This window comes from Oncorhynchus kisutch, linkage group LG5 (genome assembly GCF_002021735.2).
Source record: "Oncorhynchus kisutch isolate 150728-3 linkage group LG5, Okis_V2, whole genome shotgun sequence".
Lineage (NCBI taxonomy): Eukaryota > Metazoa > Chordata > Actinopteri > Salmoniformes > Salmonidae > Oncorhynchus > Oncorhynchus kisutch.
Window position 1 is genome coordinate 62,922,929 of NC_034178.2, and position 60,520 is coordinate 62,983,448.

Here is a 60,520-nt window from a genome sequence, read left to right on the forward strand (position 1 = left end):
AGAGGCCTTCTCTCTCTCCTCTCTCTCGCTCTCTCTCTCAAATTGAAAATAAGGGGCTTTATTGGCATGGGAAGTGATGGCACTGTGTTATTTCACCCAATAGATATGGGAGTTTATCTAAATGTGATTTTGTTTTTTCTAATTCTTTGTGGGTCTGTAATCTGGCCTAATTCTACTCTGCATGCATTATTTGGTGTTGTACACAGAGGATATTTTTGCATAATTCTGCATGCAGAGTCTCAATTTGTCCCATTCTGTGACTTTCTGGTCCTGGCGACAGGAACACCATTATTTTTTATCTTCCTGAGATTTACTGTCAGTGCCCAGACCTGGGCCCTGACAGAATCTGTGCAGAAGATCTGTAGGCCCTCCTTGGTTGGGGACAGAAGCACCAGATCATCAGTACACAGTAGACATTTGACTTCAGATTCTAGTAGGGTGAGGCCGGGTACTGCAGACTATTCTAGTGCCCTCGCCAATTCGTTGATGTATACAGTACCAGTCAAAAGTTTGGACACCTACTAATTCAAGGGGTTTTCTTTATTTTGACAATTTTCTACATTGTACAATAATAGTGAAGAAATCAAAACTATGAAATAACACATGGAATCATGTAGTGACCCATAAAGTCTTAAACAAATCACAATATACGCACGCGCACGTTCCTCTTGTCGCATTTCTTGAGGATTTAATTGACTGAGTGCAAGCTTAATACACAAGTTAGATCGGTCAGGGTTAGTCAGCAGAAGTTACAACGGTCGGGGTTAGTCGGCACAAGTTAGAGCGGTCGGGGTTAGTCGGCACAAGTTAGAGCTGTCGGGGTTAGTCGGCACAAGTTACAACGGTCGGGGTTAGTCGGCACAAGTTAGAGCGGTCGGGGTTAGTCAGCACAAGTTAGAGCGGTCGGGGTTAGTCGGCACAAGTTACAACGGTCGGAGTTAGTCGGCACAAGTTACAACGGTCGGAGTTAGTCGGCACAAGTTACAGTGGTCGGGGTTAGTCGGCACAAGTTACAGCGGTCGGGGTTAGTCGGCACAAGTCACAACGGTCGGAGTTAGTCGGCACAAGTTACAGCGGTCGGGGTTAGTCGGCACAAGTTAGAGCGGTCGGGGTTAGTCTGCACAAGTTACAACGGTCGGGGTTAGTCGGCACAAGTTACAACGGTCGGGGTTAGTCGGCACAAGTTAGAGCGGTCGGGGTTAGTCGGCACGAGTTGGAGCGGTTGGGAGAAAAGGGGGTAAAATAACAAATAAAAACTATAATAATAATAATTTAAAAAAGGTTCAGTAAAATCAGTCAGCGTTGGGTTAGGTTAGGGCAATATTAACCCAACACCAAAGTTTAGTTAGTCAGTCAGGTTTAGGGTTAGTGTTATTCAGGGTTAGGGTCAGTCAGGTTCACAGCCACCGTACACCTGCATTGCTTGCTGTTTGGGTTTCTGTACAGCACTTTGAGATGTCAGCTGATGTAAGAAGGGCTATATACGTCCATTTGATTTGATTCATTTGGCAGATGACAAATTTGATTTGATTACATATTTTGATACTCCTCTTCTGTGGTATTATAGTAACTGTAACATGACCAAAAACAACAGTAGGGCCGGAAGGCTTGTGAGGAGTGTGCATCACATAGAGTAATGATCAATCTGAAAAAGACACTAAGGTGGGTAAATATAGAAATAACCGTGGTGCTCGCGAGGGAGCGATTGACAGTAGGTATAGGGACAAAGTGGAGTCGCAATTCAACGGCTCAGACAGGAGACGTATGTGGCAGGGTCTACAGGCAATCACGGACTACAAAAAGAAAACCAGCCACATCACAGACACCGTCTTGCTTCCAGACAAACTAAACAGCTTCTTTGCCTGCTTTGAGGATAATACAGTGCCACCGACACAGCCCCCCCCCCCCCTTTCCTTCTCCGTGGCCGACGTGATTAAGACATTTAAACGTGTTAACCCTCGCAAAGCTGCTGGCCCAGACGGTATCCCTAGCTGCGTCCTCAGAGCATGCGCAGACCAGCTGGCTGGTGTGTTTACGGACATATTCAATCGCTCCCTATCCCAGTCTGCTGTCCCCACATGCTTCAAGAGGGCCACCATTGTTGCTGTACCCAAGAAGGCAAAGGTAACAGTCATTTAGTTCAGTCGCCCCGCCCCGTAGCACTCACTTCTGTCATTATGAAGTTCTTTGAGAGACTAGTCAAGCATCACATCACCTTCATCTTACCTGTCACCCAAGACCCACTTAAATTTGCTTACCACTCCAATAGGTCCACAGACGATGCAATCACCATAACGCTGCACACTGCCCTATCCCATCTGGACAAGAGGAATACCTATGTAAGAATGCTGTTCATTGACTACAGCTCATCATTCAACACCATAGTACCTTCCAACCTCATCATTAAGCTAGAGGCCCTGGGTCTAAACCCCGCCCTGTGCAATTGGGTCCTGGACTGCCTGACGGGCCGCCCGCGGCTGGTGTACTCCCTGTACTCCCTGTTCACCCATGACTGCGTGACCATGCATGCCTCCAACTCAATCATCAAGTTTGCAAATTACATAACAGTAGTAGGCTTGATCCCCAACAACAATGAGACAGCCTATAGGGAGGAGGTGAGGGCACTCGGTGTGGTGTCAGGAAAACAACCTCTCACTCAATGTCAACAAAACAAAGGAGATGATCGTGGACTTCAGAGGGCACCCCCCCCTATCCACATCGACAGGACAGCAATGGACAAGGTGGAAAGTTTTAAGTTCCTTGGCGTACACATCACGGACAAGCTGAAATGGTCTACCCCCACAGACAGTGTGGTGAAGAATGTGCAACAGTGCCTCTTCAACCTCCGGAGGCTGAAGAAATTTGGCTTGTCATCTAAAATCGTCACAAACTTTTACAGATCCACAATTGAGAGCATCCTGTCAGGCTGTATCACAACTGCAGCGCCCACAACCGCAGGGCTCTCCAGATGGTGGTGAAAAACGCATCACCGTGGGTAAACTACCTGCCCTCCAGGACACCTACAGCACCGTTGTCACAGGAAGGCCAAAAACATCAAGGACAACTACCACCCGAGCCACTGCCTGTTCACCCCGCTATCATCCAGAAGGCGAGGTCGGTACAGGTGCATCAAAGCTGGTACCGAGAGACTGAACAACAGCTTCTATCTCCAGGCCATCAGACTGTTAAACAGCTGTCACTAACACAGAGAGGCTGCTGCCTACATACAGACTTTAAATCTTTGGCCATATTAATAAATAGATCACTAGTCACTTTAATAATTCCACTTTAATAATGTTGAAATTTTTTGCATTACTCGTCCCATATATATATATATATATATACTGTATTTTATACCATCTATTGCATCTTGCCTATGCCGCTCGGTCATCGTTCATCCATGTATTTATATGTATATATTCTTATTCCATCCCTTTACTTAGATTTGTGTGTATTAGGTAGTTGTTGTGGAATTGTTAGATTACTTGTTAGATATTACTGCACTGTTGGAACTACAAGCACAAGCATTTCGCTACACTCGCAATAACATCTGCTAACCATGTGTATGTGACCAATAAAATTTGGTTTGATTTGAGCCGAAACAAGGCTACAAATGTTGTTTAAAATCTTCACAGCATGCTATCTTTCTTTTCTCTCCCTCTCTCCCCCCCATTGTTCTCTGTTCCTGTCAATATATTTTCCATTCTCCCTACATCCCTCTGTTTCTCTCTCCATATCTCTTTTACTTCATGTCCTATGATTATGTATTTATCTCCAATATTTCTTTATTTTTCTTTATTAAATGTTTCTGGTAAATAGTTTTGGATTGGCATGGCTGTGAAATGCAGTGTTACCCTACTAATGTGATACAGTTATTTGATCATACAAGTTGTATGATAATTTGATCAGTTTGCCTGTCTATCACAGTCCTCTTTTCTTTCCCTCTCATCTGTCGCTTTCTTCATACCATTTCTGTTTCTCTCGCTCTCCCATTCTCTCTGCCTCTTTCAATATGTTTTCCTTCCTCTCCCTCTCTTCATTTATCTCTTCATCTCTCTCTCTCTCTCTCTCTCGTTAACACTCTCTGTCCACTCCCTCTCCCCCTCCTATCCACTCTGCCTCTATCTTCCCCTCCCTCCCTCCCTCCCTCCCTCCCTCCCTCCCTCCCTCCCTCCCTCCCTCCCTCCCTCCCTCCCTCCCCTCCATCAGTCTCTTCCTCTCCCTTCCTCCCTCTATCCCTCTTCCTCACCCCAAGGGAGGGAATAGGGTGTCAGTAACCAGAGCCCTTTGACTGCCCAGTTGTGCCCATAGGGGGGTGTGTTGGCACATTGGATTTGTATGTGTGTGAGTGTGAGAGAGAGAAAGGAAAATATTACTGTATCGTATGCCTGCACAGCGGCAGCGTGTGTTACTTTTAGAGCGAGAGAGGCACTGTATAATGTTCTCTCTCTACAGAGAAGGCTCTTCTGTGACGGAGAGAGAGTTAAGAGGGAACTGAAGCAGCTTGCTGAAAGGTAAAATGCGCTCCATGGTTCATTCATGATATTGAGGAAAGAGAGTAGTGTGGAGTTTATAATGGGCACTGAATGGAAAGATTATACTGTTTGAATCTTCCCATCTTGTGCACTGCTTTGTGTACTGTGTTTGCACTATGATCTGTTAAACCCTTATCTATTATAGTTTTTCAAGTGGCAGACGTGACTAGAAGAGAGTATTGAGTAGTACTGTGTACAGAGTATTGAGTATTGTGTATATAGAGTACTGCGGTACAGCAAAGCTGAGAAGTATGGTAAGAGCTAGCTAGTTGAAGGCAGTGTCTTGTGTGTGTCTAGACGATTCTGTTTGAGAGGACACAGAAGCAACAGAGTGTTCGGGAAACAGCCAGCTGTCCTAACAATATCTGTGGACCTACCGCTTCTGGTCGTCTGAGCAATACAGATTGTCATGATATATGCACTTTGTCAGCTGTTCAGAGAAAGCACTGGTCTGTTGACATGAATTGAGGTAGAGATCAGAGTGATATGTTACACTCATGTATTAGTGTATGGATGGTTTAGAATATAAAAGGGTAAAAGGTTTTTATGGAGTTCGTCCCATTTTTGTCCACTAAGAATTTGTATTGCACTGTGCAATGACCTGCTTACAATACATTTAATGTATAATTTAAGCCAAATAACTACAGATAGTAGCAGGGTGTCTTGATAGGGTGAAATTCTCTCATGTGGAATACCTTGGGCAACATAACAAAGACACGTACAGGATTTGATGTTCTAGTAACCAGATAGATGCAAGACATGCTATCCCTTCATAGCAAGCTCTAGGTATAGCAGGAGATTGCTTGCAAGTCAGAAATAGTTCTCTCAGTTTACATAGAGCTCTCTACTGTAGTGCTAGAGCTCATTAGCAAAGGAGGTGAAGTGGATTGTTCTTTAGAAAGGACATGCAGCCTTAGAACTAAATGCAAAAGCAGTGGACTGAGCAGATGTTACGGTGTTGAGCTTATTGGTCATCTCCGTCACCATTCCAGCTGAAACCTCTGCATTTACTGTAATGTACAGTGCATTTGGAAAGTATTCAGACCCCTTCAAATCAAATGTATTTATATAGCCCTTCGTACATCAGCTGATATCTCAAAGTGCTGTACAGAAACCCAGCCTAAAACCCCAAACAGCAAGCAATGCAGGTGTAGAAGCACGGTGGCTAGGACAAACTCCCTAGAAAGAACAAAACCTAGGAAGAAACCTAGAGAGGAACCAGGCTATGTGGGGTGGCCAGTCCTCTTCTGGCTGTGCCAGGTGGAGATTATAATAGAACATGGCCAAGATGTTAAAATGTTCATAAATGACCAGCATGGTCAAATAATAATAATCACAGGCAGAACAGTTGAAACTGGAGCAGCAGCACAGCCAGGTGGACTGGGGACAGCAAGGAGTCATCATGCCAGGTAGTCCTGAGGCATGGTCCTAGGGCTCAGGTCCTCCGAGAGAGAAAAAGAGAATTAGAGAGAGCATACTTAAATTCACACAGGACACCGGATAGGATAGGAGAAGTACTCCAGATATAACAAACTGACCCTAGCCCCCCAACACACAAACTACTGCAGCATAAATACTGGAGGCTGAGACAGGAGGGGTCAGGAGACACTGTGGCCCCATCCGATGACACCCCCGGACAGGGCCAAACAGGAAGGATGTAACCCCACCCACTTTTCCAAAGCACAGCCACCACACCACTAGAGGGATATCTTCAACCACCAACTTACCATCCTGAGACCAGGCCGAGTATAGCCCACAAAGATCTCCGCCACAACCCAAGGGGGGGCGCCAACCCAGAACCGGCCAGGCAGAGACAGCAAGGGCAGTTCGTTGCTCCAGAGCCTTTCTGTTCACCTTCTCACATTGGTAGGCAGACCATTCCATAAAAATGGAGCTCTATAGGAGAAAGCCCTGCCTCCAGCTGTTTGCTTAGAAATTCTAGGGACAATTAGGAGGCCTTCCCCCTTTCCACATTTTGTTACGTTACAGCCTTATTGTAAAATGTAATAAATTATTTTTTTGCTCATCAATCTACACACAATACACCATAATGACAAAGTGAAAACAGGTTTTTAGACATTTTTGAAAATGTATAAAAAAGAAAAACAGAAATACCTTATTTACATTAGTATTCAGACCCTTTGCAATGAGACATGAAATTGAGCTCAGGTGCGTCCTGTTTCCATTGATCATCCTTGAGATGTTTCTACAACTTGTTTGGAGTCCAGCTGTGGTAAAGTCAATTGATTGGACGTGATTTGGAAAGGCACACACCTGTCCATATAAGGTCCCACAGTTGCCAGTGCATGTCAGAGCAAAAACCAAGACATGAGGTCGATGTAATTGTCCGTAGCGCTCCGAGACAGGATTGTGTCGAGGAACAGATCTGGGGAAGGGTACCAAAACATTTCTGCAGCATTAAAGGTCCCCAAGAACACAGTGGCCTCCGTCATTCTTAAATGGAAGAAGTTTGGAACCACCAAGACTCTTTCTTTCTAGAGCTGGCCGCCTGGCCAAACTGAGCAATCAGGGGAGAAGGGCCTTGGTCAGGGATGGTCACTCTGACAAAGCTTTTTTCAAATTTTTCTTATGTTGCAGCCTTCTTCTAAAATGGGTTGAATAGTTTTTTGCTCAGTCTGACAGAGCTCTGACAGAGCTCCAGAGTTCCTCAATGGAAATGGGAGAACCTTCCAGAAGTACAACCATCTCCACAGCACTCCAGCTTGTAGACCTTTATGGTAGAATTGCCAAACGGAAGCCACTCAGTAAAAGGCACATGACAGCCCACTTTGAGTTTTCAAAAGGTACCCAAAGACTCTCAGACCATGAGAAACAAGATTCTCTGGTCTAATGAAACCAAGACAGAACTCTTTGGCTTGAATGCAGAGCGTCACGTCTGGAGGAAACCTGGCCCCATCCCTACTGTGAAGCATGGTGGTGGCAGCATCATGCTGTGGGGATGTTTTTCAGTGGCAGGGACTTGGATACTAGTCAGGGTTGAGGGAAAGATGAACGGAGCGAAGTACAGAGCGATCCTTGATGAAAATCTGCTCCAGAGCTCTCAGGACCACAGACTGGGGTGAAGGTTCACCCTCCAACAGGATAAAGACTCTAAGCACACAGTCAAAACAACGCAGGAGTGGCTGTGGGACAAGTCTCTGAATCTCCTTGAGTGGCCCAGCCAGAGCCTGGACTAGAGCCCGATGGAACATCTCTGGAGAGACCTGAAAATAGCTGTGCAGCGACCCTCCCCCTCCAACCTGACAGACCTTTAGAGGATCTGCAGAGAAGAATGGGAGAAACTCCCCAGATACAGGTGTGCCAAGCTTGTAGCGTCATACCCAAGAAGACTTGAGGCTGTAATCGCTGCCAAAGGTGCTTCAACAAAGTACTGAGTAAAGGGTCTGAATACTTATGTACATGTGATATCCGTTTTTGCTTTGTTATTATGGGGTATTGTGTTTAGATTGATGAGGGGAAAACAACTATTTAATCCATTTTTAAAGGCTGTAATGTAACAAAATGTGCAAAAAGTCAAGGTGGCTGAATACTTTTCAAATGCACTGTATATGCTTTAGTGGATGCATACTGCGTAAATGTCTTAAGCCTTCTCCCCACTTAGTATGGAAGCAATACAGGGAAAATGTGCCCACACACAACGTGTGTGTTTTTATTTACCCAGGGTTTTTCATTTCCTGTGTGGCTGAGCTGGGAGATACAGACAACAATAGGCCTCATCTAACTGGGATTAGAGGGTTGCTATTTTCCGCGCTGTGGCCATGGCAAGACCTCTGGTACTACTGAGGCTTAAAGGGTCTTTAAGTTGTTTTTTTTGTTACCAGCATGACTTTTGGATTCATAGGGTTTAATCGATTTTTATGAATCAAATATAGTTGCTTTTGCCTAGGAAGTTGGCTAGATGAGTTACACTGAGTATACCAAACATTAGGAACACCTTCCCAATATTGAGTTTCACCCCCCCCCCCGCCCCCTTTTGCCAATAGAACAGCCTCAACTCGCCAGGTCATGGATTCTACAAGGTGTTGAAAGCGTTCCACAGGGTTGCTGGCCCATGTTGACTTCAATGCCTCCCACAGTTGTGTGATGGCTAGAAGTCCTTTGGGTGGTGGACCATCCTTGATACACACGGGAAACTGTTGAGAGTGAAAAACCCAGAAGTGCTGCTGTTCTTGACACAAACTTTTCCCCCTGGCACCTACTACCATACTCCGTTGCATTTTTTGTCTTGCCCATTCACCCTCTGAGTGGCACGTACACAATCCATGTCTCAATTGTCTCAAGGCTTAAAAATCCTTATTAACCTGTCTCCTCACCTTCATCTACACTGATTTGATGTTGATTTAACAGGTGACATCAATAAGGGATCACAGCTTTCACCTGGATTCACCTGGTCAGTCTCCGTCATGGAGAGGGGGAAGTGGAATATCCAGAAGCATGAAAGGGTTAGAGAGGGAGAGACAGGTTTGTGTGTACAGGTTTCATGCACACTTGATAATTTGCCTGTGTCAAAAAACCTGGTGAAATAGCAGGGTCTGTGTCAAAAAACCTGGTGAAATAGCAGGGTCTGTGTCAAAAAACCTGGTGAAATAGCAGGGTCTGTGTCAAAAAACCTGGTGAAATAGCAGGGTCTGTGTCAAAAAACCTGGTGAAATAGCAGGGTCTGTGTCAAAAAACCTGGTGAAATAGCAGGGTCTGTGTCAAAAAACCTGGTGAAATAGCAGGGTCTGTGTCAAAAAACCTGGTGAAATAGCAGGGTCTGTACACTTTGTAAAGCTGTTACATGAACAGCAAGTAGAGATCTGAGCTGACGGATGAACAAACAAACAAATGCCTTGATGAGCGCTCAGAGCAGTGTATGGTCTAAAGTAAGGAGGTCTACCAAACTCTGTCTGGTCTCAATGGTTGAAAGGCATTTTCAGCTGTTGATACCCCCCAAACACTCTTTCACTCACTAACTCGCATGCTTGCTCACATTCTCATTCTCCCTCTCTCTCTCTCCCCTTCTCACTTTCTATCATTATTTCTCTCTGTCTACCCCAAGGTCTCCCCTTCTCTTTCACCCAAATGCTCTTGTTCTCCCACCTTCTCCTCCAAGCTTTTTCTCCCCTCTCAGCTCTGTGTGCCCACTCCCTCTATCCAATGTCTCTTCCCCATGCCTCGTACCCCACCCACCCACCCACCCATCCTCTCGTGCATTATCTTAATCTCTGTGTCTTTTGTTGATTTGGGGGGAGGGGAGGTACATGCTTGTGTCCCATGGCGGCATGACTGTGGTTAGTGTAAATGTTACTGTAGCCCCTGTACATAAGGACCTGTGGGACAGGCAGACAGGCAGGCAGATGGAAACAGAGAGAGGGAGAGAAAGAGCTTTCTCACTGCCTACTTATTCACAGCAACATGGCTTCTAATTCTAGCCTGTGCTCTGTGTGGAATGTTGAAACGTTTGCGCTGTCTGTCTCTTTGACTCAATTACACAGTGGTTAAGAGGAGAGAAGAAGATGCTTAGAATATATAAGATGTAATATATTATTAGATCCTTGAGAGAGTCAGACTTCGAGCTGGAGTGGAGATTGTGTGTGTCAGTTGTCTGAATTGCTGTCTTAGAATATTCTCAGCTCAATCTCAGTTTAATTGTTTACCTCACTATGTTAAAAGTGTATGAGTTACTCACTTCTTCCCCCTCTCTCCTCCCCCTCTTCCCTCTCTTTTTGCACTAGCAACTGGAAATTAGGTCAGTTCTGTCTTGGAAGTCGTCCTGATAAAACCTATTATTGGATGACAGAGAGAAAGTAACCTCTGACTCAAACTGTCAGAATTAGTCTTTGGTCCCACTGACTCAGAATACCCAGCCACTTTCTTTATTTGCCTTTTGCCTTCCTGCTGCTGAGACCTGGCCCAAAATAGCACCAGACAAAGTTACAGCCAATGACCAACATTGAATATCCAATAGTAGGCCTACAATAAGCAAAAAAAGGGTCACAAAGTAGTTTGAGTGGAAATTCCGTCCCAATAGCCTAGATCTGTATGCCCAGATCCAGAGCACTCCCAAGTCTCAGGAAGGCAGTAGTGATGCACTTATCTATCCGCTTCATCTAGTTAGGCTCGTGCTTGGCACAATTTTGAGCAAGATGTCTGTGTCCTGAAAAAGTATTTTGTGGTTCATTGGAATCCATTTATATTGTGCCATGATGGCATTGGCAGTCATATGTGGCATTCCCATTCATTGGAATACAGTCATCTTTCCATCACAGTAAAGTTCTACTAGGTTGTTAGGTCACAGCTGCACTGAGGAAGGTACTGTTGTCTAGTTCTTCTTTCTATGCCCATGACTTGGCCTCTCTGTCTCATGCTGGCTGTAGGGAGGGCCACATGGGCAGCTGTACTTGTGTAATACCAGTCAGTAGTCCCTGAGGGTTGGATGGGAGACGGGCAGGCACCTCTGTAAGTAGTAGCTAGTCTAGCTGATGGACAAGGCAAACGTAACCAGATGGCCCTAGCAGCACATTGGCTAAAGGAACTAATGAAGCTCCTCAGGCTGCTGCTGCTGCCCTGGACACGTGTCCACTGTGTGTGTGTGAACATCCATGTTAACGTGATCTTGCGTATACAATATTAGTGTAAATAGGCTACATGCACACAACACAAGCATGTTTGCGAGTGTACAGCGTGAGCGGGTGTGGAAGGTTAAGTGACTCTGACGGTGTCCTGCAAATTGCATCCTGTTGACTTATAAGTTGTGCTGTGTGTGTGTGTGTGTGTGTGTGTGTGTGTGTGTGTGTGTGTGTGTGTGTGTGTGTGTGCTAGGCTACTGTGTTCAACACCATTCTCGAGGGGCTCCGGGCCATGTCTGTCTGCATCCTTTCCTTCCTGTGGCTTACTCCATCACTTTATCCAGTTTACCACCATTATTACAACCAATTAATTAACAGTGGCTTCCTACCCTGTCGGATGAATCTCTATTCAAAAACTAGAGATACGTCCCAAAAGCCCTATGGGCCCGGGTGAAAAGTACTGCATTAGAAAGAGGACAGAGCCCTATGGGCCCTGGTGAAAAGTACTGCATTAGAAAGAGGACAGAGCCCTATGGGCCCGGGTGAAAAGTACTGCATTAGAAAGAGGACAGAGCCCTATGGGCCCTGGTGAAAAGTACTGCATTAGAAAGAGGACAGAGCCCTATGGGCCCTGGTGAAAAGTACTGCATTAGAAAGAGGACAGAGCCCTATGGGCCCTGGTGAAAAGTACTGCATTAGAAAGAGGACAGAGCCCTATGGGCCCGGGTGAAAAGTACTGCATTAGAAAGAGAACAGAGCCCTATGGGCCCTGGTGAAAAGTACTGCATTAGAAAGAGGACAGAGCCCTATGGGCCCTGGTGAAAAGTACTGCATTAGAAAGAGAACAGAGCCCTATGGGCCCTGGTGAAAAGTACTGCATTAGAAAGAGGACAGAGCCCTATGGGCCCTGGTGAAAAGTACTGCATTAGAAAGAGGACAGAGCCCTATGGGCCCTGGTGAAAAGTACTGCATTAGAAAGAGGACAGAGCCCTATGGGCCCTGGTGAAAAGTACTGCATTAGAAAGAGGACAGAGCCCTATGGGCCCGGGTGAAAAGTACTGCATTAGAAAGAGGACAGAGCCCTATGGGCCCGGGTGAAAAGTACTGCATTAGAAAGAGGACAGAGCCCTATGGGCCCGGGTGAAAAGTACTGCATTAGAAAGAGAACAGAGCCCTATGGGCCCTGGTGAAAAGTACTGCATTAGAAAGAGGACAGAGCCCTATGGGCCCTGGTGAAAAGTACTGCATTAGAAAGAGAACAGAGCCCTATGGGCCCTGGTGAAAAGTACTGCACTATAATGGGAATAGGGTGCCATTTGGGATGTTGTCGAGAACTATTGTGCTTTCCTGCTCATCTGGGTTACGTTCAAAGGGACGCAATGTTAGAGAACATTCACATATAAATAGACCATGTGGAACAGACATGCTTTTCTGTCATGTAGGACAGGGAATCGTGTCAGTCTCTATGCAAGTTGTTTCTATCTGCTCGCGAACATGACCCTGGTAAACAGGTCACATGGTCATGATGTCATCACTTCCTGTTACATAAAACACACACACACATTTCCACTGGAACTCTGCCATCGATTTTATAATGGCATAATGTTACTGTTCTATACCAGGGTTCTATACCAGGGTTCTATACCAGGGTTCTATACCACTCTCTCTCTCCCTCAATTGAATTGACATTCAATTCAATGAGATTTCTCGGGAAATGGCAAGTCAATGTCTCCCACATTGCGACAGTGAGTAGAACACATCAAAATTAACAAGGAAATTTTTAAAAATATATATATTTTCCTCATGTTCATCCTTTTCAAACCTCTCAACTCTTCTCTATCTCTTCCTCTCTGATTCTGACTCTCCCTTTCCCTCCCTCCGTCTTACTCCCTTTCTAGCACACACTCTCTGTCCATGTTTCTCTCTGTGTTTTATTCTTGTCATGTTGGGGCAGTCAGCAGAGTGAAGTGGTTGAAGTGAAGTGGTACACTCAGCTGTGATCGAGGGCTGTTCAACTGGTTGATGATGGTCTTTAAAGAGCTGCCTGCAGAAGCTCCCTCAGCCCAGCAGTAAACAATCTGACACAGCACAGACCTTTCTCTCTCTTTATTTTACTCTCTTTCTTTCTCTCTTTCTTTCTCTCTCACTCCCTCTTTCTCCTCACCCTGTCCATCCCTCCACCAGAAACATGAGCGAGGGAGAAGGTTGTATGTGTGAGAAAGGTCTCTCCCTCCATCACACAAACAACTTTCTCCCCATCGCTCGTGATTCTGTCCTTCTCTCTTTCCCTCCCTCGCTTCTCTTTGACTCCCTGTTTAGTTTCATATCACACCTCTTCACATTTTGCCCTGTCGAGTTTTCAGTCCAAACCAAGATTAGATTTTGTCTAGTTTAGCACAAAATGGCAGATATGGCTTAGTCAGGGTCAATGGGTCACGGTCTGGCTGCTTTGTATAGATGTGTGCATCACATGGTATTAACATGGTATTGACTTAGAACTGGTACACTGTGTGTGTGTGTGCGCGTGTGTGTGAGCACACGGGGGTGTGAGTGAATATTCAATCTTAATGTGTCCATTAGTGTGTGGAATGAAGAGGAGGCCTCTGTGCATTCAGGAAACATCTGTCTAACTGCCAACCAGGGAGGGAGATGTAATGTGGTGCCTTACCCCCGTCCTCGCCTTCCCCTCCTGCTTTTCTCTTCTTTTCTCTCCGTCTCTCAGATAAAGATAGGTAGGGACCGTGTGACCGTCCAATTAACAGATTGGAAAGTGTAATGATGTTAATAAATTGTATATAAAGCTCTTGACCTTTTCGTTAATGTCATTGTAAAGCACTGTCCACAATCTTCAAAGCTGCTTCTTCAGGTGATTCTGTCTGGTATTTCATACTTGTGTAACATGTTGACATTCACCTGTCAACAACTAGTAGACCTTAGCCCAAGGGTCAAATGCCACTCATGTCCTGTCAGTGCAATGATGTAATGAGGTCAGAGGTAAAAATGGAATGACATTTAACTGTTGGGGCGGCGTTCTGCTCTCCTATCCTCCTCTCCAATGTCTGCAGTGTGCACTTGCTCGACTCCATATATTATATTGGTGTAAGGTAAGCTAGTGGGGGTTTATCCTATTTCTTACACCAGACCATTTCAGCAATGAGGGGAAGTGCAGACCAGGAAGAGGGGTAGAAAATAGGACCTCAGCTTATGGTTTTGGTAGGTCTCGGGTTGTGTCCCAATATCTGAGATGGCATCTTTTCCTCATCTCCTTTCCTTCATGACCAAAAAGATCAGACTTGATCAATATAAATTAATGGAACATTGAGGACAACATACATTCTGTATTATCACATGTTGTGAGGATCGCAATTATGAGTAGTATGGAAAATGACACTTTTCTGTCTAGGAATACAGAGAACTTTACACAGATTCATCTCTGGGACATGATGCTACAGAGTGCAAACGGGTGTGTGTCTAGCCTGGCATCACGCCCCTCTAGTCTGTCAAATGGAAGGGGTACTCTGGAGTCATGCCCCTCTACTCTGTCATAGGGAAGGGGCAAATCTCTGACGACAGCATGACAGCAGCAGTGTTTCCTCTCCAGCCTTTGAGAGAAAGAGAGAGATTCCCCTCCATTAGCACACTTCCCTCTCTCGTCCCCCTATCCTGTTCATTGGTCCTAGACCGAGCCCAAGAACGATCTACCTGCTGAGCCACATTGACATGGCATAAAGTGTCTGTGTGGTCAGCATGTTTTGTATGGAGGAGAATGTTTTTAGTTACCATCATTATGAAACCGGTATCTTCTGTATGACATATGTATGATATACCCCTATGTATTAATAAAGTACAGTACTCTATATTCAAAAAGTGTGTTTGTATTGATGTGTAGATTTTGTACTTACCTGTGTTCTGTCTTTCAGGTGACATCCACCTGCATCCCAGCCCTGGTGAGGATTCATTTAACTCTGTCCTCCTGCCTTCATGTCATTGTAATTTGGTTTGTTTGAACTTAGTTTGGCATTAGTAAGGTGTTCTCCACTCTGTCTTTACATTCTGATACAAACTGCAGTGCTGTACTACAAAAGCCCCAAACTAAAATAGTTGATCTCTTTCCCTCATTCTCAGCAGGGCTCCACAAGGTATTTGTCCCAGAAGAAGAGGAACTCCCTTCCCAGGTACCAATCACATATTTACTAATGAAGGACTTGTTCTCTTTCTACACACAAAAATATAAACACAACGCGCAACAATTCCTTCATATAAGGAAAACAGTTGATTGACATGAATTAATTAGGCCCTAATCACATGACTGGGAATACAGATATGTATCTGTTGGTCACAGATACCTTAAAAAATGTAGGGGCATGGACCAGAAAACCAGTCAGTCCCTGGTGTGACCACTATTTGCCTCATGCAGCGTGACACATCTCCTTAGCAAATAGTTGATCAGGCTGTTGATTGTGGCCTATGGAATGTTGTCCCACTCCTTCTCAATGGCTGTGCAAAGTTGCTGGATAACGTGGGAACTAGAACATGCTGTCGTACACGTCGACCCAGAGCATCCCAAACATGCTCTATGGGTGACATGTCTGGTGAGTATACAGGCCATGGAAGAACTGGGACATTTTCAGCTTCCAGGAATTGTGTACAGATCCTTGAGACATGGGGCCGTGCATTATCATGCTGAAACATGAGGTGACGGCGGCAGATGAATGGCACGACATTGAGCCTCAGGATCTTGTCACGTTATCTCTGTACATTCAAATTGCCATCGATAAAATGTAATTGTGTTCGTTGACCATAGATTATTCCTGCCCATGCCACTTCCCCAGCACCACCATTGGGCACTCAGTTCAAACTGCTCGCCCACACAATGCCATCTGCCCGGTACAGTTGAAACCGAGCAAACTTCTCCAGCGTGCCAGTGGCCATTTGAGCATTTGCCACTGAAGTTGGTTATGAGGCCAAACTGTAGTCAGGTCAAGACCCTTGTGAGGACGACGAGCATGCAGATGAGCTTCCCTGAGACGGTTTCTGACAGTTTGTGCAGAAATTCTTTGTTTGTACAAACCCAGTTTCATCAGCTGTCTGGGTGGCTGGTCTCAGACAATCTACAGTTGTGAGGCCGGTTGGACGTACTGCCAAATTCTCTAAACGACATTTGAGGCGGATTATGGTAGAGAAATGAACATTAAATTCTTTGACAACAGCTCTGGTGGACATTCCGTGCAGTCAGCATGCCAATTGCATGTGCCCTCAACTTGAGACATCTGTGGCATTGTGATGTAACAAAACTGCACATTGGCCTTTTATTATCTCCAGCAGAAGGTGCACCTGTGTAATGATCATGCTGTTTAATCAGTTTCTTGACATGTCACAACCCATCCACCTGACAGGTACCTTGGCAAAGCAGAAATGCTCACTAACAGGGATGTAAACAAATTTGTGCCCTTTTTATGCGTACGGAACATTTCTGGGTAATTTTATTTCAGCTCATGAAACATGGGACCAACACTTTACATGTTGTTTATATTTTTGTTCAGTGAAGGACTTGTTATATTTCTACTTAGTAGTGAAGGACGTGTTCTCTTTCAGTCAGTAGTGAAGGACTTGGGACAAGATTCAATCTGTTGCAGGTAGTGTATTATTTACTCAGGAGTGTGAGTGTGGAGTAATTCTATTTATTAGGATCCACATTAACCAATGTCACGCCCTGACCTTAGTTCCTTTTGTATGTCTCCGTTTTAGTTTGGTTAGGGTGTGAGTTGGGGTGGGCATTCTATGTTTTTGTTCTATGTTTTCTATTTCTATGTGTTTGGCCTGGTATGGTTCCCAATCGGAGGCAGCTGGCAATCGTTGTCTCTGATTGAGGACCATACTTAGGCAGCCTGTTTTCCCACTATGGGTTGTGGGTAGTTATTTTCTGTTTAGTGTTTTTGTTGCACCTTGCAGAACTGTTAGTTTGTCGGTTTGTTGTTTTTGTTCAGTATTCATCTTTATTAAATGTATTATGAATACATACCACGCTGCACTTTGGTCCTCTTCTCCTTCCCCCGCGACAATCGTTACAGCCAATGGAGACAGCTAGTCTTAATGGGGTCCGACACATAATGAAAAATACTTTACAATTTGCATGAATGTAAAAACATCAACGTGTGTGTGTGCACATTTATCAGTTACACATACAGTACCAGTCAAAAGTTTGGACACAACAACTCATTCAAGGGTTTTTCTTTATTTTTACCATTTTCTACATTGTAGAATAATAGTGAAGACATCAAAACTATTAAATTATTATGGAATCATGTAGTAACCAAAAAAGTGTTAAACAAATCAAAATGTGACTACCTCATGAATCTGGTTGAGAGAATGCCAAGAGTGTGCAAAGCTGTCATCAAGGCAAAGGGTGGCTACTTTGAAGAATCTCAAATATAAAATATATTATGATTTGTTTAACACTTTTTTGGTTACTACATGATTCTATATGTGTTATTTAATAGTTTTGATGTCTTCACTATTATTCTACAAGGTTTGCTAAGAGCTGGCAGCAAACTGATAGGTCTGCTTTTAGAACCAGTAAAGGTTGCTTTACTACTCTTGGGTAGCAGAATGACTTTGGCTTCCCTCCAGGCCTGAGGACAAAGACTTTCCTCTAGGCTCAGATTAAATAAAGGAGTGACTATAGAGTCAGTTACCATCCTCAATAGCTTTCCATCTAAGTTGTCAATGCCAGGAGGTTTGCAGTTATTGATCAAAACTAATAATAATTGTTCTACTTCTCCCACACTAACTTACATTACTTTTCTTTCATTATTAGTTTTTTTTTATGCATGAGTATGATGGCTCATTTTTAGTTGGTGGCATATCCTGTGTAATTTTGCCCACTTTGCCAATGAAGTAATCAAGACCTGGCCAGATGAAAAACGCAAAGTGATTGTTTTTGTGGTTTCCCAGCAAGAAATGTGAATCTTTGAGTGGGTGGTGAGGAGAAATGAGAGAGAGACAGTGATGATGGAGAGATCGATGGAGTAATTGACCCTCTTTCTCCCTTTTCCTTCTTCCCCTCTTCCCCTCTCTCCTCTCCTCCAGGAGTGTGAATCATGTGATGGAGAGAGTGATGGCGAGGCACTATGACTTTGACCTCACCTACATCACTGAGCGGATCATTTCTGTCTTCTTTCTGCCTCACCTGGAAGAACAACGTTACCGTGGCAACCTACAGGAAGTGGCTGCTATGCTCAAGTCCAAACATCAAGATAAGTTCCTGGTGAGTTGGGGGGGGGGACCCCACCACCACCACCACCACACCACACTACACTACTGTATTTGGAAAAAAGCAATTCACACATCCAAAATGTGAACTGGGTTGGCAACTAAGCAGACTGAAACAGGGAGGGAGGAACTATGCTGGTTTAAATGTTCTTGCAAATAGTTTTCAAACTTTTGCGTGCGCTAATGAACATAACCCTGGTGCTGGGAACATCAGTCAATACATATGTATAACAAGAAGCCCACATACCGTATTGCCACTCCACAGAGTTAATTTATTGTCTTATCACCCCGCCATGAGAGGACTGGCATGGGTGCAGGCTTTTGCTCCTGCCAAGCAGTAACACTCCTAATTCAATTTATCAACAAATCATTGTCCTGAATTAAGGCTTTGATTTTTGGAATGGGGCGTTATAATACTCGGGTGAAGAAAATACCTGCACCCACAATGGCCCGTACAAGGTAAGGTTTCCCACTTCTGTCCATAGTTAGATAAAATGGACATTTAAATGGAATACATTTATTGTATGATCCATTTTATCAAACATTATACTCACAAATTGCAATGAAAAAGAGATCACATTTCATTTGAAACAGATTTTAATTTCTACACTTTTATAATACCAAAAACAAAGGTGTGTGTTTGTTTGTTTGTTTGTTTACTTGTGTTTTGTATCGTAACCTGCGAACCATTGAGCACTAATGCCGTCTTCTTCCATTAGTCTTTCATGTAGCTAGTAAGAGACCATTTGTCATGCTTACATTCCGTTTTGGTATTAACTACGTTACTGTATGGTGTTATGAAGAAGCAATGCAAACAGTATATTGTTCTTTGTAAACAAACGCTCATTGTTTTGTTTCTTGTAATCACATACGTGATGTGCATTTTTGCCACACAACTTTGCAGTCAACGTTGAGACAAAGTTGTGTTGTGGTTGTGTGCTTGCTGGGTATGACTGTTGATTTCCTCGTCTTTTTGTCTCAACATCTACCTCTCCCAGCTCTTAAACCTGTCTGAGAAGCGTCATGACATCACACGACTCAGCCCCAAGGTAGGTTGACTACATACACACTAGGGCTGACCCCATGTAGTCAACTGGTCATTTGTTTGGTCGATAGGCTGTTGGTCCACCAAGATTTTTTTTGTTTTTAGTCAAACAGTCGCACATATATAAATCAGACAGGTGTCACGATGTCTGATTCACGCCTGTGTGAGTGGACTAATCCATTGTGGAGGCTGCGGGGTTGGCACACCAGTATCACCAGTAGTACATTTACTGTTAATTGCCATAATTTCTAATCTACAATGTTTACCGTTCTCATTGTCAAGACTGGAAACGTTGTTTTCAGATTGCACCACCTAGGCATTTCATTCCATTTACGAGTTGTCAATTTATTAATTGTCTTTCATTTGTAGTGCTCCTGTCAGTGTTGAGTAAGGACGAGCACCTGATTATGCAGAGAAGTAGGCCTAAGCTACATGGCCTGCGCGCAAATATAGGCCTATAAAATGTGCCCATTTGAGGATCTATTAGAATTTTTTAAAATATATATATTTTATTTGAAAGGAATTTCTTTTGCAATTCTGTACAAACAAAAGCACACAAGAAAAAAAAAAAAGGAAAGAAACACCGCTGCCAGACATATGAAATGAAGTATTGCTTAGGCAAGACATGGGACAACAAGAGAAAAACATTGACAGCTACATCAGCAGTAAGTGTTCCTAGTTAGTGTTCACAGTCAGTCTCTGTCCAGACGGTCCAGAAACAGACCCCAAACCTTGAGAAAACTGCTGGAGGAGTTGGTCCGAAAAAAACTAATATTTTCCAAGTTAATGGTGTTAATTATTTCTGCTAGCCAACTACTGAAGCAAGGGGGGTGGGTGACTTCCATTCTTTGAAGGTTTCTTCTTTGAAACCACCATTCCAAACATCAGAACCTGTTGTTCCTCATATGACGATCTTAGAACAGACTTTGAGCAGCCAAAGAGAGCGAGATCTGCTTATGGGTCAATGGCCCTCTCAGTTGAAGTCGAAAGTTTACATTAGGTTGTAGTCATTAAAAATTGTTTTTCAACCATTCCACAAATTTCTTGTTAACAAACTATAGTTTTGGCACGTCAGTTAGGACATCTACTTTGTCCAACACTTGTTTACAGACAGATTATTTCACTTATAATTCACTGTATCACAATTCCAGTGGGTCAGAAGTTTACATACACTAAGTTGACTGTGCCTTTTAAACAGCTTGGAAAATTCCATGGCTTTAGAAGCTTCTGTTAGGTTATTTGACATAATTTGTTGGTCACAGATACCTTAAAAAATGTAGGGGCATGGACCAGAAAACCAGTCAGTCCCTGGTGTGACCACTATTTGCCTCATGCAGCGTGACACATCTCCTTAGCAAATAGTTGATCAGGCTGTTGATTGTGGCCTATGGAATGTTGTCCCACTCCTTCTCAATGGCTGTGCAAAGTTGCTGGATAACGTGGGAACTAGAACATGCTGTCGTACACGTCGACCCAGAGCATCCCAAACATGCTCTATGGGTGACATGTCTGGTGAGTATACAGGCCATGGAAGAACTGGGACATTTTCAGCTTCCAGGAATTGTGTACAGATCCTTGAGACATGGGGCCGTGCATTATCATGCTGAAACATGAGGTGATGGCGGCAGATGAATGGCACGACATTGAGCCTCAGGATCTTGTCACGTTATCTCTGTACATTCAAATTGCCATCGATAAAATGTAATTGTGTTCGTTGACCATAGATTATTCCTGCCCATGCCACTTCCCCAGCACCACCATTGGGCACTCAGTTCAAACTGCTCGCCCACACAATGCCATCTTCCCGGTACAGTTGAAACCGAGCAAACTTCTCCAGCGTGCCAGTGGCCATTTGAGCATTTGCCACTGAAGTTGGTTATGAGGCCAAACTGTAGTCAGGTCAAGACCCTTGTGAGGACGACGAGCATGCAGATGAGCTTTAGAAGCTTCTGTTAGGTTATTTGACATAATTTGAGTCAATTGGAGGTGTACCTGTAGATTAATTTCAAGGCCTACCTTCAAACTCAGTGCCTCTTTGCTTGACATCATGGGAAAATCAAAAGAAATCAGCCAAAACCTCAGAAAAAAAATTGTAGACCTCCACAGGTCTGGTTCATCCTTGGGAGCAATTTCCAAATGCCTGAAAGTACCATGTTCATCGGTTCAAGCAATAGTACGTAAGTATAAACACCATGGGACCATGCAGCCATCATACCGCTCACGGCGGAGACGTGACGCATCTCCTAGAGGTGAACGTACTTTGGTGTGAAAAGTGCAAATCAATCCCAGAACAGCAAAGGACCTTGTGAAGATGCTAGAGGAAACCGGTACGAATGTATCTATATCCACAGTAAAACGAGTCCTAAATCGACATAACCTGAAAGACATATTTAGCCACTGCCCAGTTGCCAGTACGTTAATGCCCTGGCATTTGCAGCCTAGTAATAATTCTTGAAGATGGGTAGGCAGGCCTAAGCCGCCACTTTCCTTGGGCTTTTGCAAGTGTGCTTTACGAATACGGTGTTTTTTGTAACCCCAGACAAATTACAAGATTGTAAAAAATGATTAGGTCATACAAATTGGGAGATTCTGGCAAAAATAAAGGTATCTGGGCAGAGAGAACATTTTTATGGCATTAATGCGCCACATCATGGATAGAGACAGTATTCTCCAGCTTTCCATGTTTTGTTTTAGCTTTGCAGTTCACTTCACTGTAGTTTAGCTTGAAGATGAGCTTTGGATTTCTAGGTGTTTCTAGTCCCAGGTAAGTTAAGTGGTCATGCACCACTTTAAATGGTATCCTCTCTACCATTGTTGTAAAATTATCTGCAATACACATGATCACTTTTCCCCCAATTTATTGAATAGCCAGATAGTTTGCCAAATAAATTGATTAAGTCTAGTAGTTTAGGGGCAGAGGCTACTGGGTCCAAGAGGTATAACAGTACACTGTCTGCATATAACGAAATACGGCTTTCTATGTTTCCTACTTTAAGACCTTGGATATTAGAATGAGCCCTTATTTGTGTCGCCAGGGGTTCAAGGGTGACAGCGAAGAGCAAAGGACTTAGTGGGCAACCCTTTTGAACAGATCTATGTAGTTCAAAGAGACTGGATGTGTCATTGTTGGTCAGAATAGAATTAAGCACATCAGTTTGGAATCTATGAGGAAGTAGTCGATTCTAGAATAAGACTTGTGAACATGACAGTAGAATGAGTAGTCTTTGTCTGTGTGATGTTGCAGTCTCCAGATGTCCACTAGATTCCTGGATTAGATTATTTAGAACCTGGTCAGAAGTGATATTTGAAGTAGTACATGTAGACAGTCAGTCAAGATACGGAACAAGGTAACAAATAAAATCACCTCTAATTATTAAATTAGTGGTACTAAGATCTGGGAGCAAATCAAAAACATCACGAAAGAAATGTGTGTTGTCAATGTTAGGGCCATAGACGTTCAATAAGGTGACAGGAAAAGAATGAATGTTCCCTGATACATGTGGGTCTGTAGACATGGAGGAGAGTTGAAAAGGGATGTTTTTATGAAAGAGAGTAGTGACACTTCTAGCTTTGGAGGAGAAGGGTGATTGATAAACTTGAGAAATTCAGTTGTATCTCAGATGCCGCTGCACCGTGGCTAAAGTGCGTTTCTTGCAGGAAAATTGTCAGCACCAAGTCATTTCAAGTGCTTTAATACCATGCCCCAGAGAAACCCGCCCTCCCCACTGCTTCCCCAGAGAAACCCGCCCTCCCCACTGCTTCCCCAGAGAAACCCGCTCTCCCCACTGCTTCCCCAGAGAAACCCGCCCTCCCCACTGCTTCCCCAGAGAAACCCGCCCTCCCTACTGCTTCCCCAGAGAAACCCGCTCTCCCCACTGCTTCCCTAAATGAAGCATTGTTCTCCCCATCTCACGTAAATGAGGACCGCCGGGCATGATGATTAGAACAGACCCAGTACTATGCTACTAAGCTAACAACAGTCAGACTTGACAGCCATCTCCACGGTTGTTGGAAATCAAATTAATACGTTACCGCTTATGAATAAACATAGAATCCACTGTTTCTGCAGTCATTATCGCAGAAATTTGTGGGTTGTGATTTCACACTTTCAGTTTTGTTAAGTAGGTGGCAGCCTCTTCGGCCTAGTGAAGACTTTTGTCATGCAGTTGTGATGAACATGCAGCTTTGCTGGAAACCGCAGGCTGTATTTTACCTCCACCTCTCGCATTGGTCTGCAACACATCTCGGAATGTGTGCCGTTGCTCCATCACCTCCACCTCTCGCATTGGTCTGCAACACATCTCGGAATGTGTGCCGTTGCTCCATCACCTCCACCTCTCGCATTGGTCTGCAACACATCTCGGAATGTGCGCCGTTGCTCCATCACCTCCACCTCTCGCATTGGTCTGCAACACATCTCGGAATGTGCGCCGTTGCTCCATCACCTCCACCTCTGGCATTGGTCTGCAACACATCTCGAAATGTGCGCCGTTGCTCCATCACCTCCACCTCTCGCATTGGTCTGCAACACATCTCGGAATGTGCACCGTTGCTCCATCACCTCCAACTCTCGCATTGGTCTGCAACACATCTCGGAATGTGCGCCGTTGCTCCATCACCTCCACCTCTGGCATTGGTCTGCAACACATCTCGGAATGTGCGCCGTTGCTCCATCACCTCCACCTCTCGCATTGGTCTGCAACACATCTCGGAATGTGCGCCGTTGCTCCATCACCTCCACCTCTCGCATTGGTCTGCAACACATCTCGGAATGTGTGCCGTTGCTCCATCACCTCCACCTCTCGCATTGGTCTGCAACACATCTCGGAATGTGCGCCGTTGCTCCATCACCTCCATGGTGTAGTCGGGGAAGATTAAAATCTTTTGACCTTTGTATTCCATAGCTCGCTGTCGTCCAAGTCGTAGAATGAGCTCCTTTTCCTTAAAGTGATGTACCCTTGCAATTATGGTGTGCAGCCTCACCTGGTGAGGGCTTTATCTGTAGAGAGTGGTGTGCATGGTCAACGATGAGGAGCTTTGGGAAGTTGTCATCGCCCAGCACCTTGGTAATGAGCTTGGACACAAACTATGTGGGTTTACCATGTTCTTCGTCCTCCAAAATCCCCACAAGTTTGATGTTCAGCCTGCGACTTCGGCCTTCTAAGTCAAGAACCTTGGCTTGGAGCGTCTTGTTCTTTTTTTAAAGTTGCGCGCAGGTGGTTTCCAGGCCTCCGATCCGGTTGTCATGGTCAGACAGGGCCTCATCAGCTGTGTCCATGCAGCTCTTCAGTTCGGCCTGTGCTATCTTTAGAGACTCAAAATTTGTTTGGAACCTGTCAAAGCGATTGTTGCTAGTTTTTATTACAGCCTCTTTCATTTGTTGACACATTGCTGTGGCATAATCTTGTTGCTGAGTGTCTGAAATGTTGTCATCTTCAGTACTCAATGGCGCTAGCTGCTGCTTGTTGGGCCTTTGTAGGTTTTGCGTCAGCTGTTCTGTTGGTTAGTGCCTGGGTTATGTACTAAAAAATGTGTAGATCTTTTTGCAAATTTGGAACTAAAACGGTAACAATTAAAGATTTCAAAATAAGCAGAGAGGAGATCTGCGCACTAGCGCCCGGATCTGATAGTATTTCTGATTTTCTTAACTCACCACCACTGTGGAGCTTCTTAAATATGTTTTTCTTCACCTCAAATGCAAGTGAACAAAGTCTGTTTTTACATCCATTGAGAATGACAATAGTTCCTCAATGTAGCCTATTTGAAAAATCTTTCCAGCTCTCTTTCACTCCGAATGAAAGGGGGAAAAAAATGTTGTGCTCTGTCATAAAATAGGCCTACCTGATTACTTCTTATCCCTTGCACAAATAGCCTACAACTTTGTCTGTCTGGAACTCACTGGCTCAGGTAACTCTGAGTGCCCAAAATATTTTATACAATGTTGCAAGTTTGCCAGCATGAGCTTCAGGCTGGACCCAACATGTTTCAAGTTCCTTGCAGACAGGCCATGGGTAACCAATGTGATTTATAGGATATTTATTTTTATCTGAATATTTTCTACATGCAGGGTGCAATGTTATATTGTTTGGCTTTATGTAGGCTATATGACAATAGAAGTTCATTTTAGAATTTTGAATAACCACATGATAATGATTTTGAGATATGAAGACTTTATTATAATTTAAATGAAACTGTTCCACAAAAATGTGCATATGGAAATCATAAAAGGCATGCAGATCGGTAGAAATAAATTGGCACTCCAAATGGAAAAGGGTGGCAACCCCTGGTGTAGCCTATCATCTACCAACAACTTCGGGAGCTTAATGGCAGAATCTGGTTAGGCTATCTTAATCTCTGGCTCCCTATTGAGTAATTTGTGTGTCTTAATTATTTAATCACAGTCTGCTTAAAGCATCAGACAAGCTCAGTAGCCTAGATATAGTTGGTTTTATTAAAACACATAGGGTGTGTCTATATAGGGAAAATACACATTTAAACATTTAGACCAATCAATTTGTCGGAAGAACAAACCACTCCAGGTCGACCAAGATTTTTTGGGGGGGAGACAGGCCTAATAAACACACACTTCAGAGTGCTACTAGTCCAGTATTCATGTGTGAATAAGTCGATAAATAATAGCCTGGTCCACATCTGTTTGTGTTGTCTTGCCAACTACTATGGTCATATTGTCATTCCAAACATGACAATATACTGGCAAGAAAATACAAACAAGTCTGGGAGCAGGCTAACTAAATAGCCCTCAGAATCTAAAATGTTCTCATCTTCAGGTTGAAGACTTTGGTTGGCCCGACCTGCACGCCCCTCCGCTGGACAAGATCTGTGCCATGTGTAAGGTCATGGAGACCTGGATGACCTCTGACCCCAGCAACGTGATCGTCCTTCACTGCAAGGTCAGGGAGGGTTTAGTGATGTGTTGTCTTTTCTGTTCAAATATGTCCAGGTATCTTACATCTCTCTTGTATTTATTTTTTCTCTCTCTCAGGGAAACACAGGGAAGATTGGGGTCATTGTGGGTGCCTACATGCACTACAGCAAGATCTCTGCAGGGTATTTGATGAGTGTGTGTGTGTGGGGGGGGGGGGGGGGGTAGTAGTAGTAGTAGCCTGTTTATTGATAGAGTGTGTGTGTGTGTGTGTGTGTGTGTGTGTGTGTGTGTAGAGTGGACCAGGCCCTAACCACTCTGGCCATGAGGAAGTTCTGTGAGGATAAAGTCTCCTCCTCGCTACAACCCTCCCAGAACAGGTAAGAACATCTCCCCTCTCCCTCTTTCTCTTATGCCATATGCAACTTTCCTGCATATTCCTCCCATTTCTCCTCCCTGTGTGTTTTACTCCTAATTGTATACCACCACCTCTCTCCTCCCCAGGTATATGTACTACTTTGGGGGTCTGCTGTCGGGGGCGATCAAGATGAACAGCAGTCCTCTGTACCTTCACCATGTTCTGATCCCCAGCCTGCCCAACTTCCAGGCAGCAAGGGGAGGTCAGTGTCCTACTGTACAATGTGATGTAGTACACTACAATGTCAAATCTGTGTTTCAACTTGAAAATATAAATTACCATGATGCCTAATGGTTATAATTTCAGTCAACTCAGAAGATCAAGTTTAGTTGAAAATGAAAGGTCAAATGTGTGTAGGAACTCTTCTTTTCAAGTTGAAACAACAGAAAATGTTGAGATGGAAATTAGTTGGAACTTATTAGTCTAGTACTGTTAGGAGTATCAACATTAGTATTTTTAGAATGAACTAGTATTTTTATTTAACTTCAAAACTTTGGGGGGATAGATTTCAACTCCTTTAATGACATCACATCAACACCCTCTTTCTCCCCCTGCTGTCTCCTTCTTTCTCACACTCCTCTTCTCTACGCAGGTTACTATCCTTTCCTGAAGATCTACCAGTCTCTACAGCTGGTCTACACCTCGGGCATCTAGTGAGCTAATTCATGTTGTTAACGGTGATTGTGGTGAATAATAGCATATTATCTCTACTGTGTTTTTCACTGTGTTCCCTTTCCACCGTCACACACAGTTGGTACTTGTGTACCTTTGTTGGGACTTGTTTATACGTGCTACTGTCTGTGTTTACATGTGTGCTGGTTTGAGTTTACTCCAACTGAACATGGTTTACCTGTGTTTTACTATGTTAGCATGTGTTTTGACTATGTTTATGTCTGTCTGTATGCATAGCGACCCCCAGGGCTCCAGGGCGAGGAAGCTGTGTGTGACGCTCGAGCCAGCGCTACTGTTGAAGGGGGACATCATGGTGAGAGAGCACTGTTAGACACAAAATTGATGCCCAGTGGCGAGCTTTCACTCCTGTCAATCATACTCTACTATCTCCTATTGGATTATAGCTACAAAAGTAAACAAACTATCCTCCATATTGCATTTGAATAAGAATGCAATTGATTAGAGCTTTCGTTGCCAATGTGGCGCAAAAATAAGCATTTACACTCCAAATGGTATCCCAACCTCTATCCCAACCTTCTCGGTCTCTCCCTCTCTCCCCCTCTCTCTATCCCAACCTTCTCGGTCTCTCCCTCTCTCCCCCTCTCTCTATCCCAACCTTCTCGGTCTCTCCCTCTCTCCCCCTCTCTCTATCCCAACCTTCTCGGTCTCTCCCTCTCTCCCCCTCTTTCTATCCCAACCTTCTCGGTCCCTCCCTCTCTCCCCCTCTCTCTATCCCAACCTTCTCGGTCTCTCCCTCTCTCCCCCTCTCTCTATCCCAACCTTCTCGGTCTCTCCCTCTCTCTATCCCAACCTTCTCGGTCTCTCCCTCTCTCTATCCCAACCTTCTCGGTCTCTCCCTCTCTCTATCCCGACCTTCTCGGTCTCTCCCTCTCTCTATCCGAACCTTCTCGGTCTCTCCCTCTCTCCCCCTCTCTCTATCCGAACCTTCTCGGTCTCTCCCTCTCTCCCCCTCTCTCTATCCCAACCTTCTCGGTCTCTCCCTCTCTCTATCCCAACCTTCTCGGTCTCTCCCTCTCTCTATCCCAACCTTCTCGGTCTCTCCCTCTCTCTATCCCAACCTTCTCGGTCTCTCCCTCTCTCTATCCCAACCTTCTCGGTCTCTCCCTCTCTCCCCCTCTCTCTATCCCAACCTTCTCGGTCTCTCCCTCTCTCTATCCCAACCTTCTCGGTCTCTCCCTCTCTCTATCCCAACCTTCTCGGTCTCTCCCTCTCTCCCCCTCTCTATCCCAACCTTCTCGGTCTCTCCCTCTCTCCCCCTCTCTCTATCCCAACCTTCTCGGTCTCTCCCTCTCTCTATCCCAACCTTCTCGGTCTCTCCCTCTCTCTATCCCAACCTTCTCGGTCTCTCCCTCTCTCCCCCTCTCTCTATCCCAACCTTCTCGGTCTCTCCCTCTCTATCCAGGTGAAGTGCTACCACCGGCGGCCGCGTGGCTCAGAGAGGGAGGCGGTGTTCAGGCTGCAGTTCCACACCTGTACAGTCCACGGAGCTCAGCTGTGGTTCGGCAAGGGAGAGCTGGACCTGGCCTGTGCAGGTACCTTTATCAGGGTGGGATAGAGGGGATGTCAGGGAGTTTAGGAAGGAGGGGGAGGGAGGGGAGCAGGGAAGGGTTGTGTTTCAGGATGATATGCAGTTGCTTATTATTGGAGGCAGTCAGATAGACAGACACGCAAGCACGCAGTCTCACTCCTTTGCACACGCACACTTGCTCGCTCACTAACACACACACACACACACACACACACACACACACACACACATACAGAAATCTGACTTGTAGGCAAGACGCAACACAATCTGACAATAAGCAACAATTTTTTATAAAATATTTTATTTTTTAAATTTAAATAGAATATTGATATACAAATAAACAATTTATTAGCAAACCTATACCTACCAATATCCTAACTGATAGCTCAGAGGCAGAGAGTAAGCACATCTCCACTGCCAACTCCAACATCCCCAGAATGGTCTCCAGGTTCTCCATCTCATCAGAAAAGAGCCACTGGGCCTTCCAAGTGTCGCAGCGGTCTAAGGCACTGCATCGCAGTGCTTGAGGTGTGACTACAGACCCGGGTTCAATCCCAGGCGCACATTTGGCCCAGCGTCGTCCGGGTTAGGGAAGGGTTTGGTATGCTGGGATTATCTTGTCCCATTGCACTCTAGCAACTCCTTGTGGTGGGCCAGTACAACACTTGGAGACTGGGGATGGCCTCCTGCACATGTAGCAGAATAGAGCAAGGGAGAAGTAGATAGAGGGGTATTTACTGAGCTGGTGAAGTCACTTACTGAGCTGGTGAATTCAGGCTGAGCAGGTGAATTCAGGCTGAGCTGGTGAAGTCAGCCTGAAGTAGTGAAGTCACTTACTGAGCTGGTGAAGTCTCAGGCTGGGGTAGTGAAGTCACTTATTGAGCTGGTGAATTCAGGCTGGGGTAGTGAAGTCACTTACTTACAGCCTCAACCCCTCTGAGCTTGGACTCTACAAGGCCCATTAAAAATCATTTGCACTGATTTGAAGTGGATTTAACAAGTGACATCAATAAGGGATCATAGCATTCACCTGATCAGTCATATCATGGAAAGACCTGTTCATAATGTTTTGTCCACTCAGTGTGTGTGTGTGTGTGTGTGTGTGTGTGTGTGTGTGTGTGTGTGTGTGTGTGTGTGTGTGTGTGTGTGTGTGTGTGTGTGTGTGTGTGTGTGTGAGTGAGAACAAACTGCTTGTTTGGATGCTGATTGGTTGATACAGTGGGGAGAACAAGTATTTGATACACTGCCGATTTTGCAGGTTTTCCTACTTACAAAGCATGTACAGGTCTGTAATTTTTATCATAGGTACACTTCAACTGTGACTGTTTTTTCTTCTCATTTTGTCTGTCATAGTTGAAGTGTACCTAAGATGAAAAATACAGGCCTCTCTCATCTTTTTAAGGGGGAGAACTTGCACAATTGGTGGCTGACTAAATACTTTTTTGCCCCACTGTATATGTTTGGGTTGTTTAGTCTGGGCTGTTTGTCTCTCCGTAGATGACCGCTTCCCTCCAGATGCTACGGTGGAGTTTATCTTCTCCTACGGCCCAGAGAAAATGAAAGGTACTGAGAGAGAGAGAGAGAGAGAGAGAGAGTGTGTGTGTACAAAGCTATGTGTGCACATCCTTGTTAGTGTGTTGTGTGTCTGAATTCCAGGTGTGTGTGATATCTATCTAGTATCAATCTCTTTCTTCACAGGGCGAGAGTACTGTAAGAATGATCCATCTGTTACAGTGGACTGCAACATCTCAGACCCAGTGATGCGCTGGGACTCCTATGAGAACTTCAATCTGCACCACCAGGATAGCACTGAGGGTAAGGGTGAAACACACACACTCATACACATAGGAAGAGTGGGGTAAGTTGAGCCATACACAGTTGAGTCACCCTTGTTTCTAGGAAACCATACTCAAAATGAATCACGGCGTCTGTGAAGCAAGAAACCACATGGGAAAAGTGGTAAGCAAGTTATGTTCAAAAAACACATTTTCAAATGTATTTATTGTGTTAAATTATTTATTTTTTACATAAGTTGGGGTCTCTATAAGCTTCAATATAAGGCCCTAAACCTAGCATGAAAGTGCATCCTTGTAACTGTGTGGTCTTATATTGTTAAAATGTTTGCCTTGGGGTAAGTTGAGCCAATGACCATGTGGTAAGTTGAGCCAATTGAAATGTTTTCTTCACTGGCGTAATGCAAGGAGTTATCACTGGGTTATGAGGTTAAAATGGCCTATGTTATGAGTGTTTAAAAAAAGTACAAAATGTGTGTTCTGTTAAGCCTGTGTTACAATATGCTTAAAATGATTCAAAGACAACGAAGCGATTGTGATGAATTGTGTTTGTGAAATAAAGATAGACATGGTTTTAAAAGGTAGTGGTAATATTTCATTCAGTACAGAAATTTGCAGGCGGCAACTTATCCCATACCCGGAATAAGTTGTGCCAAGAGATCACTTTCTTTTGGATAAGCTATGTTTTAAAATAATGTAATGTTTACATGAATTCTGATTATTTCTAGAGTTACCATTACTTAACATCCTGAAATATATGTAGATATATTTGTTAGAAAGAATAATAGATTTCCCTTAAAGGAAGTGATACTGAATGTAAAAAATGGCTCAACTTACCCCACTCTGCCCTACAGACATACATAGTTTATTATGCACGCAACTATACCCACACATCTCTGGTGCACATACTCACGCCACCAAGACAACATTCCTGGACTCATACACACAAGCTAACCCTGAATCCCTCTCTGGTTGTCAGACATCTCCCACACGCGTGGTCCTCTGGATGGCAGCCTGTACGCCCAGGTTAAGAAGCATCGAGGCCGGGGTTCTCCCAATGCATGCTCCACAGGCAACACCACAGCCAAGCCCCCTCCACCGGCCCAGCCTCAATCTCAATCTCAACCTCAGCCCCTGTCCCTCAGCTCCGACTCGGGACACTCCTCCACCCGCTCCGAACACATGGAGGAACCCCCTCCTTGCCCCCTGTCCCGCCTGGAGAATGAGAAGGAGGTGGTGGACTGTCTACTGCGGAGGGGGGAGGGTGGAGAGAGAGACAGGGCAATGCAGAGGGAGAGGGACCGGGAAACGGCAATTTTGGATGATGGAGACTCTGTTCCAGAAGGAGGGCTGAGGCGTGAGCAGTGGTCATGCCACGGTCGAAGATGTCAGAAGTGTGGGGAGGCATCGGGTTGGGAGAGGGAGCCGTGCTTTACTAACGGACATTGTATGGCCCGCTGTAACAGCAGCACCAAGGGGAACCTAAAGAGCCGAGCATTATCCTCCTTACCCTCCCAGCAGCCGGTGTCTCCTCGCCCCCTGGAGCCCCATCTGGACATGTGCCATCGCCACAGTGCCCATCCCCTGCCCAAGTTGCCGTGGGAATGTCTCCATCGGCCATGCTACCCCTACCCCGCCCCTGAACACGCCCCCCCAAACTCCCACACCATCCCGGTCTCCAATAGGCTCTTCTGCGGTGGAGAGGAGTGTCGGGTCTTTCATTACCCCGCCACCCGGCCTGCCCCACCTCGCCTCTCCCACCAATCCCTGCCCTCCAGCCCATATAGGGAGATGTTTTTCAGCCCGGCGGCTCCTCCTCGCTCTGATGGCTGCCCATGCCGAGACTGCACCTGCAGGCAAGAGCCCCAATCGGCTTCAGCCAGAGCCTTCCACCCGCTGTGCCTGGACCAACCAGAGAGCCTGCACTGGCCCCGAGGGCAGGACTCTGAGCTGTGGGACAGGGATGCGGGGCTGAGGCGGGGGAGGGACGGGCCTTCTCAGCTATGTGAGCCGGATAATCCGTGGGAGGCGGAGAGAGAGGCAGAGTTTTTGCAACGGAGGTCAGTGAGAGGGATGTCACCCTATATAGGCTGTCACTCCCCCCTGGGTCAGGGTCCCGGGTACCCCAGCCCCCAACCCCTCCTGGACAACCCCGGTGGCAGCAGTGGGTACAACACACCGATACCCCCCTGCCACTCGTGCCCTTGCTCTCCCTACCAGCAGGACTCCCCCTCGGAGAGCCACGGGAGCCCGAGGTATGCCTCGGGGTACCAGTCTGGGTCCACCTTACCCCTGCCCCCTGGTAGCCCAAACCCTGGTGACTCCCAATCGGAACGAACCACCGACCTGCAGCAACAGACTGATACTTGTAAGTGATGCAACCTCACACAGTGGTGAACCGTGATTATAGGACCTAGGCCTTCAGAGTGACCAAAAATCTTCCAATATGTTGTATCAAACAAAACAAATCCAGAAAATAACAGAAAACATAGCATCACTTAATGCACCTGACTTTACATCTAGTTGTAGTGAAGGAGGAGCAATACTTTTTGATGACATTAGGAATTCATTAAATATGCCTGGCTGCGCTTCAGGCTGCCACACACACAGAGAAAGAACCGGCATGGACACAACATGACACACAGCATAAAATAATGCATTGTTTACACCATTTTTGGTAGCCGACACCAGAGTTGGGACCAAGTCATTGTTTTACAAGTCACAAGTAAGTCTCAAGTCTTAGCACTCAAGTCCCAAGTCAAGATCATCAAGTTAAGTCTCAAGATAGGCAAGTCCGAGTCAAGACCGTCATGTATCAAGTCAAGTGAAGTCAAGTGAAGTCCTTAACTTTGAGTTGAGTCCTAAACAATAGCTGTTGGCTATATTAGCCACGACTTACTGTTCTTCGTGCAGCTTCAAATGTCGAACAGTTGGAAGTTGGTAATTGTTGCCTCTGTCTGTAATTTTCTTCCCGCATGTTTTGCAAGTTGCAATCCGTTTTTTGTTGATACAGCGTCATCTTTATATCCAAAAATAATAATTTTGGGTACCATCTTTTCAAGGCCTGCATCTGAATTCACCTGCCGACGTTCCTCTGCACTGCCACACACAACTTTTTCTCAGCTGGCACAATTTGATTGGCTGCTGTCCGATTCAAACTGTAATCTGTTAAATGAAGAGTTGATGCGCTGCACACTTTTTTAATAGCATCATTTTTTAAAAGGCTCAAGTCCATGTCACGAGTCATTGGTGTTGAAGTCAAATTTGAGTTGCAAGCCATCGTATTTCTGACTTGAGTCTGACTTGAGTCCAAGTCATGTTACTCGAGTCCACACCTCTGGCCAACACCACAGTCACCAACAGCGACAAGAACAGTGTCACATCAAAGGTGACAGGCTCATGGTGCTAAAAGTACAGCGACTGTAATACGTGTCCACTCCATGGTGCTGAAGGAGAGACAGTTTTGGTCTAACACATAGACAGGGCTGATAGACAGGTGACAGCAGTCACACACAGCATCAAATAATGTTAAATGATAAGCAGCCCATTCACTCCAGTAGGCCCCATGAAATCATACCACTACAAAATCGCAAGCAGTTCACGCCAACATTTATATTAACAAACCAGCTATGTCTTCCCATTTCAAATATATTTTATCACGTTCATCACACTAACCAGTGATCTAAAGATGAAATGCAACAATGTTTCACAGTCATGATTTTCAAAGAGATAGCTAACAGCAAGCGAGCTGCAACAACAAACTGTTTCACTCACCAGATAAGGATAAATTGTAAATGAAGTTTGAAAGTTAATCTTAAAAAGGGTTACGCTAACAAACTAACAACCGCTGCTGCAGCCGCCGTCACCATTGTCACACTACTACAACGGAAGCTAGCTAACATAACTAGCATTAGCGTGTGAACTATACTTGCGACAGATTTTTTTTGTCTTGCGCTCTCTTCTTCTTTAAGGTTTTATGGCAGACTACAACCTATTAGTGTATTGCCACCACCTACTGTATTGGCTACTATCAGCCTACTATTCTGTATATTGATTCATTACCTCTTATGCTCTCAGTAGTGTCCTGTCGAGGCCTTGTCCCACCCATTGCAAGTCAAAATATGATAATATGTTAATTCCACTGTCACTCCAAAATTCTGCACTAATACAGTTGAATGGCAGAGGCCTTCTGTCCAGTTTCTGAAGGTCAGCCAATTGTTGGCTGAGCTAGCTAGTTTTATCTACCCAGAGACCACCAAAGAAAATCCTGATTGGATTATTTGTTCTATTCAGTATTAACCCTTCTCTTTCCAACACAAACTGAAGAGATGAAATCAGGAAATTATTACAATTATTGTAAAGATGAAAAAGAAATTAAAAAAACATTTTTTTATTTTTTTATGATACATTTTTATAAATCCTTAGAGCTTCTAGAAGGCCTAGAAGGCTCTGACGGTTCCACACTGATCTCACAGGTACTGTATTATGCACATGTTTACACTAGACGGATAAAATGCAACTGTACTTTCTTTCTTGAACTCTCCTCTCTCATTTACTCCCCCCTCTCTCCTTCTGTCGCTATGTCTCTCGCTCTCTTTATTTCTCTCTAGGTGCATCATATGTGGTGCAAAACAGTGTGGGTATGGAGGACTCTTCTTCCCAGGGGTCGCTGGGGCAAAGGTTAGTATTGTTTTCAGTGTGAATTGTGTGACACATAGTGGTGAAAACTCTGGAGCAGGATATTTCATCTTTTTCAGCATCAGACCTGCCTAATTCTCTGTTGTTCTCACTCACACACACACACACACACACACACACACACACACACACACACACACACACACACTGAGTGGACAAAACATTATGAACAGGTCTTTCCATGATATGACTGATCAGGTGAATGCTATGATCCCTTATTGATGTCACTTGTTAAATCCACTTCAAATCAGTGCAAATGATTTTTAATGGGCCTTGTAGAGTCCAAGCTCAGAGGAGTTGAGGCTGTAAGTAAGTGACTTCACTACCCCAGCCTGAATTCTGTTTTTGTGTTTAATAAGCTAAATTACACATTCAGTTAACATGTAATTTCAGATTTACATATATTTTTACGAAGTAGTTTGGATGTAGTGAACTACTTTTTCAAACTTTAGTTATGTAAACTAAACTACTTAACTTCTTCCAGTGTGAAGTAATTGGTAGCTTGGTAAACTACACTGCTCAAAAAAATAAAGGGAACACTAAAATAACACATCCTAGATCTGAATGAATGAAATATTCTTATTAAATACTTTTTTCTTTACATAGTTGAATGTGCTGACAACAAAATCACACAAAAATGATCAATGGAAATCAAATTTATCAACCCATGGAGGTCTGGATTTGGAGTCACACTCAAAATTAAAGTGGAAAACCACACTACAGGCTGATCCAACTTTGATGTAATGTCCTTAAAACAAGTCAAAATGAGGCTCAGTGTGTGTGGCCTCCACGTGCCTGTATGACCTCCCTGCAACGCCTGGGCATGCTCCTGATGAGGTGGCGGATGGTCTCCTGCGGGATCTCCTCCCAGACCTGGACTAAAGCATCCGCCAACTCCTGGACAGTCTGTGGTGCATTGTGGTGTTGGTGGATGGAGCGAGACATGATGTCCCAGATGTGCTCAATTGGATTCAGTTCTGGGGAACGGGCAGGCCAGTCCATAGCATCAATGCCTTCCTCTTGCAGGAACTGCTGACACACTCCAGCCACATGAGGTCTAGCATTGTCTTGCATTAGGAGGAACCCAGGGGCAACTGCATCAGCATATGGTCTCACAAGGGGTCTGAGGATCTCATCTCGGTACCTAATGGCAGTCAGGCTACCTCTGGCGAGCACATGGAGGGCTGTGCGGCCCCCCAAAGAAATGCCACCCCACAGACCCACCGCCAAACCGGTCATGCTGGGGGATGTTGCAGGCAGCTGAACGTTCTCCACGGAGTATCCAGACTCTGTCACGTCTGTCACATGTGCTCAGTGTGAACCTGCTTTCATCTGTGAAGAGCACAGGGCGCCAGTGGTGAATTTGCCAATCTTGGTGTTCTCTGGCAAATGCCAAACGTCCTGCACGGTGTTGGGCTGTAAGCACAACCCCCACCTGTGGACGTCGGGCCCTCATACCACCCTCATGGAGTCTGTTTCTGACCGTTTGAGCAGACACATGCACATTTGTGGCCTACTGGAGGTCCTTTTGCAGGGCTCTGGCAGTGCTCTTCCTGCTCCTCCTTGCACAAAGGCGGAGGTAGCGGTCCTGCTGCTGGGTTGTTGCCCTCCTACGGCCTCCTCCACGTCTCCTGATGTACTGGCCTGTCTCCTGGTAGCGCCTCCATGCTCTGGACACTACGCTGACAGACACAGCAAACCTTCTTGCCACAGCTCGCATTGATGTGCCATCCTGGATGATCTGCACTACCTGAGCCACTTGTGTGGGTTGTAGACTCCATCTCATGCTACCACTAGAGTGAAAGCACCGCCAGCATTCAAAAGTGACCAAAACATCAGCCAGGACGCATAGGAACTGAGAAGTGGTTTGTGGTCACCACCTGCAGAACCACTCCTTTATTGGGGGTGTCTTACTAATTACCTATAATTTCCACCTGTTGTCTATTCCATTTGCACAACAGCATGTGAAATGTATTGTCAATCAGTGTTGCTTCTGAAGTGGACAGTTTGATTTCACAGAAGTGTGATTGACTTGGAGTTACATTGTGTTGTTTAAGTGTTCCCTTTATTTTTTTGAGCAGTGAATGTTTTTCTTAACTTCTTCCAGTGTGAAGTAATTGGTAGCTTGGTAAACTATATTTTCAGAGTAGCTTCCCCAACACTGTATACAGTTAAATATTAAACCAGTAATAAACCAGTGATGTATTCTGCCAATGGAGCTCGCCAGCTTGTAGTCCTAAAAAACTGAAATTTGTAACTTCTGGTTTGTTCAGCCATTCCCATGAGGAAAATGAATGTGGAAAGAATAGGGTTTTGGGATAAACGCCGAAAATAAGGTCTGAGGTGAACAAAGGGTTAGGAGATCTTCTACGTTTTGTTCTGTAAGATAATATCAGTCAGTTAACATGACCTTTATGAATTAGGAAGCCTTTGTGTGTTTTTTTTTATTACATAAATCATTCAAAATTCACCAAAGGTGACGTTAGCTGATGAAGATTATCTCATAGAACAAAAAGTATAAGATCTCTTAAGCCTGTGTTCACCTCAGACCTTATTTTCTGAGTTTATCTAAAAACCTGACAAATTCAGCTAGGTCCCTCCCCATTTTGGCCCGCTTGCCTCCGTTTGGTTCTTAGTGAATACTGGAAAATCATTATGTACCTTTTCTACTATGTTGTCTTCAGCACTTTTGAAATGTGTAAATGAGCAGAAACAAATCTCTCTCTCGCTCTCCTCCAGTGAGAGGAATCCAGATGAACAGACATTTGACGACACTGTAGAAGGTTCCCCCCTGAGTCCTCCAGATGGTCGCCAGGAGCCACGTCAAGGGCCCCAGCAGATAGAGCCCCTCAGTGGGACCCCCATTTCTGCAGAGCCAGCCTCCACCTCCACCATCCTGGAGCTTAACACCAATAGTAACAGTAGCACGCCGGAGATCGAAAGGACACCGCACCAAGCTGTAAAATCCACAACCACACCATCGACAGATTCACAAAAGCAAGGCAGTGACAGCTGTTCTAAAGAGTCCATACAGAAGCTGAGTGAATGTGTGAACCCTAGTGACTCACAACAAGTGCACATGGAGGTGCAAACTATAAGTGCAAGTGTGCATCCACCTCCCACTACAGCTGAGGATGGGGAATTGAAGGTCGCGGAGAGAGTACTAGAGATGTCCACTCAGACCGCTGCTGTCCCGAGCTCAAGGCATTCAATCGTCCCTGTCCAAGTGAAACTCAATGGCAGCGGCTCACCCCAATCAGGAAGAGGCTGCAGTGCATCACCGAGCCCTTGCTCTACCCTCAGCTCTGCCCCTCCCTCACCACACCTTTACATTGGCTCCCCAGAGCGACGTCCCTCCCCTCAGCCCTCTCCATTGGCCATGGACCCAGCTGGGCAAAGACTTACCCCTGTGAGTGACAGTGACCCCAAAACCCCATCCCCTGTCCCTGATGGGTACAACACCCCCACCTTCCCCCTGGCGTCCTACTACTATCCCCTTCTCAACATCCCCCACATCCCATACTCGGGGTACACCGCTGTCACTATCCCCGCCGCCCAGCCCCCACTCCCCGAAAAGAGGCGCCTGTCTTCCATGCCAGGGTACCGCAGCGGGCATGGCCCCCAGTCCATCCTGAGTTCCTCCCTGGGTGCCATAGGACCCATGGGTAGCTCTCCCCAATCTAGCCCCCTCCACGTCACTGTCTCCTCCTCGGTGGGGGTGGGGGGACTGACGCCCCCTATTGTCAGAGAGGAAAGCAGTAAAGTCAAATCCAAGTTTGTACAGGACAGCTCCAAGTTCTGGTACAAGCCTGGCATCTCCAGAGACCAAGGTAAGGGCACAGGCCTGGGTTAAAGTTTTGAAGGATTCTCCTTTATTTAGATAGCCCCCCCCCCACAGATCTAGAGAAGCTCACTCTCAGCAACTAGTGTCAATTGCAACTGTGTTGACAAGCAAACAGGGTGGCAGGTAGCCTAGTGGCTAGTAACCGAAAGGTTGCAAGTTCGAATCCCCGAGCTGACAAGGTACAAATCTGTCGTTCTGCCCCTGAACAAGGCAGTTAACCCACTGTTCCTAGGCCATCATTGAAAATAAGAATTTGTTCTTAACTGACTTGCCTAGTTAAATAAAGGTAAAAATAAATGTACGATCATCTTGATTTGAGAAATACTGTTGTAGTGTATACTTGAATTAACTAAGGTAACTAATTTCTACCGTAGTAATACTTACTCTAGTGTCCCCCTTGTAGCCATCGCTGTATTGAAGGACAAAGAGCCCGGCTCCTTCCTGATCAGGAACAGTAACTCCTTTCAAGGGGCCTACGGTCTGGCCCTCAAGGTGGCCAGCCATCCTTCAAACAACATCAACAACAACATAGGTAATGGGGAATTCATTATTTATTTGACAAAGCATTGAAAAAAATACATTGCCTATTCTATTTTGTTAGAAGTACACACAATTGAAGTCGGATGCTGATATTTAATCCTAGTAAAAATTCCCTGTCTTATGTTAGTTTGGATCACCACTTTATTTTAAGAATGTGAAATGGCAGAATAATACAAGAGAGAATTATTTATTTCAGCTTATAATTCTTTCATCACATTCTCAGTGGGTCAGAAGTTTACATACACTCAATTCGTTTTTGGTAGCATTGCCTTTAAATTGTTTAACTTGGGTCAAACGTTTCAGGTAGCCTTCCACAACCTTCCCATAATAAATTAGGTGAATTTTGGCCCATTCCACCTGACAGAGCTGGTGTAACTGAGTCACGTTTGTGGGCCTCTTTGCTCGCACACGCTTTTTCAGTTCTGCCCACAAATGTTCTTTTGGATTGAGGTCAGGGCTTTGTGATGGCCACTCCAATACCTTGACTTTGTTGTCCTTAAGCCATTTTACCACAACTTTGGAAGTATGCTTGGGGTCATTGTCCATTTGGAAGACCCATTTGCGACCAAGCTTTAACTTCCTGACTGATGTCTTGAGATGTTGCTTCAATATATCCACATCATTTTCCTGCCTCATGATGCCATCTATTTTGTGAAGTGCACCAGTCCCTTCTGCAGCAAAGCACCCCCACAACATGATGCTGCCACTCCCGTGCTTCATGGTTGGGATGGTGTTCTTCGGCTTGCAAGCTTCCCCCTTTTTCCTCTAAACATAACGATGGTCATTATGGCCAAACAGTTCTATTTTTGTTTCAACAGACCAGAGGACATTTCTCCCAGCAGTACGATCTTTGTCCCCATGTGCAGTTGCCAACCGTAGTCTGGCTTTTTTTATGGCAGTTTTGGAGCAGTGGCTTCTTCCCTACTGAGCGGCCTTTCAGGTTATGTCGATATAGGATACTCAGATACTTTCGTACCTGTTTCCTCCAGCATCTCCACAAGGTCCTTTGCTGTTGTTCTGCGATTGAGTTGCACTTTTCGCACCGAAGTATGTTCAACTCTAGGAGACAGAACTCGTCTCCTTCCTGAGCGGTATGACGGCTGCATGGTCTCATGGTGTTTATTCTTGCGTACTATTTTTTGTGCGGATGAACGTGGTACCTTCAGGCGTTTGGAAATTGCTCCCAAGGATGAACCAGACTTGTGGAGGTCTTGGCTGATTTATTTTGATTTTCCCATGATGTCAAGCAAAGAGGCACTGATTTTGAAGGTAGGCCTTCAAATACATCCACAGGTACACCTCTAATTGACTCAAATTATGTCAATTGGCCTATGAGAAGCTTCTAAAGCCATGACATCATTTTCTGGAATTTTCCAAGCTGTTTAAAGGCACAGTTAACTTAGTGTATGTAATCTTCTAACCCAATGGAATTGTAATACAGGGAGTTAATAGTAAAATAATCTGTCTGTAAACAATAGTTGGAATAATTGCTTGCGTCATGCGCTAAGTAGATGTCCCAACCGACTTGCCAAAACTATAGTTTGTTAACAAGAAATCTGTAGTGGTTGAAAAACAAGTTTTAATGACTCCAACCTAAGTGTATGTAAACCTCCGACTTCAACTGTGTGTATATATACACACACACACACACACACACACACACACACACAGAGACTATTGGTCTTAGAATACCTACCCCTTCAAGGTTTTTCTTTATTTTTGCTATTTTCTACATTGTAGAATAATAGTGTATATATCAAAACTATTAAATAACACATATGGAATCATGTAGTAACCAAAAAAGTGTTAAACAAATCTAAATATATTTAATATATGAGATTCTTCAAAATAGCCACCCTTTGCCTTGATGACATCTTTGCACACTCTTGGCATTCTCTCAACCAGCTTCATCTGGAATGCTTTTCCAACAGTCTTGAAGGAGTTCCCACATATGCTGAGCACTTGTTTGCTGCTTTTCTTTCACTCTGCAGTCTGACTCATCCCAAACCTTCTCAATTTTGTTGAGGTCGGGGGATTGTGGAGGCCAGGTCATCTGATGCAGCACTCCATCACTCTCCTTGGTAAAATAGACCTTACACAGCCTGGAGGTGTGTTGGGTCATTGTCCTGTTGAAAAATAAATGATTGTCCCACTATACCCAAACCAGATGGGATGGTGTTTTGCTGCAGAATGCTGTGGTAGACATGCTGGTTAAGTGTGCCTTGAATTCTAAATAAATCATAGACAGTGTCACCAGCAGAGCACCCCCACACCGTAACACTTCCTCCTCCATGCTTTACGGTGGGAAATATACATGCAGAGATCGTCCGTTTACCCACACCGCGTCTTTGAAAGACATGGCAGTTGTAACCAAAAATCTCACATTTGGGCCCCAATGTCCACCGGTGTCCATTTCTCGTGTTTCTTGGCCCAAGCAAGTCTCTTCTTATTGGTGTCCTTTAGTAGTGGTTTTTTTGCAGCATTTTGACTATTAAGGACTGATTCACGCAGTCTCCTCTGAACAGTTGATATTGAGATGTGTCTGTTACTTGAGCTCTGTGAAACATTCATTTGGGCTGCAATTTCTGAGGCTCGTAACGCTAATGAACTTATCCTCTGCAGCAGAGGTAACTATGGGGCTGCGGTCCAAACACTTAAAAGACACACCCCCGTCCACTTACCCTCACCTTATGCCCTTGGGGGAATCCCCGTCGCTATCTTGGAGGTCGGTCCAAATGATTAGACAAGCAAGGGAAGTTTGCAACGTAAGCCCCTCAGCCCTTGTTTTTAGTCGGCTTTGCGAGTGTACTATTCTGTTCACTCCGGGACCTAAAAATCCCCATAATTCAATTTGCGACGATTGTACATCGGCCATAAAAAGTCAACGAAAACTTAAAAACAACATGAATGGAGAAGTCAACATGCAAGTGTAAGTTAAAACGAATGGTTATCTTTGGAAATTGTAGAAATAAAACATTTTCCTTCAGAAGTTCCAGCTAGGCAGCCTAATGTTAGTTAGATAATTAATTTTCTAGCTATCATACAGTATATTAATAATTATATATTTAATATAAGTAGACACAGACTCATAATTGACTGTAGCGCATATAAAGCTTCCACAAGCTACCGGTGGCTGAAAACACAGTCATGGCGGGATGAGCGAGTGACGAATTTCCGGCCAAGGGTGTCCATTAAAAAAAAAACACCCCCTATCCCCTCAAGGGGTGAGGGAGGAAGGAATTATTTTTAAAGTGTTTGGACCTCAGTCTGGGTCTTCCATTCCTGTGACGGTCCTCATGAGAGCCAGTTTCATCATAGCGCTCGATGGTTTTTGCGACTGCACTTGAAGAAACTTTCAAAGTTCTTGAAATTTACGCAATGACTGACCTTCATGTCTTGAAGTAATGATGGATTGTCGTTTATCTTTGCTTATTTGAGCTGCTCTTGCCATGATATGGTATTTTAGGGCTATCTTCTGTATACCCCCCTACCTTGTCACAACACAACTGATTGGCTCAAACGTATTAAGAAGGAAAGAAATTCCACAAATGACCTTTTAAGAAGGCACACCTGTTAATTGAAATGCATTCATGAAGCTGGTGGAGAGAATAGCAAGAGTGTGCAAAGCTGTCATCAAGGCAAAGGGTGGCTATTTGAAGAATCTCAAATATTAAATATATTTTGATTTGTTTAACACATTTTGGTTACAACATGATTCAACATGTGTTATTTCATAGTTTTGATGTCTTCACTATTATTCTGCAATGTAGAAAATAGTAAACATGACTGAAAACCCTTGAATGAGTAGGTGTTCTAAAACTTTTGACCGGTAGTGTCTTTCTCAGCCTCTCTCTCTCTCTCTCTCCCTCCCTCCCTCACTATCCCTCCCCCTATCCCCCTGTGTCTCTCTCACCCTGTCTCTCCCTATCCCTCGCTCCTCTCTCTCTTCCTCCCTCCTTTTCTCTCTCTCTGTCTCAGTGGTTGATCAGGAGCATCTGGTCAGACACTTCCTCATTGAGACAGGCTCTCGTGGGGTCAAGATAAAGGGCTGTCAGGATGAGTCTTATTTCGGTGAGTCCTATTTCTGTCCTGCAGATGTCACTGTTGGCCTCACAATTAAGTTTATCATTGCTTTAATACCCTTTTTACACTATCATGGAATTCAGTGCTGGCTCAGATATTTAATTTCACATTATCCTTCACAGGACATTTCCAGGAACTATTGTGTATGCGTAACCAGGTCAGCGCAGTACAGCTCTGCCCGGCTCAGTAGTGTGGAAATAGTTAGAAAGTGACTTTCCTTCCTCGTCTCCGCTCCTTCACCTGTGTTGATCTGCTATGCGTATGTATTTTAGGAAGTTTATCTGCCTTGGTGTACCAGCGCTCACTCAGCCCTATCTCCCTTCCATGCACTCTATGCATCCCTGAGAAAGGTAAATCCCTGTGTTTCAACGGAATCACTTTGTATCAAACAGAATGGGGGCCGATACTCTTTGTATACTATACCTGTATCAATATGGCATGGGCTATGTGTGTGCACGACACAATATACAAATAGACGCTGAGTGTACAAAACATTGTGCAACTCAATATTAGGAAGGTGTTCTTAATGTTTTGTGCACTCAATGTATATTTACATTTAAAAGAGTGTATGGTGTGCACGTGTCTATGAGAAATGTGTATTGGGAGTGTATAATGTGTAAGTATGGATGCGTGTTGAGCATTTACGTACACAGAGAGTTGGCATGGCTTAGTGGTGTCATGGGGAACTGTCCTAACGATATTGTGGTGTTCCAGATCTGGTCGGAGAGCTGCAAAGTGTCAGCAACACCAGTACGGCAGCTGACCTCCTGAAACAGGGCGCAGGTGAGAGAAAGTTCGAGGTTCAAATACAGCTGCAATGCAGGCTTTGGCCAGTAGTGGCCGCTCAAGGTCCATGTAGAGAGATGGGTAAACAGAGTGGAATGCTAGCATGACTTAGTAAAATATACCCCATTTACATCAACGAACACTCACATTCTATCAATGCATTGAGCTCGGCAAGCTTATCTCAAGTTCGGTGGGGCCTTGTGTAGGTGTGACATGACCCATCTACATCTCGAAATACTGTTCATCCATCATTCCTAATCTCTGTCTCTCTCTCTCTCTCTCCCTCCTTCCCACCATCCTCTCCCATCCTCCCCCTCTCTGTCTCCCTCCCTCCATCCAGCCTGTAACGTGCTCTACCTAAACTCTGTGGAGACAGAGTCACTAACGGGGCCTCAGGCTGTCTCCAAGGCGACCAGGTGCACTCTGACCCAGAGCCCTCAGCCCATGACCACCATGGTCCACTTCAAAGTGTCCACTCAGGGCATCACACTGACTGACAGTCAAAGGAGGTGTGTTTTAAAACAATTTGCAACAGAACACTAAAATTAGCTTTTCTTATTGGACCATGGTGTACGTGTAGGCAGTCCCTCCTTGTTTGATTCTGTTTTCTTCCGTTTGGTGCCTAATGAATACAACCACTATGCAGACTCTTCTTCAGGAGACACTACCCCATCAACAGTGTGACCTTCAGCAGCGTGGATCCTCAGGACAAGAGGTGGGCCCAACGTCAGGCTAACGTTAGAGTAGCCTTAAGACAACGCATGGAACAATGGGGTCTGATGCTCTGGCTTTAGGCCTATATGCAATCACTGCGACATAGACCTTGTGCACATGTGAATACCACCGAATGAAAGTTGAAATGTGACGTGTCATGAGCAATGACTTGTACGTGCTCTGTAGAGATGTTGACCTTGTATTTTGACAGGCTGAACACTACTTTGTTGTGGTTCAGGGTTGGGTCAATTAATCTCTGTATTGTGCAACTACAGTATAGTATGCCTTTTTTGATTTAGAACAACAACCATGACAGTATGACTGCTCTTCTTTTTCAATGCATCTAAGACATGTTGTCTGTATGTCCCTGTCTGTCTGTCCCTGTCTGTCTGCTTCAGGTGGACTAATTCTGATAACAAGTCAAGCAAGTAAGTGCTTGTTTCTCTGCTTCTGACTGTGTGTGGATATAATTGTGTGTGCATCATGGCAATTTATCATAGTGTTCTCATTTTATAAAATGATGACTCTTATCAAATAGATCCCTACATTGAATGAACCTGAAGAGAACTACAGGGACTATAGTAATGTGATGCTCCAGAGTTTCCTGTAATATCTGTGCTTCTCATGAGAAGAGTGCATTGAAAAAACTGTTTTCGACCATCATAGATAAAAAATAAAAAAAACACATCCTATTCTCTTTCACCTCCTCTCATCCCGCTCTCTCTCTCTTCATCCCTCACTCCTGCAGGGTGTTTGGTTTCGTGGCCAGGCGGACTGGCAGCACATCGGAGAATGTGTGTCACCTGTTTGCCGAGATGGACCCAGAGCAGCCGGCTGTGGCCATCGTCAACTTCATCAACAAGGTCATGCTGGGGCCCCAGCAGCAGCAACGCAGATGAGTTAGGACTCCCAGGGGCCACAGAGAAAGGGCATAACTGGGTGTAAATCTGTGTAAAACTGGGTGTGTGGAAGAAAATTGGTGGTTTGGGTATGTGTGTCTGCAAATTGGTCAGTGTGTTTTTGCATGTTTGAAGACCGCTGTCAACTGGTGAGGAACTGGATTGGGCACAATCATGTCCATCAGGACGGTATATTACAAAGGTACAGAATAACTTTTGAGGTGATAGCTTTAAGCTTTTCCTCTACAATTGATTGGATTAACACCACCTCTGCCAGGGGAGATTTTGCATTTCATTATTTTGTAACGTCAATTCAGTTACTGTTTGCCATCACCTTTCATTTAATCATGTTATTCATAACTATGAAGTTTTGTCGTTTTAAATAGGAAAGCCTTGTAAAAGCCTGTACGGTGTCAATGAATACCCAGTTTGCACACATGCAGATATGGAAAATCACTTGTTTTGTTGGTCAGTATTATGTTACCCAATGTCTGTATAGTCAACCTCTTTGAAGAGAAAACAGTCCAGAAGGGGGTTATACAGTAAATACACTTTGTGGACAAAACATTAAGAACACCTGCTCTTTCCATGACATAGACTGACCAGGTGAATCCAGGTGAAAGCTACGACCCCTCATTGATGTCAGTTGTTAAATCTACTTCGATCAGTGTAGATGAAGTGGAGGAGACAGGTTAAAGAATGATTTTTAAGCATGGAGACAATTGAGACATGGATTGTGTGTGGGCCATTCAGAGGGTGAAAGGGCAAGACAAAAAATGTAAGTGCCTTTGAACAGGGTATGGTAGTAGGTGCCAGGGGCACAGGTTTGTGTCAAGAACTGCAACGTTGCTGGGTTTTTTCATGCTCAACAGTTTCCCGTGTGTATCAACAGTGGTCCACCACCCAACTTGACACAACTGTGGGAAGCATTGGAGTCAACATAGGCCAGCATCCCTATGGACCGCTTTCGATACCTTGTAGAATCCATGACCTGACGAGTTGAGGCTGTTCTGAGGGGAAAGGGGGGGTGCAACTTTATATTAGGAAGGAGTTCTTAATGTTTTATACACTGTGTGTATGTGTGTGTAATGGAATGTCAGAAATAGGAAGTGGATTGGGAGTCATTTTACTGCATTTATAGTTGCACTGAAAGGTCAGCATTTCATGTTCATTAATAACCAAACGAACTGAAACAGTGAGGGACTACCTGGACTTACGTGTCCTAATGAACATGACCATAGTCTTTGTTATGGTTTATTTTTTTAATTCACACACAGTATCCCAAATAATATTTTCCAAACCTTAAAATAGCTTTTCTACATGATGTTTATGTATTATTAATGATTGTGCATTATGCAGTTTAGTGTAGCAATTATTAAATGTGAGCATGTAAGTGATATTGGTCTCGCATTGAGAATCAGGAAAGAATCCTTCCCCCGATAAACTTGTTTTTGATATGATATCAAACTATATTTCATATGCAAATGAAATCAACCTGCTAATGAACCATGCAGTCAACTGTAGCTTTAAAATGGTCCCAGCTCAACATGCTTCACAGAATGGGATACAGCAAGAAAAGAAGGACCATAACTGAATAGTTGTATGATCTTATTTTTACTGTGTTATCTTGGAGAAAGAAGTTACTTACTGGTATCTGAGGACAACTATAATATCACATTAGAAAAAGTCTTCCATCAACACTAAAGGGGTACAAATGCGTATTGTCTAATTGCCTAGGTATGCAAATCAGTTTCACTGAAGCCAAAGACAATAACCAAGCACTCATATTTAGTTTTGTATAGGTATACTGCATTATTGAGACTTGGTTATTTTATACTCTTTTTGTTGTTATTGAGTCTTTTATATGAAAAAAAACATATTTTGAATAAGTACGTGTTTGTATTTTTCATATGGAGTTTATATGACAGAAATAATATATTTTAAGTGTCTGAAAAAGTTTATAGGCCTACAAATGGTGTAAGAAAAACATGTAACTTTTTTTTTACTGAAAATGTAGTAAATAAAAGGGTTGAAATTAATTATGTCTGCCTTTATTGCAATTCCCTCTGAAAAATTTGATATTTCCATGGGATTTTATTAGATCCATCAAAATAGGCCTGTGGTGGTGGACTATTTATGGGGATATCAGCGAATGGATATGAGACAACAAATTCACATTCATCCATGATTGAAGTCTGAGATATAACCACCATTAATTGTAATGTTAATAAGATGGGCAATTTATAAATTGTGTGACTACGGATATTTTAAATCAAAAGGACGAGGTCCTACCGAGATTTGAACTCGGATCGCTGGATTCAAAGTCCAGAGTGCTAACCATTACACCATAGGACCGCTCTCGGCTTAAACCTCCACAACTAGTGCTGTTATGCAGTCGTTGCTATTCTACCCCGTAAACATATTGCTCGCTCCTCGTGTTTTAGTAACGCAATTCAAGTTTATAGTTGCAGCTTTGACAGCAGCAATTTACAACGTGAAATTGCAAAAAGATACAAGCCTAAATGAGAGCAAAAGAAAAAGACATGGTTAGCTAGCAAACTAATTATCTCGTTGACCAGCTACTGAATATAGAAGCAACAGTAGCTAGCTTTCCCCTCGTAGTTTTACGTACAGCTAGAAAATAACACCGATCTTATGAATTAATTCGTCCTCGATTCTATTTTCACAATTTTAATCGCTGAGGGTTTCTCCTAGAAAGCAAACGTCACCACCCAGCTAACGTCAGCATAGTTAGGCTATCTGTTAGCTAGCTAGCTACATTGAACCAATAAAGCCATTACGGTTCGTAAATGTAGAAGACGAATACTGGTTTCTGCTGGACATAATACGGCATACAACTAGGAAAGTTCAATTAGCCTAGCTAGCTGCGCTGCAAGTGTGTATGCTGAATGTTCATGATGGTATTGCTTCCGGCCCTGGTTATGTTGCAGCTGACATATACAGCCCTTTTGAGTGGGATAGATGCCGCGTTCACGTTAAGGTCGGAACTATGTATTATTATTATTATTATTAACAACAAATCAATACAGGAAGTATAAATAATATACAAAGGACAATTGGGCTTGGGGCGGGGCGGGGCTAGGGGGTAAAATATCACATTACACAAGGACTTTAAGGGACATGCATACACTTATAATTCTAACAGCTTTTTTGTTAGTAGAGTATTTAATTGTCTTAAAATTCAGTTAAATGTATTTTTGTAAGGTAAGAAGGTTTTGTAAGATTTTGTTTGTAAATTTACATTTGTGAATATGAAATTTGGCCAAAATAATAATTAAATTAATTACATAAAAATGTTTCCGTTTATTTCTATTGTAGGTAAAGAATCCAAGCAGTACATCTCTCCACAATAGTGTAAGATCTTCATAAATGTGTTCAATTATAAACCTACTGATGTCTTGCCACAGTTATCTTACATGAATACAATGCCAAAAAAGATGCAACACTGTTTCTGGGTGGTCATTACAAAAGGAACATTTTGAGTTTATGGTTTCCTTATACTTCTTCATATTGTGGTTGGCAGGATAATATTTATGAATCATTTTAAAGGAAACTTCCTTAATTTTTCTAACAAGTAGGTATGTGTGTGGCAACATCCAAACTTTTTTCCAATAGATATTATCAATAAATCCATTCCAATAAGGCATGACATAAGGTATAGATACAACATCCTGCTGAAACACAGTTCGTATCGCTCTGTTGTTGAATGGACCAAAAGAGAAACAAATCTTTCCTACTGATGAGTCAACAGGGTCAATAGAAGGTAGGCTCTGAGGGTCAGGTCTTGACACGTTCCTGAATAATAAAGCAACACCTGAGGGAATGGCATCTAAAACAATTGCAAAATCTTTAGGTGTTAGAGGGATTTTGTAAAGTGATAAGAATTCCTTATAACTAAGTAAAAGACCCTCTGCATTTACAAGTTGGCTCACCAATAGGATATTATTTCAGGACCAATATTCTAAAAACAAAGAAGTATTTTTATACAATATATCCTGATTATTCCAAATATATCTGTGTGGAGAAAAATTATGCTTATAAATTAAGGACCATGACAAGAAAACCTGCCGATGAAAAGCAAAACGTTTCACTGGAACTTTGTCAATATTATAATTGCAAACCAACATGAAGTTGGCCACCAAAAGTAGAGAAGACATGATGAGGAATAAAATTCCACATAGAAGTGGGTCTTCTTAGGAATTGTTTTATCCAATTGATCTTAAAAGTATTATTTAATGTAGTAAAGTCCAGAAGATTCAGCCCACCATTCTCATAAGTGTTCATCACAACAGTTGTTCAAATGTAATGGGTACGGTTTCTCCACAGAAAGTTGAAAAGCATCTGGTCTATCTCCTTGCTTATTTTACGGTCAAGATATAAAGATAGAGCACCATATGTTAGTCTAGAGATACCTTCAGCCTTGGTTATTACCTTTTAAAGATAAGTCCCTCTGTAGCCATTGATTTAGTTTCTTCTGGGGTTTTTTAATAAGAGGGTTAAAATGTAGTAAGCCTCTAGACTTCTGATCCTTTCTAATGGTTATGCCTAAATTTGTAAGTTCTTCTTTTACTGGAATACCATAATATGAAGGTGTCACACAATCTTTGACAGCCGTGAGTTCACATTTATTAATGTTAAGATATAGACCAGACGCTTTGGAAAAGGATTGTAATCACATTGATCGTTCTTGGAATTGGGTTAGCGTCTTTCAGAAAAAGTGCCGTATCCTCAGCCAGCTGGCTTGGTCGTAACTAGGAAACTTGGAAATGTGCTAACTGGTTGTATTTATACACGTGCCGTGTTAAATTAAACACGTGCCGCGTTAAACTAATCAGAAAGTCAAGGTGCAAGGGTAGGATGGGTTAAATTACTGTAATGCCATAGAATTTATTCTGTACTGTCTTTGGTCATCCTCAACCTAAAAACTGGAAATGAAACTGGTTTGTTCAGCCATTCATTAATTCTGGTTTGTTCAGCCATTCATTCCTATGGGATAAATTAACGGTGAAAATAAGCTCTGAGGTTAACACAGAAAGTGACATTAGCTGATTAAATATATATATATATTTCACCATTATTTAACCAGGTAGGCCAGTTGAGAACAAGTTCTCATTTACAACTGAGACCTGGCCAAGATAAAGCAAACAGTGTGACACAATCAACAACACAGAGTTACACATGGAATAAACAAATGTACAGTCAATAACACAATAGAAAAAGTCTATATACAGTGTGTGCAAATGGCGTAAGGAGGTAAGGCAATAAATAGGCCAATAGTGGTGAAGTAATTACAATTTAGCAAATTAACACTGAAGTGATAGATGTGCAGATGATGATGTGCAAGTAGAAATACTGGTGTGCAAAAGAGCAAAAAAAGTTAATTAAACAATATGGGGATGAGGTAGGTAGTTGGATGGGCTATTTTCAGATGGGTTGTGTACAGCTGCAGCGATCGGTAAACTGTACAGATAGCTGATGTTTAAATTTAATGAGGGAGATCTCCAACTTCAGCTATTTTTGCAATTCATTCCAGTCATTGGCAGCATAGAACTGGAAGGAAAGGCTACGGTTGGGTGTTGTTATGGTAATCAGTGAGCTTTCCTACCTGTGTTTTCCCCTGATTGTATTTGAAATATTGCAAAAGTTATATTTTGTCTGCATGCTGCTATTTCTCCTACATTGTAGTGTGTTCCCAACTATAGGCTATTCCTTGTTATTGGGCTACAATCCACAGCTAGGCTATTAAAAAAAGATTAAGCTATTAATCCTCTGTGGGTGAATTATAGTCCTTCTCATGGTGTAGTAGGCTATTCTGAATGATTTAATTTAATTCTGAACAGACAGCAGTAATTCTATAATTTTGGCAAATGTATTTCAATTTATCAGGGGCGCTGCAGTTCCTTCAGAACCCTACGTGCGACTATGATTCTATAAGAAAATGAATTAAGTGCAACACTGGAGAGATAAGAGTTGCAGGCTCATGTCTATCAGAGCAGAGAGGGAGAGAGATCATAAAAATTTAATCTCATTGTAGTTATGTAAGAGTTACTTGTGTGCTTCTAACACAGCCAAGACCAAGCTTTGGTCTCAAACATAGGTTACAATTTTGCGCAAACCATAAACCCGGGACCAAACCAGAATAAAATAGAATATTAGGCCAGGGCTGAAAATGGACTTTTTCACATAACCTGTTTTGTGGGGGCAGAATAATTAATGAAAAGTCAACTCGAATAAACTTCAATCACTTTAAATAAATAATGTACTTTGCGAAAAGTGAAAATGACTTTTCATGCCAGGAGAGGTACCGGATAGGTTCCAGAACAAATTAAGGACTGGATATGCGACCAGAGGTCTCTTCACAGTCCCCAAGTCCAGAACAGACTATTGGAGGCACACAGGACTACATAGAGCCATGGCCACATGGAACTCTAATCCAAATCAAGTAACTGATGCAAGCAGTAGAATTAGATTTATAAAACGGATACAAATACACCTTATGGAACAGCGGGGACTGTGATGAGACACACACACAGGTACAGACACATGCATACACACGGACGATAACATATGCACTATACACACGGATTTTGTTTTGTAGATATGTGGGAGTAGATTAGTGACCTGAGGGCACACATTTAATGTGTTGTGAAATATGTTGTGAAATGTATTGTAATGTTTTTTTTAAATTGTATAACTGCCTTAATTTTGCTGGAGCCCAGGAAGAGTAGCTGCTGCCTTGGCAGGAACTAATGGGGATCCATTGTACAAATACAGACCAGCAAATATTCTTTACATCTTCAACATAGGAATCACTACAAAACCTCTTGTATGACCTCTTCTACATTAAATTAGGCCCAGTCTTTGGAAGTTTGGTTTTCCTAGATATATCTACTATATTATGATCACTACATTGGTTAGTTGTGGATACTGTTTTAGAGCTGACCTCTGCAGCATTAGTAAAGATGTGATCAATACACATGGATGCTGTTGGTAAATACCCTGGTAGGTTAACTGATAACCTGAAACAGGTTGGAGGCACTTGGTAACAGCTTGAAGCTTTTTCTTGAGTGAACACCTTGATGATAGACAGTCAATATTTAGGTCACCCACAAAATATACAGTACCTCTCTGTTGATGTCACATACGTTATCAAGCATTTCACACATATTATCTAGCTACTGACTGTTAACACTTGGTGATGGTCTACAGCAACTTCCCACATGAATAGGCTTTAGGTGAGGCAGGTGAACCTGTAGCCATATTACTTCAACAGCATTTGACATCATATCCTCTCTAAGCTTTACAGGATTGTGGTTTTGAATATGAACACCAACACCTCCCCCATTGGCATTCCTGTCTCTTCTGTAGATGTTAGAACCATATATTGCTACCACTGTATTATCAAATGAATTACTTAAGTGAGTTTCAGAGATAGCCAGTATATGTATGCTCTCTGTTTCTACGAAGTTATCTATTTCATTAAAACCTTATTGCTTAGGCTACATATGTTAATGTGGGATATTTTTCGTGTTTTTCAGAGTTTCTTTATTGTTTTTATTGTTTTGCTGGGAGGCTTATCAGAGGTAGACATTACAGTGATATTGATATTTGAGCTGATAGTGCAGGGTGACCTGCTCACAGTGGGCTTCCTAACAGTCTCAGTGCTAACAGTATACCTCAGGTTCATAGGTCCATGATTACTGCTGACAGTAGCTGTCGAATTGACAGAGGCATTAAGAGGAACATAAATTAGGTTACTTACATTATGACTGACAACACTCCTGGGAAAATGTACATTTGCAGCAGCACTACAACAGCTCAGCGACACAATTATCAGAGCAGGGCTTGGGTCACTGATAAATAATTGTCTCAACGTGGCCTTGAAATGTGCAGTGACTGGTTTTTGTTTGAAGTGTCATTCTGGAAGACTATGGGGGATATTTATATTTGTATCGGCTAAAAGTTGTACATACGATACGATGTAACCAACGTTCTACAACTACAAGATAGCAACTCTGAACAGAAACTGCATCAATACTGAGATTTGAAAGCACGTCTGACTAAACAAAACTGAAGTATACTACTTCCTTCAGAGGCCATTACAGAATATCGTGAAAGGGTGGGATTTCTTCAAGAAAATCGCTTCCAAACATTCTCTCCAATAAGATGATTTATCCTGTGTCATCTTCAGGGATCCCATACTCTTGTAGATTAGCCACATCTTCTGTATAGACTGTCTGAAGGAATTATGGAGACAAAAAGGCATCTTGGGAATGTCCCGTTTGCAGTAGAAGATCCTCAAAGGTAGAATTTCCTTAACCTGGTTTTAAATAAGTTTTGTGTGGGCTTCTCAGATGAGAGGGTCTGAGGTGCTCTGCGGTCTGCATGGCGAGAAACTTAAACCTTTCTGTTGGTATGATAAACAGCCAGTGTGTTTGGTGTGTCATACTTTAAAAAAACATCAACATGCAAACCACAAGTTCTGTCCCATCAATGAAGCTGCACAGAATTATAAACTAGGGGAAGCTACTCTGAAAATATACTGTAGTTTACCAAAGCTAACAATGACCTAACACTGGAAAAAGTTAAGCTACATTGAATGCTAAATAAAGTAATGTTTGAAAAAGTATTTCACTACTTCGTGAAATATGTAAATGTCATAGACTAAATTGCAAGAACAGATCACTAGAGTCAGATATTTGTTAGCCTAATATCAGTTTGTGACAAAACAAGCAAGTGTAGAAAATCATTGTACCATCATTCTAAGCCGCTGTGAAATATATTTTCAATAAGTAACATTAAGGGTTAATCAACAAGAGGTTATGCGTTCTATGCAAAATAATGAACAACGTGGAAGGTGTTCCACGACGCGCCAGCGGAGTGTAACTAACCTTCCACGGAGTTGCATTATTTCCCAGAGAACGGAGTTGCATTATTTCCCAGAGAACGGAGTTGCATTATTTCCCAGAGAACGGAGTTGCATTATTTCCCAGAGAATGGAGTTGCATTATTTCCTAGAGAACGGAGTTGCATTATTTCCCAGAGAACGCACAGAGACACACATTTATTATCCCTTTCATACAATGGCTGTAATTTAACACATTCAACATCCAGTGAAGTAGCTAGAAGGTTTACAAGATACACAGTAGTTGCCTTGGTAAACAAACAGACAAACAAACAAACAGACTTGCTAGTTTAGTTAACCAAACCATCAGTCCCAGCTTGCTGTTATGAAAGCAATTTGACGTTTGCTTTCAACAGCAGCTCAAACATATAACATGTAAGAATGAACTATAGTTATTGAATTATACCGTTTAAATATGCACGCTCTATACTACCAATCAGAAACGAGTATTCAACAATGCCATGGTATAACCAAAAATATAAGTATTTTCAGTGTTTGAAGCTGGTGTACAAAACCGAAAGTAAAAGACGCAAAAACGAAACTTAAGGCCAGCCACCGCACTTGATGGTATAATCATATCGCAATCAGGTTTTACCAGTTGAATGTAGACACAAATTTGATAGTTTTTGTATTAACATTTCTCTGAAATATTGTCAAAATAAAATGAAATGTTATTAGTCACATGCACCAAATACACCAGGTGTAGGCCTTACAGTGAAATGCTGAATACAACAGGTGTAGGCCTTACAGTGAAATGCTGAATACAACAGGTGTAGGCCTTACAGTGAAATGCTGAATACAACAGGTGTAGGCCTTCCAGTGAAATGCTGAATACAACAGGTGTAGGCCTTACAGTGAAATGCTGAATACAACAGGTGTAGGCCTTCCAGTGAAATGCTGAATACAACAGGTGTAGGCCTTCCAGTGAAATGCTGAATACAACAGGTGTAGGCCTTACAGTGAAATGCTGAATACAACAGGTGTAGGCCTTACAGTGAAATGCTGAATACAACAGGTGTAGGCCTTACAGTGAAATGCTGAATACAACAGGTGTAGGCCTTACAGTGAAATGCTGAATACAACAGGTGTAGGCCTTACAGTGAAATGCTGAATACACCAGGTGTAGGCCTTACAGTGAAATGCTGAATACAACAGGTGTAGGCCTTACAGTGAAATGCTGAATACAACAGGTGTAGGCCTTACAGTGAAATGCTGAATACACCAGGTGTAGGCCTTACAGTGAAATGCTGAATACAACAGGTGTAGGCCTTACAGTGAAATGCTGAATACAACAGGTGTAGGCCTTACAGTGAAATGCTGAATACACCAGGTGTAGGCCTTACAGTGAAATGCTGAATACAACAGGTGTAGGCCTTACAGTGAAATGCTGAATACACCAGGTGTAGGCCTTACAGTGAAATGCTGAATACAACAGGTGTAGGCCTTACAGTGAAATGCTGAATACACCAGGTGTAGGCCTTACAGTGAAATGCTGAATACACCAGGTGTAGGCCTTACAGTGAAATGCTGAATACACCAGGTGTAGGCCTTACAGTGAAATGCTGAATACACCAGGTGTAGGCCTTACAGTGAAATGCTGAATACAACAGGTGTAGACCTTACAGTGAAATGCTGAATACACCAGGTGTAGGCCTTACAGTGAAATGCTAACTTACAAGCCCAAACCAACAATGCAGTTCAAAAAATACGGATAAGAAATAAAAGTAAAAAGTAATTAAAGAGCATATTGTATTAAAATATGCACATGTGGTGATATCAGATTAAATATGCACATACGGTATTTGCATTTTAGCAAATCCCTTTTTCTGGACACCGGATGAAGTCAGACAAAATAATATTGTTTCATTTTGTTAAGACACTTCAGGACCGGACTTGTCCAGAACAGATTGTGGATGAATACTGTTTTCAGCTTTCAATCTGTAAAATACTAAAGACATATGTCAAATGGTTTAAAATAAAATCAGATTTAAAATAAATTGGGCAAGTTTGGAGAATATATGTAAGGATAAATAAACAAAATGTGACATTTTTATGTTTACTTTTTGAACATACTAATATCAATGGACCAAAATACCAACAAATCTCAGAATTGATAGGTAGATGCAAAAATGTAATTTCAGCCAGAACGAGAAGGATAGAAATAGCACACATAGAACAGAGCTACTGCTACTATGACTTGCTTTCAATGAGAATGACAGATGTATAACTCACATTTCTATGTGAGTTTGCACAAAAAGTGAGAATTTGGCACACAGTGTTTCAAGTGAGAGAATAAGACAGGTCTGATGTCGAAAAAGAAAGGAAATTCTTGCCTACTTCACCCATATTACATTTTAGCTAAAAAAAGTAGTGTCGTTCTTTAGTAGTTAGATACACCACTAAGTAATGAACTACTGAAAACACTACCAAGATTTGAATTTAGTTAAACTACCACGAAGCTACTGCAAAACGTAATTCAATTTACTAGTTGAATTACCTGTAGTTCACTACTCACAAACACTATAAGACAATACATTTATGACTACAACCTCAATCTGCTGAGGTTTGGACATTTTATACCAGCATATTTATATAAAGTAATCAAAACCCAAATAGACTTCCTTCAAAGTCGTGTCCATTTTTCATCCCAGGCGGAACTCACAACTCCATTGAAGCCCTGTACCATCATTCTAAGCTTCTGTGAAAGTTGAAGGTCTTTAAAGAAGTAAAACTAACCTGTGATGAAACATAAATCAAGGTGAGTTTGCTGAATAATGCTGTTCAATACAACTGCGCAGAAGTGAGTTTGTGTACTGAATGTAAGAATGGTAGTTATATTCAAGTACATTTGACATATTTCTCTCACGGCCTCCAGCTACAGGCCCAGGACGCAGAGGCAGATTGAGAAGGAGTTTGAGAAGCTTCACCAGTTACTTTGAGAGGACAAGGCAGCCAGACTAGCTACTCTGAAGAAGGAAGAGAAGAACAGTGAGATGAGCGGAGGGATATCATCACTTTCAGACACAGAGCCGTAGAGAAGGAGCTGAAAGCAGAAGACGTCTCATTCCTGCATGTACGAACCAATAACTTGTTGATATTATTTGAGATACATTTATTGATGAACTAATTTGATATCATGTATTGCACTGTTTACATTTATTATTAATTTGGTATTTTGTTCTTCTGCAGAACTATAAGGCCACAGTGAAAAGGTAAGTGATCTGCCTCTTGACTCTCTTCTCTGTGGTTCTTAACAAAGTTATGCCAACCCCACAGTACAACTGACACTGCCGAATCCAGAGAAGGTTTCAGAACCACTGATCCATGTGGCCAAGCATCTTGGCAACCTGCATAGATCATGTGTGAAGATGCAGGAAATTGTTTGAGGTTTTTCAATATAGTGAGTATGATTATGTTACAATGAACACATTTATTTACTAACTGAAGTGAATAAATAATGCCTCTTTTTTAAAGTATGCAATTGTGAGACGCTGCTTGGTCCTGGACTAAGACGAAAAATGTGTTGCGTGAAAGCGCCCTCTAGAGTCTAGGCCTGAATCAATGACATATAATGCTTCAATTACTGAAAAATATGTTTAAAAAAGTATTTAGATCACAGGCGGTTGGTGGCACTTTAACTGGGGAGGACAGGCTCGTGGTAATGGTTGGAACGGAATGAGTGGGATGTTATCAAACACATCAAACACATGGTTTCCTTTTGTTTGATGCCATTTCATTCGCTTTGTTCTAGTCATTATTGTGAGCCATCCTTCTCTCAGCAGCATCCACTGATCTACATATAGTGTTTTGACAATATTGGAATGTATTTGGAAACAGGAAAGTCTTTGACAACACTTTCAAAAACCTTTTGGTAGAGTTTTACAAGTAGACATTCAAATACTTCAAATAGGGTCGTTGTTTTGAGCTATGTTTTTGAAAAAACTCAAATACATAAATAATGTATTTGAACCCAGGTCTGACAGTCTACTTTCTGTCTAGCTTCTGTGGTCCCTGAACCCCAAGACTGCTCACCCAAAGTCTCATCCTGTCTGAGGATTTGACCAGTATGAGATTCGGTGTGGCTCAAAAGCTTCCTGACATCACAGAGAGGTTTGATCGTGCATTTGTCCTGGATTTTGAGGGCTTTAACTCAGGGACACACTTCTGGGATGTTGAGGTTGGGGAAAACGCATGGGCTCTGGGTGTGATCACAGAATCTGTACAGCGTATACGCAGTGGATTATAATTCTGAAGGTGAATAGTCAGCAGAATCCCCACCAAAGCCAACCATTCCCCTCACAGTGAGACAGACACCCCAGAGGATCAGAGTGAAGCTGGACTGGGACAGAGGAGAGCTGTCATACTCTGATCTTATGAATAAAACACAACTACACACAATCACACAAACTTTTAATGAGACAGTCTTTACTTGCTTTTGTAACTTCTCTAAACGGAAGCCTCTAAAGATCGTGCCATGTCAATGGAAAAATGGTTAGAGCTGATAGTTTCTTACTATACAATGTTGAATCAACCACCTAGCTACTGCTTGAAAACAAGTTAAGATATTATAGTGACTTGATCAATTTGAACGTAACATTCAAAAACACCTAGTACTCTGCCCTATACCTTAAAGACATAGTCATTGAACACTAGTCACTTTAATTATGCTTACCTACTGTTTTACCCACTTCATATGTATATACTGTATTCTAGTTAAGGCTCATCCTATATAACTACTGCTGTACACACCTTTTCTATTCATATACTGACTATACATACCATTATTTTATATATATATATGTATTCCGTACTCTGATATTGCTTAATTTTTTTGGGGGTGGGATTTGTGTTTATTGTAAGGTATTACTGCACTGTTGGAGCTAGAAACATAAGCATTTCGCTGCACCTGCGATAACATCTGCAAAATATGTGTATGCCACCAATAACATTTGATTTGATTTAGTCTAAGCTTAGTGGAGTATAAACCTGTTATTTATTTTTGGTAGATATGTTTGATTTGTTAATCATTAGCTCTTATTGTCTTAAGAATACAGTTATGTACATGACTGCTGATCAATTACATATAAATACAAAGCCATCCTGTAACTGTCATTCCTTATTCTATGATTAAAGCAAATACATGCTATTGTTTTTTGTTTCTATCTGTAAGTGTGGAACAGCTTACATGTAGCACAGTAAAAGCTGATCATGTCTTACCATAATGTTACACCAAACTACTATCCTAACCCACTGGTAATCCCATTATTTCATCTTCTCACACTAGTATAGCA

General features: G+C 43.1%; 1 protein-coding gene and 1 non-coding gene across 2 annotated transcripts; one reads left to right on the top strand and one right to left on the bottom strand.

The window, feature by feature from the left end:
- The first annotated feature begins 18,203 nt into the window (after window positions 1-18,203).
- On the top strand, window positions 18,204-48,342 carry LOC109891642 (tensin-2-like). Its single transcript, XM_031825632.1, has 22 exons — window positions 18,204-18,374; window positions 19,378-19,428; window positions 26,213-26,335; window positions 26,428-26,492; window positions 26,604-26,687; window positions 26,812-26,927; window positions 27,318-27,378; window positions 27,635-27,710; window positions 28,821-28,950; window positions 30,444-30,509; window positions 30,645-30,761; window positions 31,719-33,107; window positions 35,350-35,419; window positions 38,177-39,267; window positions 39,685-39,813; window positions 43,800-43,892; window positions 44,177-44,254; window positions 44,619-44,687; window positions 45,031-45,199; window positions 45,337-45,405; window positions 45,803-45,832; window positions 46,153-48,342. The coding sequence occupies exons 1-22, from the start codon at window positions 18,213-18,215 to the stop codon at window positions 46,301-46,303; spliced, it is 4,389 nt and encodes a 1,462-aa protein (XP_031681492.1). The 5' UTR covers window positions 18,204-18,212; the 3' UTR covers window positions 46,304-48,342.
- Window positions 48,343-48,586: 244 nt separating this feature from the next.
- On the bottom strand, window positions 48,587-48,658 carry trnaq-uug (transfer RNA glutamine (anticodon UUG)). The gene has a single exon. It is a non-coding gene; the product is annotated as a tRNA-Gln (tRNA).
- Window positions 48,659-60,520: the final 11,862 nt, after the last annotated feature.

What these genes read in the sequence shown, in the direction of transcription:
- LOC109891642 (XM_031825632.1), top strand. Translation starts at nt 18,213, where the DNA reads ATGGAGAGAGTGATGGCGAGGCACTATGACTTTGACCTCACCTACATC. An exon ending in TCTATGCATCCCTGAGAAAG is followed by an intron (nt 44,255 to 44,618) that starts GTAAATCCCTGT and finishes GTGGTGTTCCAG; the next exon opens with ATCTGGTCGGAGAGCTGCAA. An exon ending in CTGACTGACAGTCAAAGGAG is followed by an intron (nt 45,200 to 45,336) that starts GTGTGTTTTAAA and finishes ACCACTATGCAG; the next exon opens with ACTCTTCTTCAGGAGACACT.